This window comes from Salvelinus namaycush, chromosome 21 (assembly GCF_016432855.1).
Source record: "Salvelinus namaycush isolate Seneca chromosome 21, SaNama_1.0, whole genome shotgun sequence".
NCBI classification, from domain to species: domain Eukaryota; kingdom Metazoa; phylum Chordata; class Actinopteri; order Salmoniformes; family Salmonidae; genus Salvelinus; species Salvelinus namaycush.
Genome location: NC_052327.1, coordinates 10,084,167 through 10,156,255, shown reverse-complemented (window position 1 = coordinate 10,156,255; position 72,089 = coordinate 10,084,167). Strand labels below are relative to the sequence as shown.

General features: G+C 42.1%; 1 protein-coding gene across 1 annotated transcript; it reads right to left on the bottom strand.

Moving 5' to 3' along the window:
- Positions 1-13,409: 13,409 nt before the first annotated feature.
- On the bottom strand, positions 13,410-44,437 carry dgkzb (diacylglycerol kinase, zeta b). Its single transcript, XM_039017176.1, has 30 exons — positions 44,351-44,437; positions 42,844-42,921; positions 42,690-42,746; positions 42,454-42,522; positions 37,964-38,035; positions 37,502-37,618; positions 37,348-37,419; positions 37,121-37,216; positions 34,677-34,759; positions 34,492-34,552; positions 34,196-34,309; positions 33,609-33,749; positions 31,582-31,660; positions 31,413-31,468; positions 31,116-31,178; positions 30,805-30,878; positions 28,943-29,054; positions 28,482-28,681; positions 27,986-28,086; positions 25,653-25,744; positions 23,290-23,359; positions 23,091-23,131; positions 20,858-21,057; positions 20,179-20,283; positions 17,538-17,572; positions 17,044-17,087; positions 16,656-16,776; positions 16,326-16,362; positions 15,983-16,082; positions 13,410-15,324 (listed from the first exon to the last, which is right to left on the bottom strand). Exons 1-30 carry the CDS (start codon positions 44,351-44,353, stop codon positions 15,208-15,210), a joined length of 2,610 nt encoding a protein of 869 aa, XP_038873104.1. The 5' UTR covers positions 44,354-44,437; the 3' UTR covers positions 13,410-15,207.
- Between the last annotated feature and the right edge of the window lie 27,652 nt (positions 44,438-72,089).

Here is a 72,089-nt window from a genome sequence, read left to right as displayed (position 1 = left end):
GAACATGTGCAAGCCATGCGGGGAGACTACCACCCAGACCTCATGAGCCAACATTTTGGATGGCTACGTTGAGGACCTTCACCCACTCTTTCACGGAAAGGGGAGGGAGAACTTGTCATTGTCCTCTTCCTCCTCCAGGCAGCAGAAGAGGATGAGGAAGCGCAAGTCCTTACCCCTAGGTCCTCTTCCGCCCTTAGCGGGCATCGATGGCGGATGACAGATATTCGCTCATCAATGTCTACAAACAGGCAGCAGCCAGACTCCGCATTGAGTGGCTCAAACCTGTAGGGGGTGGCATCACAGAGAGGGACTGGAATGACGGGAGGAAACACCCCTCTGGCATCATCCCAAATATGCTCAATGGGTGACATGTCTGGTGAGTATGCAGGCCATGGGACATTTTCAGCTTCCAGGAATTGTGTACAGATCCTTGCGATATGGGGCCATGCATTATCATTCTGAAACATGAGGTGATGGCGGCGGATGAATGGCACGGCAATGGGCCTCAACGGTTTCTGACAGTTTGTGCAGAAATCCTTCCGTTGTGCAAACCCACAGTTTCATCAGCTGTCTCAGACAATACTGCAGGTGAAGAAGCCGGATGTGGAGGTCCTAGGCTGGTGGTCTGCGGTTGTGAGACCGATTGGACATATTGCCAAATTCTCTAAAATTACGTTGGAGATGACTTATGGTAGAGAAATTAACATTCAATTCTCTAGCAACAGCTCTGGTGGACATTCCTGCAGTTAGAATGCCAATTGTACGCTCCCTCAAAAATTGCGCCATCTATGGCATTGTGTTGTGTGATAAAACTGCACATTTGTCTTTTATTTTTCCCAGCACAAGGTGCACCTGTGTAATGAACATGCTGTTTAATCAGCTTCTTGAAATGCCACACCTGTCAGGTGTATGGATTATCTTGGTTTAAAATAATGCTCACTAACAGTGATGTAAACAAATTTGTGCAAAACATTTGAGAGAAATAAGCTTTTTCTGTGTAAGGAACATTTCTGGGATCTTTTATTTTAGCTCATGACACATGGGACCTACACTTGCATTGATATTTTTGTTCAGTATACAAAAAATATATAAGATAACCCTTACCTTTTTAAAATAAATTCCATAAAGTTTAAAGAAGAGTAGACATGCGAGAGTAGACATGACTAAAACCATTATCAGTTGTGGAATGGATAAGTCTATCCTTGAGATTGAGAGAGTGATTGGGTTGATAACAAGGAATGACGCTACTGTTCAGGACCTGGAAAACAAAAAAAAATTGAAAGACCGTAAAAAACAACAACATGAGAACCCCACAGTTGAACCATTTAAAGATGAGCCACCTGCAGCAAATGGATAGAAGAGAAAACGTGTGGACAAATCAGAGGATGAGGTGTCAACACCAGGTCCAGAGAAGAAAGGGATGGGAAAATCAACAAGGGTAATTGTTACAGGTTTTCGGGTTCTTGTCTATTGATGTTCTGTATTATGTAATTCTATATTATGTTTCATGTTTTGTGTGGACCCCAGGAAGAGTATCTGCTGCTTTTGCAACAGCTAATGGGGATCCTAATAAAATATTTTTTAAAACCACTAAGATGAAGGTATGAAAATATTAATTGTGGCATCGGAACTCTTTTCAAAGACCTATGATATTAAACACGATGGAGGCTTTAAGATGAGTCTCAAAGCGATGCGACGTACAAGGGAATATTTAAAAAACTATTGAAAGTCAAATCTGAATGATGAGAGGTTTTGTGGCTGGAAAGTCACACGCAGCTCATATCCAACCATTCAAACAATGGATTGTAAAGTTACACACTACAATCCTAAAATGTATTCCCCTTTGACCTGAACTTTTTCAATATGTAATAATAATACGTAAAATATGTAACAGACGACCAAAATTAAGACCAAAAAACAGTTATTCAAGATGTCTATGTACAGTATTCAGACAAAACATAAAAACATTTTTATAGAAACAACAGTACAGAATTTTATTCTTGTATACAACCTTACGTTGCAATGCTAGTAATTTCTATAGTTAAAAAATACAATTAGCAGAGGAGATCTATCATTCCAAAAATTCCAATATATGTTTCTTGGATGTACTGTAGACAGTACACATACGCACTTAAAAACCTATTCTTCATAATCTTCTAAAATAGGTATTTTTTTCAAGCTCCTTGAACATATTCAATGACACTCATGATCATCGAAGAAATATTATAATTTTGTTCATACTGTTGTTTGTTTTGACGTTTAATTTCATACCTATACCTTTATTACAACTATCTATAGAAACTGTTAAAAACCAAGGGTGTCCTATCAACTATGAAAACTGATTTACAGTGAATTCGAAAAGTATTCAGACCCCTTGACCTTTTCCGCATTTTGTTAAGTTACAGCCTTATTCTAAAATTGATTAAATAGTTTTTTTCCCTTATCAATCTACACACAATACCCCATAATGACAATGCAAAAATAGGTTTGTAGACATTTTAGCAAATGTATAAAAAATTTATAGCGGAAATATCACATTTACATAAGTATTTAGACTCTTTACTCAGCACTTTGTTGAAGCACCTTTGGCAGCGATTACAGCCTGGAGCAAAATTACTATCGCCCCGTAGCACTCACTTCCGTCATCATGAAGTGCTTTGAGAAACTAGTCAAGGACCATATCACCTCCACCCTACCTGACACCCTAGACCCACTCCAATTTGCTTACCGCCCCAATAGATCCACAGACAACGCAATCGCAATCACACTGCCCTAACCCATCTGGACAAGAGGAATACCTATGTAAGAATGCTGTTCATCGACTACAGCTCAGCATTTAACACCATAGTACCCTCCAAACTCGTCATTAAGCTCGAGACCCTGGGTCTCAACCCCGCCCTGTGCAACTGGGTCCTGGACTTCCTGACGGGCCACCCCCCAGGTGGTGAGGGTAGGAAACAACATCTCCACCCCACTGATCCTCAACACTGGGGCCCCACAAAAGGGTGCACTCAGCCCTCTCCTGTACTCCCTGTTCACCCATGACCGCGTGGCTATGCACGCCTCCAACTCAATCATCAAGTTTGCAGACGACACTACAGTGGTAGGCTTGATAACCAACAACGACGAGACGGCCTACAGGGAGGAGGTGAGGGCCCTCGGAGTGTGGTGTCAGGAAAATAACCTCACACTCAATGTCAACAAAACAAAGGAGATGATCGTGGACTTCAGGAAACAGCAGAGGGAGCAGCCCCCTATCCACATTGACGGGACAGTAGTGGAGAAGGTGGAAAGTTTTAAGTTCCTCGGTGTACACATCACGGACAAACTGAAATGGTCCACCCACACAGACAGCGTTGTGAAGAAGGCACAGCAGCGCCTCTTCAACATCAGGAGGCTGAAGAAATTCGGCTTGTCACCAAAAACACTCAAACTTTTACAGATGCACAATCGAGAGCATGCTGTCGGGCTGTATCACGCCTGGTACGGCAACTGCTCCGCCCACAACCGTAAGGCTCTCCAGAGGGTAGTGAGGTCTGCACAACATATCACCGGGTGCAAATGACCTGCCCTCCAGGACACCTACACCACGCGATGTCACAGGAAGGCCAAAAAGATCGTCAAGGACAACAACCACCCGAGCCACTGCCTGTTCACCCCGCTATCATCCAGAAGGCGAGGTCAGTACAGGTGCATCAAAGCGGGGACCGAGAGAGTGAAAAACAGCTTCTATCTCAAGGCCATCAGACTGTTAAACAGCCATCACTAACATTGAGTGGCTGCTGCCAACATACTGACTCATATCTAGCCACTTTATTAATGAAAAAAATTGATGTAATAAATGTATCACTAGCCACTTTAAACAATGCCACTTTATATAATGTTTACATACCCTACATTACTCATCTCATACAGTGGGGCAAAAAAGTATTTAGTCAGCCACCAATTGTGCAAGTTCTCCCACTTGAAAAGATGAGAGAGGCCTGTAATTTTCATCATAGGTACACTTCAACTATGACAGACAAAATGAGAAAGAAAAAAATCCAGAAAATCACATTGTAGGATTTTAAATGAATTTATTTGCAAATTATGGTGGAAAATAAGTATTTGGTCAATAACAGAAGTTTCTCAATACTTTGTTATATACCCTTTGTTGGCAATGACAGAGGTCAAACGTTTTCTGTAAGTCTTCACAAGGTTTTCACACACTGTTGCTGGTATTTTGGCCCATTCCTCCATGCAGATCTCCTCTAGAGCAGTGATGTTTTGGGGCTGTTGCTGGGCAACACGGACTTTCAACTCCCTCCAAAGATCTTCTATGGGGTTGAGATCTGGAGACTGGCTAGGCCACTCCAGGACCTTGAAATGCTTCTTACGAAGCCACTCCTTCGTTGCCCGGGCGATGTGTTTGGGATCATTGTCATGCTGAAAGACCCAGCAACGTTTCATCTTCAATGCCCTTGCTGATGGAAGGAGGTTTTCACTCAAAATCTCACGATACATGGCCCCATTCATTCTGTCCTTTACACGGATCAGTCGTCCTGGTCCCTTTGCAGAAAAACAGCCCCAAAGCATGATGTTTCCACCCCCATGCTTCACAGTAGGTATGGTGTTCTTTGGATGCAACTCAGCATTCTTTGTCCTCCAAACACGACGAGTTGAGTTTTTACCAAAAAGTTATATTTTGGTTTCATCTGACCATATGACATTCTCCCAATCTTCTTCTGGATCATCCAAATGCTCTCTAGCAAACTTCAGACGGGCCTGGACATGTACTGGCTTAAGCAGGGGGACACGTCTGGCACTGCAGGATTTGAGTCCCTGGCGGCGTAGTGTGTTACTGATGGTAGGCTTTGTTACTTTGGTCCCAGCTCTCTGCAGGTCATTCACTAGGTCCCCCCGTGTGGTTCTGGGATTTTTGCTCACCGTTCTTGTGATCATTTTGACCCCACGGGGTGAGATCTTGCGTGGAGCCCCAGATCGAGGGAGATTATCAGTGGTCTTGTATGTCTTCCATTTCCTAATAATTGCTCCCACAGTTGATTTCTTCAAACCAAGCTGCTTACCTATTGCAGATTCAGTCTTCCCAGCCTGGTGCAGGTCTACAATTTTGTTTCTGGTGTCCTTTGACAGCTCTTTGGTCTTGGCCATAGTGGAGTTTGGAGTGTGACTGTTTGAGGTTGTGGACAGGTGTCTTTTATACTGATAACAAGTTCAAACAGGTGCCATTAATACAGGTAACGAGTGGAGGACAGAGGAGCCTCAAAGAAGAAGTTACAGGTCTGTGAGAGCCAGAAATCTTGCTTGTTTGTAGGTGACCAAATACTTATTTTCCACGATCATTTGCAAATAAATTCATTAAAAATCCTACAATGAAGGCCTCCCGGGTGGCGCAGTGGTCTAGGGCACTGCATCGCAGTGCTAGCTGCGCCACCAGAGTCTCTGGGTTCGCGCCCAGGCTCTGTCGCAGCCGGCCGCGACCGGCACAATTGGGCTAGCGTCGTCCGGGTTAGGGAGGGTTTGGCCGGTAGGGATATCCTTGTCTCATCGCGCTCCAGCGACTCCTGTGGCGGGCCGGGCGCAGTGCGCGCTAACCAAGGGGGCCAGGTGCACGGTGTTTCCTCCGACACATTGGTGCGGCTGGCTTCCGGGTTGGAGGCGCGCTGTGTTAAGAAGCAGTGCGGCTTGGTTGGGTTGTGCTTCGGAGGACGCGTGGCTTTCGACCTGATGTATTTGGCATGTCGTTTTAGAAGCTCTGGTTTTAGCTCCTAGATATATCCGGCTCTGTTTTTATTCGATATAGGCTTTAAAGACATCATAATCTTGTTATTTTAAACCGACTTATATCAGTTTATGTCAGTATATTGCGGGTATTTCCTTTTCTGACGTTGTAGAAAGTTGGGTATCTCTCTTTCGCATGCCATTGTTTACTGCTAATTGCAACGTGGAAGAGGACGTTCTCCAACCCAGCAACGATTATTTTGGACAAAGGACACCTATCCCAAGATTCTGATGCGAGGTCATCAAAAAGTAAGAACTATTTATGCTGATAATTCATTGTTCTGTTGAAAATAGTCAAATGCATAAGACGCCATTACGTGCAGTGTAGCCAGAAATCTTGCTTGTTTGTAGGTGACCAAATACTTATTTTCCACCATAATTTGCAAATAAATTCATTAAAAATCCTACAATGTGATTTTCTGGATTTTTTTTCTCATTTTGTCTGTCATAGTTGAAGTGTACCTATGATGAAAATTACAGGCCTCTCTCATCTTTTTAAGTGGGAGAACTTGCACAATTGGTGGCTGACTAAATACTTTTTTGCCCCACTGTACATACATACATACATACATACAGTACATACATGCATATAAATACACACACACATATATATATATGCACACACACACATCTTTTAAAAATATATTTTCCTTTATTATTTTCCGCTAACCCTACCACCCCTCCCCTAATTGGAGTAAACTAATGAACAACAACAATTAGGCTTCCACTTCCAGCTTATACATACTATATACATGTTACGGACACATTCTATTTTACAATAGTTATTTTGTTTGTTTTTAGTCCTGTCCTTCCTCTACCCTCAGCCTCTCTCATCTATTTCTGATGTCCATTCAATTTGATTTATATTTGCCATACGTTTCTAACTGTGCTGTTTCACAAAAGTTCTGAACCTACAGTATATACATTTTACAGACACAGTATATTTTACATTTGTTATCTTGTTGTTATTAGTCCCACCCTTCAGCTCCATTCAACCCCTCCCATCTATCTCTTAACATCATCCATATTGCATTTATATTTGCCATATATTTTTCAACTCTGCTGTGATGTTTCACAAAAGTTCTGAACCTTTATATTCTCATTGTTTCTACAGATTGTAAATTAAGATAAATTTTTTTGCTAAAATAATTATTACATTATTGATCGATTGACTATGACTTTATTCCCCTTCTTTCCCAATGAAGTCCACAGGACTTCTGTTATGGGGTAAGGAACACATATTTTTATTTTATTTTTTTATTTCACCTTTATTTAACCAGGTAGGCTAGTTGAGAACAAGTTCTCATTTGCAACTGCGACCTGGCCAAGATAAAGCAAAGCAGTTCGACACATACAACAACACAGAGTTACACATGGAATAAACAAACATACAATCAATAATAGAGTAGAAAAATCTATATACAGCATGTGCAAATGAGGTAGGATAAGAGAGGTAAGGCAATAAATAGACCATGGTGGCGAAGTAATTACAATATAGCACTGGAATGGTAGGATGTGCAGAAGATTAATGTGCAAGTTGAGATACTGGTGTGCAAAGGAGCAAGATAAATAAATTAATACAGTATGGGGATGAGGTAGATTGGATGGGCTATTTACAGATGAGCTATGTACAGGTGCAGTGATCTGTGAGCTGTTCTGACAGCTGGTGCTTAAAGCTAGTGAGGGAGGTAAGAGTCTCCAGTTTCAGAGATTTTTGCAGTTCGTTCCAGTCATTGGCAGCAGAGAACTGGAAGGAGAGGCGGCCAAAGGAAGAATTGGCTTTGGGGGTAGCCAGTGAGATATACCTGCTGAAGCGTGTGCTACAGGTGGGTGCTGCTATGGTGACCAGTGAGCTGAGATAAGGCGGGGCTTTACCTAGCAGAGACTTGTAGATGACCTGGAGCCAGTGGGTTTGGCGACGAGTATGAAGCGAGGGCCAGCCAACAAGATCATACAGGTCGCAGTGGTGGGTAGTATATGGGGCTTTGGTGACAAAACGGATGGCACTGCGATAGACTGCATCCAGTTTGTTGAGTATAGTGTTGGAGGCTATTTTGTAAATGACATCGCCGAAGTCGAGGATCGGTAGGATGGTCAGTTTTACGAGGGTATGTTTGGCAGCCTGAGTGAAGGACGCTTTGTTGCGAAATAGGAAGCAGATTCTAGATTTGATTTTGGATTGGAGATATTTAATGTGAGTCTGGAAGGAGAGTTTACAGTCTAACCAGACACCTAGGTATTTGTAGTTGTCCACATATTCTAAGTCAGAACCGTCCAGAGTAGTGATGCTGGACAGGTGGGCAGGTGCGGGCAGCGATCAGTTGAAGAGCATGCATTTAGTTTTACTTGCATTTAAGAGCATTTGGAGGCCACGGAAGGAGAGTTGTATAGCATTGAAGCTCATCTGGAGGTTAGTTAACACAGTGTCCAACGAAGGGCCAGAAGTATACAGAATGGTGTCGTCTGCGTAGAGGTGGATCAAAGAATCACCAGCAGCGAGAGCAACATCATTGATGTATACAGAGAAGAGAGTCAGCCCGAGAGTTGAACCCTGTGGCATCCCTATAGAGACTGCCAGAGGTCCGGACAACAGGCCCTCCGATTTGACATACTGAACTCTATCGGAAAAGTAGTTGGTGAACCAAGCGAGGCAATTATTTGAGAAACCAAGGCTGTTGAATCTGCCAATAAGAATGTTGTGATTGACAGAGTCGAAAGCCTTAGCCAGGTCGATGAATACGGCTGCACAGTAATGTCTCTTATCGATGGCGGTTATGATATCGTTTAGGACCTTGAGCGTGGCTGAGGTGCACCCATGACCAGCTCTGAAACCAGATTGCATAGCGGAGAAGGTACGGTGAGATTCGAAATGGTCGGTAATCTGTTTGTTAACTTGGCTTTCAAAGACTTTAGAAAGGCAGGGTAGGATAGATATAGGTCTGTAGCAGTTTGGGTCTAGAGTGTCTCCCCCTTTGAAGAGTGGGATGACCGCGACAGCTTTCCAATCTATGGGAATCTCAGACGATATGAAATAGAGGTTGAACAGGCTAGTAATAGGGGTTGCAATAATTTCGGCAGATAATTTTAGATAGAGAGGGTCCAGATTGTCTAGCCCGGCTGATATGTAGGGGTCCAGAATTTGCAGCTATCTGGATTTGGGTGAAGGAGAAGTGGGGGAGGTTTGGGCATGTGGCTGTGGGGAGCACAGGGCTGTTGACCGGGGTATGGATAGCCAGGTGGAAAGCATGGCCAGCCGTAGAAAAATGCTTATTGAAATTCTCAATTATTGTGGATTTATCGGTAGTGACAGTGTTTCCTAGCCTCAGTGTAGTGGGCAGCTGGGAGGAGGTGCTCTTATTCTCCATGGACTTTACAGTGTCCCAGAACTTTTTTGAGTTTGTACTAGAGGATACAAATTTCTGTTTGAAAAAGCTAGCCTTAGCTTTCCTAACTGCCTGTGTATATTGGTTCCTAACTTCCCTAAAAAGTTGCATATCACAGGGGCTATTCGATGCTAATGCAGAACGCCACAGGATGTTTTTGTGCTGGTCAAGGGCAGACAGGTATGGAGTGAACCAAGGGCTATATCTATTCCTAGTTCTACATTTTTTGAACGGAGCATGTTTATTTAAGATGGTGAGGAAGGCACTTTTAAAGAATAACCAGGCATCCTCTACTGACGGGATGAGGTCAATGTCCTTCCAGGATACCCCGGCAAGGTCAATTAGAAAGGCCTGTTCGCAGAAGTGTTTTAGGGAGCGTTTGACAGTGATGAGGGGTGGTCGTTTGACCACAGACCCATTATGGATGCAGGCAATGAGGCAGTGATCACTGAGATCTTGGTTGAAAACAGCAGAGGTGTATTTGGAGGGCAAGTTAGTTAGGATGATATCTATGAGGGTGCCCGTGTTTACGGATTTGGGGTTGTACCTGGTAGGTTCATTGATAATTTGTGTGAGATTGAGGGCATCAAGCTTAGATTGTAGGATGGCCGGGGTGTTAAGCATATCCCAGTTTAGGTCACCTAGCAGCACGAGCTCAGAAGATAGATGAGGAGCAATCAATTCACATATGGTGTCCAGGGCACAGCTGGGGGCAGAGGGTGGCCTATAGCAAGCGGCAACGGTGAGACTTGTTTCTGGAAAGGGGAATTTTTAAAAGTAGAAGCTCAAATTCTTTTGGTACAGACCTGGATAGTAAGATAGAACTCTGCAGGCTATCTCTGCAGTAGATTGCAACACCACCCCCTTTGGCAGTTCTATCTTGGCGGAAAATGTTATAGTTAGGGATGGAAATTTATGGGGTTTTGGTGGTTTTCCTAAGCCAGGATTCAGACACGGCTAAGACATCCGGGATGGCAGAATGTGCTAAAGCAGTGAATAAAGCAAACTTGGGGAGTAGGCTTCTAATGTTAACATGCATGAAACCAAGGCTTTTGCGGTTACAGAAGTCAACAAATGAGAGCACCTGGGGAGTAGGAGTGGAGCTAGGCACAGCAGGTCCTGGATTAACCTCTACATCACCAGAGGAACAGAGGAGAAGTAGGATAAGGGTACGGCTAAAGGCTATAAGAACTGGCCGTCTAGCACGTTCGGAACAGAGAGTAAAGGGAGCAGGTTTCTGGGCACGATAGCATAGATTCAAGGCATAATGTACAGACAAAGGTATGGTAGAAAGAGAGTACGTTGGAGGTAAACCTAGGCATTGAGTAATGAAGAGAGAGATATAGTCTCTAGAGACGTTTAAACCAGGTTATATCATCGCATAAGTGGGAGGTGGAACAACATGGATGGTTAAGGCATATTGAGCGGGGCTATAGGCTCTACAGTGAAATAAGACAGTAATCACTAACCAGGACAGTAATGGATAAGGCATATTGATATTAGGGAGAGGTATGCGTACCCAAGTGATCGTATGGATCCAGTGAGTGGTTGGGCTGGCTGGGGACACGGCGATTCAGACAGTTAGCAGGCCGGTGCTAGCAATTTGATCAATTGAATATTGGATCAATTTAATATTTGATCAGGAAACGAGTCAGTTGCGTAACTAGTACCAGATACTGTAGGTTTCATGTAAGGTGTAAGGTTTGGTCACTGGGATATAAGGTGCCTTCAGAAAGTATTCAAACCCCTTGACTTTTTCCACATTTTGTTGTGTTACAGCCTGAATTTAAAATGTGATTAAATTGAGATGTTATGTCACTGGCCTACACACAATACCACAAAATGTCAAAGTGGAATTATGTTTTAAGATTTTTTACAAATGAATTAAAAATGAAAAGTTGAAATGTCTTGAGTTAATAAGTATTCAACTCCTTTGCTATGGCAAGCCAAAATAAATTCACGATTAAAAATGAATGTGCTTAACAAGTCAGATAATAATTTGAAAGGACTCCATAAATCAAATTAAGTTTATTCATTACATACACATATTTAGCAGATGTTATTGCGGGTGTAGCAAATTGCTTGTGTTTCTAGCTCCAACAGTGCATTAGTATCTAACGATTGACAATAATAAACACACATCTAAAAGTAAAAGAATAGAATACATATATACAGTACCAGTCAAAAGTTTGGACACACCTACTCATTCGATGGTTTTTCTTTATTTTTACTTTTTTCAACATTGTAGAATAATAGTAAAGAAATCAAAAATATGAAATAACACATATGGAATCATGTAGTAACCAAAAGTGTTAAACAAATCAAAATCAACTTTTAGATTCTTCAAAGTAGCCACCCTTTGCCCTGATGACAGCTTTGCACACTATTGGCATTCTCTCAACAAGCTTCATGAAGAATTATTTTCCAACAGTCTTGAAGGAGTTCCCACATATGCTGAGCACTTGTTGGCTGCTTTTCCTTCACTCTGTGGTCCAACTCATCCCAAACCATCTCAATTGGGTTGTGAGGTTGGGCGATTGTGGAGGCCAGGTCATCTGATGCAGCACTCCATCACTCTCCTTCTTGGTCAAATAGCCCTTATACAGCCTGCAGGTGTGTTGGGTTATTGTCCTGTTGAAAAACAAATGATAGTCCCACTAACAGCAAACCAGATGGGATGGTGTATCGCTGCAGAATGCTGTAGTAGCCGTGCTGGTTAAGTGTGCCTTGAATTCTAAATAAATCACAGAGTGTCACCAGCAAAGCACCCCCACACCATCACACCTCCTCTACCATGCTTCACGGTGGGAACCACACATGCGGAGATCATCCGTTCATCTACTCTGTGTCTCACAAAGACACAGCGGTTGGTACCAAAAATCTCCAATTTGGACTCAGACCAAAGGACAGATTTCCACCGGTCTAATGTCCATTGCTCGTGTTTCTTGGCTGAAGCAAGTCTCTTCTTATTATTGGTGTCCTTTAGTAGTGGTTTCTTTGCAGCAATTCGACCACCAAGGCCTGATTCACACAGTCTCCTCTGAACAGTTGATATCGAGATGTGTCTGTTACTTGAACTCTGTGAAGCATTTATTTGGACTGCAATCTGAGGTGCAGTTAACTTATCCTCTGCAGCAGAGCTTCCTTTCCTGTGGCAGAGCTTCCTTTCCAGCTTCATTTCCTGTGGCGGTCCTCATGAGAGCCAGTTTCATCATTGATGGTTTTTGCGCCTACACTTAAAGAAACTTTCAAAGTTCTATATACCACCCCTACCTTGTCATAACACAACTGACTGGCTCAAACGCATTAAGGAAATTAATTCCACAAATTAACAAGGCACACCTGTTAATTGAAATACATTCCAGGTGACTATCTCATGAAGCTGGTTGAGAGAATGCCAAGAGTGTGCAAAGCTGTCATCAAGGCAAAGGGTGGCTACTTTGAAGAATCTCAAATATAAAATATATTTTGATTTGTTTAACTCTTTTTTGTTACTACATGATTACATATGTGTTATTTCATAGTTTATGTCTTCACTATTATTCTCCAATGTAGAAAATAGTAAAAATAAACAAAAATCCTTCAATGAGTAGGTGTGTCCAAGTGACTGGTACTGTGTATTAAAGCTGTGAAAAGCAGAATTATATATTTTTATTATCTCGTAGCTTTGTTGGCTGTTGCTTCTCAGGGAAGACTTGATGCCACCACCACCCTAGGTTGTTGGTTCTCTCCTCATGCTGAAATGGATCAGTCATACGTGGGGAGCATTTTTGGACAGTTGCTATTGGAGCCTGCAGCTGCGAAGCTGGGAAAAGTCACATGAAGGCCAACTTGTGGATGGAAGTCTTCCCCTGCGGAGTCCTACAAAGTTATCCTCTATTTTCCAACCTAAGAAAAGACAAGCCATCAAGCAACGAAACAGCCAATAAAATAATCTGCGAACTTTTGCCGATCCCATGGATTTCCCCAATCAAGCACAGGGCTTTTATCCACAAATAGTATTAGATAAAAGGGATGCTAATCTAAGATGAGGTCCCCCCTGTCCATGTAATCCTATTCTTTATGATCGAAAAGGGAAAACTCCTATTCTGAAACGCCAGGATGCTCTTCATTCTTTTAACCACAGAAAATAAAAGACAATTGAACACAGATCCCAATGCTTTACATAACTTAAACATATCAAGTAACCCTAAATGTACTGTATGTTTTAAAGTGAAGTAGTGACAGAGCCATAAACTGCGATAATCAATGTTTAAAGTTTTATTTTTCTCCAAACAAACAGTAACAAACAGGCTTGATGAGCAAATATACAGTACAACTAATATTTATTTGAATACATTTCATACAGGTCTGTCCATTACTCTGATCGCTGTTCATAAGTACAAAAACGATCTTTTGAAATCTCTGTAGTTACAATGGACAGTTCAGCAGTAGTCATTCTGACATTCTTAATGGCTTGATGCTAATTCTCTAACCCTGAATTGCACAGCAACTCAAAACAAAGCATTGATAACACACACATATACGTTTCATAACCCCTTAAAAGCAAACAAATAATAGGCAGTTCTTGCAAAGATTTCTAAGTATTGATAAAAGCAATCTATATTTCACAATAATCAAGCCATGTTTCTGATAATACTTGTAAAAGTTGTAAAGAGAAAAATAAACTGTTGTTGTAAGATACTTGACTGAGCAGTCAGGTTGCACATACAATAGTGTTTAATTAAGTTTCATTGAGACAACGGAATGCGAGACAAATTACTGATTAAGGCTAATAAAGTGAACTGAACTTCCTCCTCACATTCCATAAGTGTTCATAAACTGGCTAATATATGAAATATACAAAGAGTTGACTAAAGTAGTAATGATGTGGCATTAAAGAATGGATACAGAAGTGTATTTGTGATTTGTGATCATTTTGGGGAATCTGTTAACTGTTTTTTTGTTGAATTCTTACTGCACTTGTGTAGCATGTAGTAATCAACTTGTAAATAAGAACGTCTCACCTATACACAGAAAAACTATACATTGCAAAGTACACATTTGGAAAAATACATCAAATTTACATTGTATGTAACAAACATGGGCACAGTGCATAAAAATATCTAAAAGCTGTGGTATATAAATATCTAAGAACTGTTAAATGTAATGCACCAAGAGGAATTTCAAGCCACATAGAGAAATACAAAGCATTGTTTTTGTAATAAGAGTGGCAGTGCAAAACCAGCTTTTAATAATGAGTTATTAGGATGCCTGCTTTTATAATATTTGATCATAAGCAAAAACGCAAACAGTTCTCTATAAATAGTACAGCATTTCTTAAATATATCAGTTTATCAGTGATAGACATAAGTTATAAGTTACATATCCAATAGCAGAGCAAACATACTGCCATTCGAGTAAACAAGCACATCCAGAGGTCACGAGAATTCAAAAGGAAAGTATGAGCCTTCATACAATATGGCAAAGCATCTATCATATCTCAAGCCCACACTTACATAAACAGTATCCCTGGTTAAAAGCAACCTCCATCCATTTCAATGACACACTCAAACGTTACACATTCCTATAGATACCTTGCCATTGCATATGGAGAAAGATACAAGGTTCATAAAGCCACATTCAGATACAGTTACTCCAGCCCTGAAAATACCCCAAAAAGCTGTTGTTTTTTCATTTGCCCTTTCATTTACAATCGCTTGCTGTGTAGTAGCGGACTTGGACCCATTCGCAATAGAAGAAAAGCGGTTTTCATTCATGCACTCTTTACACATAGCACTCTAGTCAAACTGAAGCATCACTAGCAAGCGGATGAAAGGAAGACCTGCCTTCACTGGCTCGCCTCTAGACTTCGACCCATACTGGGAGTGTAGCCCATAGAAATAGTAATTCTATTTCGATGGTGTAATTAGCCTGGTCTGTTAGAGAGGGAAGACACCTACCACCCCCCTTGAACCCATTACAGAACTTCCTACTGTTAGGTATGGCAAACGGAGAGGGAGAAAGAGAGAGCGTGGTGCGGTTTCGGTAAATAGTGGGATCATCAAACGGCAGTCTCCTGGTCCTCTCGCTGGATCATCTGGTAGTGCTGGCGGTTTTCCAAGTACTCCGCCAGCTCCTGGTCATTGGCCTTCTCCGCACGCCGCTTCGGCGTCTCACCCTGTAAAAGGGAGATGGGTATAAGGGGGTGGAAAGAGAGAGGGGGGTGAAGGGGTGGAGAGAGGAAGGATGAGAGCGGGGAAGGATGAGAGAGAGAAAGAGGGAAGGGTGAAGAGAGAGAAAAGGGGTGGTGAGGGGGGTTGAGAGAAAGAAGGGGGATGAGAAAGAGAGAGGGGGGGGTATAGATATGTGTGTGTGAAACTGTGCATGTTGGTTGATTCTGATGACAATGACAAAAAAACACACTGAAACATACAATCTTCTTTTTGAATTGGCAAGTAAACAGTAAAAAATATTCTCATAATGATGACAGGCTTTTTCTTGTCACGAGTCAGTTCACCATGGTGACCGTGTAGTGTACTAAGACCATTGTGGATGTATAAGACCAGCCAGGAATCCTGCAGGGGTACAATTCTCACTGACAGAGAAGAACATGAAATCTCCATTACAAAGAATACACAGCGATTTCCCCCTAAAATAGGCCTTTACTGGACTAGAACTTGTCATTTTTATAACCATCAGCCTTGTTATGATAACCATCAGCCTGATTCATTGAGCCCTTTACCTGGTCAAGTAAAAAAGGCCCCTATAATCAGCCTTTACTGAACTAGAGCTAGCAAATATGATAACCATCATCCTGATTCATTAAGGTAATTTACCTGAAGGTCAGTCTTCATGAGGGAAGCCCCGGCTTCCACCAGGTAGTGGCAGATGGTCCTCTGACGCGTGAACGCAGCTTTATGGAGAGCCGTCTCGCCTCTGTGTCACACATAGACACACACGCACACACATGACATTTGTCAATCAGGTTGTGTTGTAGCTGGGAGCTCTAGGTTTGACCCAGTTGACAGACTTTTTTCCAGGAACTGACTAATTCATATAGATGAGGTGATTTTCATTTTAATTATTTGAGGGCAGAGCTTAGCTTTAATAGTAATCAGTAGAGAGTTGACCTCTGTGTCAAGATATTTAATGTAAAAGGAAGTTGACAACATGACTCACGTCTCTTTTTCGGTGACATCCAGGAGAGTGGTAGGTGCTGTGTGTTACAACAGACAGGATTCAGATATTGCATCCAGTATCTATATGAACACAAGTTCCCTATCTATTTCACATACAGTACATCTATCATCCATGTTGGATATGTTCAAATGTTTATTTATGTTTGGTCCACAAAAGTGATGGAAAATGTTAATATGTTCATTGGGTTTATATGTGATACTGCAGAGTGCTTCCATTATCGAGAACTTAAGAATTAAACAGTGTCATACCAGTACTTAATACCTAAAGTGATGGGAGTCAACTGCAGTGTTTGACAGGTCAGTCTCTTACCGTTGTCTATGATGTACTTAACAATCTCCTTGCAGCCCACCTCCACTGCGTAATGAAGTAAGGTGCAGCCCAAAGTATCCTGCGTGAAAATATCTGCCCCCTGTTTGTGGAGCTCTGTGAGCTGTGAACAAAAATATTAATTTACAGTGCTTACACTTGACAGTGCTTCAACTTTATAGTCATTACACTTTGCTGTGTTTCAATTTGAAAGTACTTCAACTTGCTTTACTGTGCTTTACCTTTACAGCGCTTCAAATTGTACACCCACATTTGTCTACTATCTTACATTTTTTAAAGTGAGGGGTCAAAAGTAAATGTCAAAACACTGTCAGAGGAGGATGCATGGTAGGAATGAATGCTGTGGAACTAAACACGTTGTGGAACTTACCCTTTCCAGATCTTCTGTCTTCACACACTCAATTAACTCAGTTACTGTAAAAACAGAGTAAGGCATCTATACTCTTCACAATTTACTTATGAGGCTTTTCATTATATTTTTGAACAGTGAACCTTACGCGAGTCTGAAACTTTTCTGTGTGTAAATACAATATGGTTCAAATGTGACATGGCCAAAATATCATAGCACAATATCTTGTACAATTCTGAATCATGAAAGTTCTAAATATCTTTTGAGTAGTACATGACCCTAGGATGGCCACAAATGAATTCTAAGTGGTTTTAATGGCTTTCTCCATTCTGATTGTTTTACAAACAAACTAGGACAAAACTGATAGTGAAGCAGTCCAATTTGCTTTTACATTTATTTAGCACTGTATCAAATTACCTTTATAGACTGTATTGTAAAAATCCATACTGGTATGCAAGTACGGTTGTACCTATCCGTTCAAATTATTGAGAACAAATCAACAGGGGATGTTTTACCTTTTTCAGCATCACACGACAGAGCACTTCCAGAACTGTGAGAAGGGCAAGAGACAGATTTTACAACAAAGCTAAATGACATTGCACTGAGATGATGATCATAACAAGTAAAAGCATGGCAAGTAAGCATGACAGTAAGCGTGACACATACAGAATCAGACAGCATACCTAAGCATGGGTCTGAAATCAGCAATAGTTGTATGGGGCCGATGAACAGTCACAATTTTAGGCCCTCTCCTTCAAAGACAAAGACAGGATAAAGCATGGATGACATATCATACATATTAAGCGCTGTTTGACAAAGTGTGTTTGAATTTTTTTAATATATTTTTTTATTTATTAAATCACAACGATAATTGGGAAAGTGAGCCAGACCTGGGTTCAAATACTATTTAGAGTAGGCCTATGTATGTCAATTACTTTAAAGACATTTGGTAGTAGGTATTTAGATTTTTTTATTTGAAAACACAAGTAGTTCAATATTGGAAATACTGTAAATTTGGAAGGTATTGGCATGTATTTGAAAATACTGAAATGTAGAGTATTTATACAAATATTTAAAATACTCCCATGCATTTGAACCTGGTCTGTTTGGTATTTGAAATAAGGTATTTGGAAAGTAAGCTATTTATAGAAAAGTATATGAAAATACTTCCAAAAGAAGTAGTTGATTTGGGCCACACATTTGAAAATTCCTAAATACACAGAATTAAGTATTTAAAGGACAAATAATCAAATCAATCAAATCAAATAATCAAATACACGTGTACTGTATATGATCACAGGTTTGGAGTGAGCTAAAATTTGTCTCAGGGAACTGTCGTGGCAGAATCAGATTTAGCTAAGTAACATAGATAGATAAGATGTTATTTTCATCATATGCTTGTGAGATACTTGTCATTAGAATCTTCTGAGCTAGGGATTGGTAACTTGGGGCCAGAGAGGGGAGAGGTCAGGCTTGTCTTCATATGTCAATGTATCTGTTAAACCATGTGGTGCTAAGTAGAATATTAGAAGGGGAGGAGGACAGAGTGGAACGTTGTTTTCTTATGGGAACGTTGTTTGTAACTATTCCTAAACCATGTGACGGGATGGAGTTATTAATTGGGGAACCAGTTAGTTATCTCATACAATGTCTGTACGCCAGTCACTCCCTACTTTTCTCATAGGGGGAAGGAGTTTGGCCGTGTTTGGAAACATTGTATGTCCCCTCTGAGGTTGCCCTTATCTTGACCTAGTATTTGACCTAAGGGGCTCACTGTCTGATTTTGAGTTTGTCCAGGTTTGGGAGTATCTAGAAATGACAATTGATATATGCCATTGGATGAGGTAATGTTTTGGTAGACAGTGAAGTATCAAGCATGAGATTTAAACCTTGTCTTGGGAGATCAAACTGAACAATGATTTATATCTGATGCTGTCTAGCGATAGGATACTCTTCTTTCGGGTAAAGGATTCTTTGTAAGTTGAGAGGGGTGTATCTTGGCTATAAATGAAACTAAGAATTGTTTTGTAAAAGACTCTCAGAGAATTCATTTATAGACACTGAATTGATCTGAGAGTCATTAAAGGGCTTTGGTGAAGCTTGTATATATATATTAAAAATGGAATATATAATTTAACTCTGACTTGTGTGTGGTTGGCTCTCTCTCTCTCTTTATTGAGTAATACAGGAAATGTCCACGACAGAACAATGCTGAATCAAGTTCCTTGGAAGTTTTTGAATACTTGAATGGAACATGTGTCCAAATCATTTCTCTTATGACTCAATCCATACTGAACCTGAGAGAGATGACATGGCTTTGTAACACTAGGCTTTGTCACATCATTTTCTTACGCCAACCGACATTGCAGGCGGAATTGTCGTGCTATCTGACGTAAGACAATGTTGTTACATAGCAAGCCATACTGCTATGCTGATGACTGACCATGAAGAATAAAACACAAATCCATTATAATTAAAATAAACCCTCATGTATGCTGTTAAGTAGTTATAGTTATATTAACTACCCAATTGTCAACATTGTGAGATCTGATGTTCTACCAACATTGTTTCAAGGTAGTTTGGTTATCGCTCCTGGCCATTGCTCATGACCAGAATGCTATGATGCCACACCATTAGAATGTAGACACTGATTGAACAGTCATCCAAAGGTCTGATAATCTCCCGGGTGGCGCAGTGGTCTAGGGCACTGCATCGCAGTGCTAGCTGCGCCACCAGAGTCTCTGGGTTCGCGCCCAGGCTGGGCTGGGTTCGCGCCCAGGCTCTGTCGCAGCCGGCCGCAACCGGGAGGTCCGTGGGGCGACGCACAATTGGCATAGCGTCGTCCGGGTTAGGGAGGGTTTGGCCGGTAGGGATATCCTTGTCTCAGTATGTAAAATGTAATGAAAAATGTAAAAAAAAAAAAAAAAAAAAAAAAATGTAATAAAAAATGTATGCACTCTACTGTAAGTCGCTCTGGATAAGAGCGTCTGCTAAATGACTAAAATGTAAAAATGTAAAATAATTGGTCTGATAAATAACATTGGTGCAACCATAGGCCAACAATAAATGGACTGATGAGTTGGTAAAACCATACTACAATTGAAAATGTCCACAAAGATATATAGGATAGGATTCAGGCTAAAGTCAGGGTCTGACCTGCACTGGCCGGTCTTGGAGGAGGCCTGGGAGTCGCTGCTGTGAGCCAGGGCCTCTGTCACCGAGCTGTCACTGGACACCCTCTTCCTCTGGGACTCCCTGATACTGCAGGAGGGGAGGGAGAAGAGGTACAGGTTAGTGACTGGGAGAAGGACCACTCAGTACAGTAATAACATTTTTATGTTTTACATTCCTGCCAATATCTACGAATAGAATTGTCACTGTTGCGCTCAAAAGTTTGTGAATGGGTGTGTGTGTGTATGTAAAATTGGTCGTCAGTCTGTCTGAGACCCAGCCATGTAGTTGTGTCATCTTCCCTGAGGGAGCCAACATTATATACAGGACCAGATATGGATAATGAGCTATTGTTCATCACCAGACACCACACCACCCTCACAGCTTTGGTGGTGTGCAATAGTGAGTGACAGTCAGACAGCAATGAAAGAGGAAGGGAGGTTTGTGTGTGTGCGTGTGTGTGCGCACGTGTGTGTGTGCCTATCTTTCAAATAAATATGGTGCAAAGAAACCAAGCTAGAGTGCATCCAATGAAAAATATTACCTTGTTCAGTCTCTAAACCATAAAGGGACGGTTTCCCAGACACAGATTAAACTTAGTTCTAGACTAAAAAGCACTTTTAATGGAGATTAGGCTTAATCTTAATAGTGTTTTTATTCTCACCTGGGTCCTGGGGAGGAGGTGGGAGAGGAGGAGGAGGATGGGAAGGTAAACTGGCGAGATTCGGGCGTTTGGCACTCCCCGTACGAGTCTACCAGGTCGGGCATGCCCGGCGAAGTGCCCACCGTCTCCTTGATGACCAGCTCCGGGTCCAGGATGTAGAGGTCCTCCTGGGAGATCTCCGTCACGTAGTTGAGGTGCTCCTTGAGGTTGTAACAGGTTATTATAACAGTTTATAGCTTGTTTATAAAAGAGTCATGACAGTGTGTCATAACAACATGCCTCATTAAAACCCTGGGTGATATAGATGGTGGCCTTGCATACTTATAAGCTTTACCATAATGTTCAGGAGTTTATCCTAGTCAAGTCATGTGGTCAGAAAAAAACTATACGGCATATTCACAAATCAGTGTTTCCCCTTGGATTGTTTATTTATTTATTAGTAGTATAAACACAGGACAATTAAACAACAAAAAATAAGTAGGCCTCCACCCCACAATCTCTGATTGATTGAGAAATTCAAGAAGCTATCATCGTTAAGTAACATAATATATGCAAAGCATTGAATATTTACATTCATGCAATACTAAATTAATTTAGTAACTTTTCCCCAGAAGCATTTAACTGCAGGTCACTCTCACATCCAATGGAGGATTGTGCCTAACTGATTTAGGGGGCACAGTGAAGAGTTGGGAATTTCATTGTAAAACTTTTCCTTGTTAAATACAGTCTGTGAACAAACTTAAAATGTATAAGTTGATTGTTCGGATTAAGGGATGCCAAAGTCATGTTTTTTGTATTTCTCTTCCAGTTAAAGGGTAGTTCAGATTCAATTAGATCTGTAGACCATACTTTTTGAATGGCTAGCTCAGAATATGAGCGTTCCAAAAGTTGTTAATATATTATAGAGATCAGTCCCATTGGGAGCCCAGATAATTTATTTATAAATCCCATCATTGGATGGTTCGGTAGATGGGTTAGCTGACCTAAGTTGTAGATATATATAAAAAAAGATTTTTTGTGTATGTGTCTTTCAAATCTTGGATTGTTCTCAAACAACTGTCCATGATATCGACAAGGGTATGGATTCCACATTTGGATTATTGGGGTGATGAAAAAGGCCGCAAGGCGTTATTGTGAAATATTGGAGTATGGGCATGTTATTTTGATTACCAGTTACATTATTTTTCAATTTTACACCAAATAGAAATTATATGAGCAATAATAGGACCAAAGCGTAGTTTACATTGTTTAAGGACATATCAGTGAGTACCACCTATTCCAGGGCAATAGGAGACACTATATTTATCTCTATACCGGGGGGGGCGGAAGAATCATGTCGAAACCAATTTAGGATGGGATGAAATGCTAGTGCCTGGAAACACAATTTAAAGTTTGCTACGGCTAGTGCTACGGCTAGTCCTACGGCTTTCCCTCTTTGTAAGTGTGTTAATTTTATCCAGGATCGTTTACCTTGCCAGATACATTTTGAAACCGCACTATGACTTTTATCCCAATAGAGCCATGGGAACCACTGAACTACAGAAATTCAGCCGTAGCAATATATTAATTTTAACAGTAGATATTCTGCCAGTTAAAGCAACTGGGATATTGGTACATCTACTGAGGTCGGATTGAATTGAGCGTTCTGTCAAAGTTTCTGCCAAAGGAAGGAAACATTTCTACAATTGGGATTCCATAAGTAGCGATAGAGTCCTTTTCAGGGTGTTGAAAAAAAGGCAGTAGGGCAGATTGTTAGATTTATTTTATAACTTGAGATGGAGCTGAATTTATCTTCAAAGCATTTGGGAGGGATTGAAATACATTTTCTAGATAAAGTAAGATATTGTCGGTGTATAATGAGATTACGTGATCCATAGAATTGAGATATATTGGTGTAATTTCTTTCGATTGTCGAATTGCCTGGGCCAGGGGCCCCTTGGATTTTTTTTCCAGCAGCGGTGGCAAAGCTACCGGAGTATATGGGAACAGCATGCTAGACTCCATAGACTTCTAGTCATTGATCGCACTAATGCTAGTTAGCAACTTCTTTCTAACTGCATGCGAGACAAAAAAGGGTATGCATGAGTTCATCTGTCTATGGGTAAGTAGAAAAAGGGCCTAATTGCATAAATCATGCACAAAAAATTACATCATATTTTTTGGAGCTTTAGCATTTAGCATTGGTGGGCCCCAGATGCTAAATTAATATAGGGGAAACACTGCAAGTACATACCTGAGCACGGTCTATCCTATAGAATCGATCAGCAGTTGTGCCTGAAAAGAAAACACACCTTTCATAATCTATATGTTCCTGCCCATATACTGGCATTGCATTCCTGAACAGAAATCTAATGCTGCATTTCAATTGTTTCCAAAATGAGGAAGAGAGTTCTCTTATAAAATACTCTCTTTGTTTGGGCAGCAATACTTACAGTCAAGGAAGCACCATTTGGGGGAAAGCTTTTGTGACGACAGCCTCGCTGATTTCACAGCATCACTTTCCTTTAAGAGAATAATATAACAACATAATTATGTCATCTCATTTCCTACAGCAAGTAACATCTTTATAAACCAGGTACTTCAGTTCTTCCAGAGGAGCATATGAGGCTTGTCATTTTGTTGCCTGAAGTACATCTGAGCTCCACTAGGGGGCACAGCAGACAACATGAAGTCTATCATATGGTCAAATATTTAATGACACTCATTATCCTCTCTTTCTCACCCCAGTTCCTTTTCTCTCGCTTTTACTTATTTTGACACTCATTCATTCTTTTCGCCCACACACATTTCCACCCTCCACTAATATTGGCACCCTTGGTAAAAATGAGCAAAATGGGCTGTAAAAAAAATGTCTTTGCTGTTTATCCTCTTGGTCTTTCAATCAAAAATATTCACAAAAAAATCTAACCTTTAATTTTTTCAATGTGAAGTAAACTAAATAAATATTTTTCTACAAAATATGTGTGCCACAATTATTGGCACCCCTAGAAATTCTTATGTGTAAAATCTAACTGAAGTATATTCCCATTCATATTTTACGTTTTTAAGTTCACCTGAGTGATTAGGAATACTTAAGTGGTAAGCCATGACTTCCTGTTTCACTGGGGTATAAATTTGAGGTGACATACAGGCCAAGTTCCCACAGTCATCCATCACAGTAATGATGTGCAACAAAAGGTTTTTGAGCTGCACAAATCAGGAAATAGCTATGAGAAAATAGCTCAAAGGTTGAAAATGCCCATTTCCACTATCAGGGCAATAATTAAAAAGTTTAAAGCAACTGGAGATGTTAACAATCGGCCTGGAAGAGAACGTGTGTCTATATTGACTTCACGCACAGTGAGGAGGATGGTTAAAGTGGCCAAAATTTTTCCAAGGATCACAGCTGGATAAATTGCAGATGTTAGTTAGGTCTTGGGGTCAGAAAGTCTCCAAAACTACGATCAGATGCCACCTCCGTAACCACAAGTTGTTTGGGAGGCGTTCCATAAAAAAGCCTTTGCTGTCATCAAACAACAAACTCAAGTGCCTAGTTTGCCACAAATTATTGGAACTTTCAAATGGGACCGGATTCTATGGTCAGATGAGACCAAAATAGAGCATTTTGGAAACAAACATCAGAGGGGGGTTTGTCATAGACAGAAAGATATCCATGCAGAAAAGTACATCATCCCCACTCTGAAGTATCTTTGATATTGTGGGCCTGTTTTTCTTCCAAAGGCCCTGGACAACTTGTTAGGATACATAAACTCAGCAAAAAAAGAAAAGTCCTCTCACTGTCAACTGCTTTTATTTTCAGCAAACTTAACATGTGTAAATATTTGTATGAACATAACAAGATTCAACAACTGAGATATAAACTGAACAAGTTCCACAGACATTTGACTAACAGAAATTTAATAATGTGTCCCTGAACAAAGGGGGGGGGGGGGGGGGGGGCAAATCAAAAGTAACAGTCAGTATCTGGTGTGGCTACCAGCTGCATTAAGTACTGCAGTGCATCTCCTCCTCATGGACTGCACCAGATTTGCCAGTTCTTGCTGTGAGATGTTACCCCACACTTCCACCAAGACACCTGCAAGTTCCCGGACATTTCTTGGGGGAATGGCCCTAGCCCTCACCCTCCGATCCAACAGGTCCCAGACATGCTCAATGGGATTGAGATCCGGGCTCTTCGCTGGCCATGGCAGAACACTGACATTCCTGTCTTGCAGGAAATCACACACTGAACGAGCTGCATGGCTGGTGGCATTGTCATGCTGGAGGGTCATGTCAGGATGAGCCTGCAGGAAGGGTACCACATGAGGGAGGAGGATGTCTTCCCTGTAACGCACAGCGTTGAGATTGCCTGCAATGACAACAAGCTCAGTCCAATGATGCTGTGACACACCGCCCCAGACCATGACGGACTCTCCACCTCCAAATCGATACCGCTCCAGAGTACAGGCCTCAGTGTAACGCTCATTCCTTCGACGATAAACACGAATCCGACCATCACCCCTGGTGAGACAAAACCGCGACTCATCAGTGAAGAGCACTTTTTGCTAGTCCTGTCTGGTCCAGCGACGGTGGGCTTGTGCCAATAGGTGACGTTGTTGCAAGTGATGTCTGGTGAGGACCTGCCTTACAACAAGCCTACAAGCCCTCAGTCCAGCCTCTCTCAGCCTATTGCGGACAGTCTGAGCACTGATGGAAGGATTATGCATTCCTGGTGTAACTCAGGCAGTTGTTGTTGCCATCCTGTACCTGTCCAGCAGGTGTGATGTTCCCACAAATGTACATGTCTCCTACATACCTCTTCCAGACTGTCCTGTAGACTCTCAATGTGTGAACGGCAGTTCTCCAGATCGCTGTCTCCTGGGACCGTGATGATGCCCAGTGGAATAGCTGAGACAGGGAAAAGACATTGTGTTACAGTAGTTTCCAAATCAAATCCAATTTTATTGATCACATACACATGTTTAGCAGATGTTATTGCTGTTGTAGCGAATTGCTTGTGTTTCTAGCTCCAACAGTACAGTAATATCTAACAAGTAATATCGAACAATTTCTCAACAATACACACAAATCTAAAGTAAAGGAATGGAATTAAGAATATATAAATATTTGGACGAGCAATGTCGAGTGCGGCATAGACTAAAACACAGTAGAACAGAAAATAATACATTATATACAGTTGAAGTCTGAAGTTTCCATACACCTTAGCCAAATACATTTAAACTCAGTTTTTCACAATTCCTGACTTTTAATCAGAGTAAAAATGTCCTGTCTTAGGTCAGTTAGGATCACCACTTTATTTTAAGAATGTGAAATGTCAGAATAATAGTAGAGAGAATGATTTATTTCAGCTTTTATTTATTTCATCACATTCCCAGTGGGTCAGAAGTTTACATACACTCAATTAGTATTTGGTAGCATTTCCTTTAAATTGTTTAACTTGGGTCAAACGTTTCGGGGTAGCCTTTCACATGCTTCCCACAATAAGTTGGGTGAATTTTGGCCCATTCCTCCTGACAGAGCTGGTGTAACTGAGTCAGGTTTGTAGGCCTCCTTGCTCGCTCACGCTTTTTCAGTTCTGGCCACATATTTTCTATAGGATTGAGGTCAGGGCTTTGTGACGGCCACTCCAATACCTTGACTTTGTTGTCCTTAAAAGCCATTTTACCATAACTTTATATGCTTGTGGTCATTGTCCATTTGGAAGACCCATTTGCGACCAAGCTTTGACTTCCTGACTGATGTCTTGAGATGTTGCTTCAATATAGTCACAAAAATGTCCTTCTCATGATGCTATCTATTTTGTGAAGTGCACCAGTCCCTCCTGCAGCAAAGCACCCCCACAACATGATGCTGCCACCCCCGTGCTTCACGGTTGGGATGGTGTTCTTCGGCTTGCAAGCCTCCCCCTTTTTTCTCCAAACATAACGATGGTCATTATGGCCAAACAGTTCTATTTTTGTTTCATCAGACCAGAGGACATTCCTCTAAAAAGTATGATCTTTGTCCCCAAACGCAGTTGCAACCACAATCTGGCTTTTTTATGGCGGTTTTGGAGCAGTGGCTTCTTCCTTGCTGAGCGGCCTTTCAGGTTATGTCAATATAGGACTCATTTTACTGTGGATATAGATACTTTTGTACCTATTTTCTTCAGCATCTTCACAAGGTCCTTTGCTGTTGTTCTGGGATTGATTTGCACTTTTCGCACCAAAGTAGGTTCATCTCCAGGAGACAGAACGCGTCTCCTTCCTGAGCGGTATGACAGCTGCGTGGTCCGGTCCCATGGTGTTTATACTTGCGTACTATTGTTTGTACAGATGAACGTGGTACCTTCAGGCATTTGGAAATTGCTCCCAAGGATGAACCAGACTTCTGGAGGTCTACAATTTTTTTTATGAGGTCTTGGCTCATTTCTTTTGATTTTTCCCATGATGTCAAGCAAATAAGAACTGAGTTTTAAGGTAGGTCTTGAAATACATCCACAGGTACACCTCCAATTGACTCAAATAATGTCAATTAGCCTATCAGAAGCTTCTAAAGCCACATAATTATTTTCTGGAATTTTCCAAGCTGTTTAAAGGCACAGTCAACTTAGTGTATGAAAACTTCTGACCCACTGGAATTGTGATACAGTGAATTATAAGTGAAATAGTCTGTCTGTAAACAATTCTTGGGAAAATTACTTGTGTCATGCACAAAGTAGATGTCCTAATTGACTTGCCAAAACTATAGTTTGTTAACAAGAAATTTGTGGAGTGGTTGAAAAACAAGTTTTAATGACTCCAACCTAAATGTATGTAAACTTCCGACTTCAACTGTACATATGATGAGTAATGCAAATATGTAAACATTATTAAAGTGACTAGTGTTCCATTATTAAAGTGGCCAGTAATGACAAGTTGATGTAGATAGGCAAGCAGCCTCTAAGGTGCTAGTGATGGCTATTTAACAGGCTGATGGCCTTGAGATAGAAGCTGTTTTTCAGTCTCTCGGTCCCAGCTTTGATGCCCTTTGCTAATGGGCTAGAGCAAAAGCCTGCATGTATAGATCTGCTATATCCCTGCCACAGTGGTCTCCTTAGTAAGGGAATGACAGAGGTGCAGTGTGTAGAATATGTATGTTTACACTCACAGGCCTCTTTGAGCTTGTCCTTGTCGTAGTGCAGGGCCTCATAGGCGTGCATGCTGATCCTGCTCACTCTGATCTGCAGCTTCTCAGGAACCGGCTGCTGACTGAGAGGACACAGACAGAAACATTATGCTTGTACATATTGTATAGGTCAGTGTTTCTTAATGCTGGTCCTGGGGACCCAAAGGAGTGCACATTTTAGTTTTTGTCCGAGCAATAAACACCTGATTCCACTAATCAACTCATCAAACCTTTGATTAGTGGAATCAGGTGTTAATGCTAGGGCAAAAACTAAAAGGTGCACCCTTACGGGTCACTAAGACCACGATTAAGAAACACTGGTATAGATTATTGATGGCTGGGAGAGAGCTACTAGACATCCATATGGAATCATATGGATAGCATTAACTCTTGCCTCGACTACAGTCATTCTAGGTTTCTGATCTAGAACGGGAACACAGTGTTGAGGTCCGGTATCACAAGGTTTATGGTTACTAACTCATTGAGCTGGGGCATGGAGATCCTCCTCTTGGTCTTCTGCACCATGTTGGCCTGGTTCCTCAGGTTGATGTAGATGACGGAAGGGGCCAGCTTACAGGGCTCGCCATCTACCTGCATGGGGATGGACTTGTAGGTGGTCAGGGTCACTTCCTTACACTGGTTCAACCTCTCGCCGTGACCGCCCACCTGCAGAGTGGCCTGGAGGGACGGAGAGGAAGAGAGAGCGAGAAAATGGAACTGATTTGAATCCATTTTATTGATCCCCCATATGGAAATTGAGAGATACTGATGAAAGATAAACAATGATTTCCCTCCCGAGTGGGGTCTAAGGCACTGCATCTCAGTGGTTGATGCGTCACTACAGACACAAAGCCTACAATGTGCATGTTAGGCTGTACAAATGGTAATTAATATATTCCATTAGAAGTCAGAGGACATCAGGTATGGTTGAGAGCTCACCAGAGAGGTCATGGTGAATCCGATGACCTCGATACAGCCGTCGTCGTGTCTTTGCGGCTCAAAATCAAGGTGCTCACTGGGGTGACCCCACGGCTTGGTTCCGGCACAGTAACTACAGCAGACAATCAAAATACAACACTTGATAACAGGTATAATGCATAATTCTTTATAACTTGTTGCAAACATGTCTGAGCCTTTATTATATATTTTAATAAGACTTCTAATATGGTATGTCTCTATATTAAAGAAACGTTCTATTGACTCAAAATGGCTGGTATTTTGTCAGGCCATAGAAATGCACTCGAGAGCTCTCCTAGCTTTGCAATTACCTCTTCTGTGACAGCATGGGCAGAGCTATTGATAGCCATCTTCAATATAAAGTAGTCAATTTATTACTTATTATTCTACCTCTATGAGTGTATAGGCATAGATGTGTAAATAAACTGAAAAGGTGCATACCACCACCTACTGTACTGGAGTGTGTATAGTCTGAAATGGTAAAAGCTAAAATTGGTTACTGCCACCTGCAGCGGTTATAGAATGTTTGCTCAGGAGCGTAATTCATTGGTTGACCACTCCCGCTGACCTGGATGGAATTATGGGGATACTTCTTTAACCCATAACAAGTCCCATGCAAAACAGACTACGAGTCACGCTCATAATGAGATGAATATATCACATTATAAGGGTGTCATACAGCACATGCTCATGTTGTCTTACACTGCTGCATCATAATGCCATCTGGTCCATTTGTATCGTTCTGTGTGTCCATTGAATTGACTCAATGTCTATTAATGGGAGTGTATACAGTGCATTCGGAAAGTATTCAGACCCCTTAACTTTTTCCACATTTTGTTACGTTACAGCCTTATTCTAAAATGGATTCAATATTTTTTCCACCCTCATCAATCTACACACAATACCCTATATACACAAAGTAAAGACAGGTTTGTAGACATTTTTGCAAATGTATAAAAAAAAAAAACTGAAATCGCACATTTACATAAGTGTTCAGACCCTTTACTCAGTACTTTGAAGCACCTTTGGCAGCGATTACAGCCTCGAGTCTTCTTGGGTATGACGCTACAAGCTTGACACACCTGTACTTGGGGAGTTTCTCCCCTTCTTCTCTGCAGATCCTCTCAAGCTCTGTCAGGTTGGATGCGGAGAGTCACTGCACAGCTATTTTCAGGGTCTCTCCAGAGATGTTCAATCAGGTTCAAGTCCGGGCTCTGGCTGGGCCACTCAAGGACATTCTGGAGCAGGTTTTCATCAAGGATCTCTCTGTACTTTGCTCCGTTCATCTTTCCCTCGATCCTGACCAGTCTCCCAGTCCCTGATGCTGAAAAACATCCCCACTGCATGATGCTGCCACCACCATCCTTCACCGTAGGGATGGTACCAGGTTTCATCCAGACGTGACGCTTGGCATTCAGGCCAAAAAGTTCCAGCTCGGTTTCATCAGACCAGAGGATCTTGTTTCTCATGGCCTGAGAGTCCTTGAGGTGCCTTTTGGCAAACTCCAAGCGGGCTGTCATGTGCCTTTTACTGAGGAGTAGCTTCCGTCTGGCCACTCTACCGTAAAGGCCTGATTGTTGGAGTGCTACAGAGATGGTTGTCCTTCTCGAAGGTTCTCCCATGTCCACAGAGGAACTCGGGAGCTCTGTCAGAGTGACCACCGGGTTCTTGGTCACCTCCCTGAAAAATGTCTAAAAACCTTTCTTCGCTTCGTCGTTATGGGGTATTTTATTTAATCAATTTTAAAATAAGGCTGTAATGTCACAAAATGTGGAAAAAGTCAAGGGGTCTGAAGACTTTCCGAATGCAGGTGCATCCAGTTTCAAAATATTCTAAACGCTTACCTGGGAATGTTGAGGAACACAAGACATTGCAACTTCAGGTCCTGGACTTTGGAGGTGAGGTCTGTGCCGTCACACTGACAAAGAGGGGTTTCAGAGAAACAGAGTACAGACCATAGAGTTACACATATATCTCTACAATGGACATTGGTATCCTAGAAACATGCCTACAAATCTACCATCTTCGCCAGGAAAATGTTCACTCTAGAAACTGATCAAATATGGTATATAGACACTCAGTCTTGGGACACATCCACATTCTTTCTCGTTGTGCTCTGGGTCTTAGTCCCATTCAGGTCTAGAAGTCCACTCACCACAACTTTAATGTGTTTGGCAAGGTCTTTGGAGCTGCCACTCAGAAAGTCAGAGAAGGCCGTCTGCAATAAAGAAGCAGGTTTGAGTTCAGTAGGAAAACAGTTTGAAACAAAGTAAAATGGGGATGCACTATCTGAACTTGTCCAATAAGAACGCTGGCTTTCCGTTTAAAACCGTTTTGAAACATTTTGCCCTAATGAACATGCCCTAGATATATAGTAAAGCAGATCAGACACAGAGCAAACAACTCCATAGTGGGAGAGGAGCAGAGTTATATATTTTGTCAAAGCACTCACCCCGGCATAGAACATCTTATTCCGCAAACGGCTGTTGAATTTCTCTGGGTTGGCCTCTAAGGAGAGAGAGACTGCTTTAGACTGTTGCTGCAGTAACATTTATTATAGTGACTAATTTCAGCTAGCAAAAGTAATTTCAGCTAGCGAAAGATGCACATTTTGGACAAACCTCTGGACTCGTGGAACCCCAGTGTGACGTGAGCGTCGAAGCCGAGGCTGAAGTAGTTGTTGAAGACATCAATTGGGAGCTAACAAACAAAGCAGAGACACATGATGTCAACAGAAATACAGTGCCCTCCGTAATTATTGGGACAGTGACAAATGTTTAGTTTCTTTGGCTCTGTACTCCAATACTTCTGGTCCCCTAAAATGCGGGGACAATGTACAAAAAGTGCTTGAATTTCTAAACGGTTCACCCGATATGGATGAAAATATCATCAAATTAAAGCAGACAGTCTGCACTTTAACCTCATAATCATTGTATCATTTCAAATCCAAAGTACAGATCCAAAACAACAACAAAATTGTCACTGTCAAAATAATTACAGAGCTGATGTACATACAGTAGATCAGCATACTGGTTGCACTGTTTATCCAAGAAAATGGTTCACACACGTTACACAAATCCCATAATCAAATCAAACTTTATTTAAAGTGCATTTTAAATTACAACACACTTCAAATGAAAACAATAATAAAAGGAGGATGTGTAAAAACGTACAGGTATTAAAAGCTTGGCTAAAAGGTGGGTTTTTAAAAGTGATTTAAAAACCTCTATGGTGTCTGCCCCTCTCACCCGACAGGGCAAGCTGTTCCACAACTGAGGTACTTTACTAGAGAACACTCCGTACCCCGCCTTGGTTCTGCATCTAGGAACCATAAGCAGACCGGCTCCTTGGGAGCGGAGCGCCCTCACTGGGTGTATTGAACGACCATGTCCGTCAGATAAAATGGGTCAAGGCCATGCAGTGCCTTAAAAGTTAAGAGTAAGATCTTAAAATCAGACCGATAGTTTACAGGCAGCCAGTGTAGTGCAGATAAACCTGGAGTAATGTGCTCCTGCCTTCTAGTGTTAGTTAAAATCTGAGCTGCAGTATTCTGTACAAGTTGTAGGCTTCTAATATTACAGTCTGAGCAGCTGGAGAGGAGGGCATTACAGTAGTCTAGCCTAGATGAAACAAATGCATGGATGAAGTGTCTAATTATGGAAATGTTCCTGAGATTGAAGTATGCTGTTTTGGATGCGCTTTTTATGTTGTAAAAAGAAAGGCCGGGGTCAAAGGTAACACCAAGGTTTTTAAGAACCGTGTTTGGTGTAATGAGGCAACTATCAATGTTGAGAGTGAGGTCTGAGACTTTGTTAGTAAATGTATTGTGGCCAAGTAGCATAATTTCTGTCTTATCAGAGTTTAAAAGCAACAAGTTGTCATCCAATGTTTAACATCTGTGATGCAAGTCTCGTTTAAAATAGAAATACAATTGGGTATCATCAGCGTTGCAACGAAAGTGTATGTTGTGCTTGCAGATGACATTACCAAGGGGTAGCATGTACAAGTAAAATAAAAGGGGTCCAAGCACAGAACCTTGGGGAACGCCACATTCAACCTTGGAACATTCAGATGAATTATCACCCAGCTTAACAAATTGATACCACTAAGAGAGGTATGATTTGAACCAGTTGAGAACCTGTCCTCGTAGACCAACCAAGTATTCTAGCTTCTTAGTGAGAATAGCATGATCAATCGTATCGAAGGCAGCACTTAAATCTAAAAGAACAAGAATAGAGACGTGACCATGGTAAGAGGAAAACATTAGGTAATTTACTACCTTGACAAGTGCAGTCTCAGTGCTGTGAAATAGTCTAAAACCGTATTGGTAGGTTTCAAAGATACTGTGTGAATTTTAAATTGGCGTCAGCCGCTGGGCTACGGCCTTTTCTAATATCTTCGAAAAAAGGGGAGGTTTGAGATTGGCCTAATTACAACCAATTTAAGAGATTGATCATAGCATAGCATATACCTTCAAAAACATATTAAGCAATTACAAACGACATCATTCAATCGCATTTTATTTTAAAATGTTATGCTTGTGATGTCCTTATCTCTATGCAGAGACATAAAACAATGCAAATACTAATAATAAAATTAGCCCATAAGCTTTTGACGACTGGTGTGAGACACTCTAAACTGAGTTAACCTTGTCTGTCTGGTGCTCGTCCTTCTCCTCGTGAACGGCCTCTGGGTTGGGCTCCACCAGGAGGTTCCAGCGATCCAACTGCACCACGTTCCCATCCTCCACATGAGACAGGATTTTAGACACTGGCTCATCAGTGTAACCCTGCGGGAAAAGACGAGAGAGGAATTTCATAAAAACAAAAGACAAAAACAGACATCCTCAATATCTAACTGAAATCATTGAAACAATATTGAAACAATACAACTTGTATTGTGTTAATCTAATTGCTGATTGTGTATTTTCTTGCTACTGTGTCTCATTCCTCATTTTGCCTCTCTGATGACACAAGATAACCTACCCAAGACAGCCTATAGCCTAACAGCGATTAAATAGCCCATGGTATTTTTAAGCAATAAGGCCCAAGGGGGTGTGGTATATGACCAAAATATACCACGGCTAATGGCTGTTCTTAACCACGACGCAACGCAGAGTGCCTGAATACAGCCCTTAGTCGTGGTATATTGGCCATATACCAAACTACACAGTTTATAATTTAGGATAAATCCCTAGTTCATGGTGTGGTTCCACACAGCCAGCCAGCCACTCACCCCTCCCCAGTTGAGAGTCCTGGCCAGGTCGTTCCCCGTCCCCAAGGGCAGGACAGCCACGGCAGGCGCAGGGTTCAACTGGAGCTGGTCCAGGACAGACAGGATCCAACCCACCTGGCGAACCAGGTAATTAGAACAAGAATTCACTTTCTGAATGCACACGTCACAGTCAGAGGCAGACAGTGAACTATTCCTCTACTTACAGTCCTTATATGCATTACGTTTCAGGATTTTAAAAAGTATTATTATATTAATTATAATATTACTAATGTGAAACGCTGATGTCTAGTACTCACTGTTCCATCCCCTCCACACGCCAAAATCCGCAGGTTGGGCACTTTGGAATACATTTCTAACCTTGAGGGATAAAAACACAACCGGCACACTAATTAAAAACACAACAACTGCTTACGTTGTTATATCATTCTAAACATGACCAAACCGTTAATGTGCGTGAATGCAGTTGTTGCGTGTTTCTTACCCCTCCTTGGGCCCTCCCTGGGTGAGGTCAAACACCTGTCGGGGGTTGAGGTACCACATGAACGACTGGATGATCTTGGCTCCCTGCAAAACAATAGACATGATTTGGAATTACGGCTGTGGTGGTCATTGAATTTTGTCAGATGGTAATTGTCATTAAAAATGACTGCCGGTCTCACGGTAATTGACCATTAATTAACATAAACATGTTTAGCATCTCTGGGCTTCCACGCATACAAGCTGCCTTTGGAACATCTACATTTTAAAAAGTCAAATAAATACATTTAATACAGCCTATACCATCGCAATAAAATAGATGATTTACTTCGTTTTGATAGGCCTATAAATCTGGGAATGTCATAGAAAACAAAACATAAGGGCTGCATGTTGATGTTAAAAAACAACAACATTGTCCTCATCATTCAGATTATTCAAAATCAATCATGAAGTGTTCAGAAAGTGATTGGAGGGACAATAGAGCGCTTGCGTACCAGGCCATTAGCGAAGGCCGTTGACAAATTTGGTAGACTATCCATCAGCGCCATTCATATGCGAAGTTTTGGATGGGATTACCGTGACCAACGTTCACAGGGATTTAACTATGTTATGAATCGTGACTGCCGATGTGGCGGTAATACGGTCACCGCGACAGCCGTATTTGGAATTCACGTGATGAGGTAGCCCTGTCAGAGTAGTAACGCATATGTCGCTCTCTAACATAAAATACTTTACTGTAAAAGTTAAGCTGTTGGGTCGGGGTCCCACAATGCATAGACATCATCAGTAATTAATTTCTACACTAAGGGATGTAGACAGTGTAACTAACTTCAGCGTAAATCTCTCATTGACATCAATGAGTACATTCGGAAAGTATTCAGACCCTTTGACTTTTTGCACATTTTGTTACGTTACAGCCTTATTCTAAATTTGATTAAATAGGTATTTTTTATCATTAATCTACACATAATACCCCAAAACAACAAAGCAAAAATAGTTACCATTTTTGCTAATTTATCCAAAATAAAACACTGAAATTGTACATTTACATAAGTATTCAGACCCTTTACACAGTACTTTGTTGAAGCACCTTTGACAGTAATTACAGCCTTGAGTCTTCTTGGGTATGGCTCTACAAGCTTGGCACACCTGTATTTGGGGAGTTTCTCCCATTCATCTCTGCAGATCCTCTCAAGCTCTGTCAGGTTGGATGGAGAGAGTCGCTGCACAGCTAATTTTCAGAACTCTCCAGAGATGTTTGATCGGATTCAAGTCTGGGCGACTCAAGGACAGTCAGAGACTTGTCCCGAAGCCACTCCTGAGTTGTCTTGGCTGTGTGCTTAGGGTCGTTGTCCTGGTGGAAGGTGAACCTTCACCACAGTCTGAGGTCCAGAGAGCTCTGGAGCAGGTTTTCATCAATGATCTCTCTGTACCTTGCTCCGTTCATCTTTCGCTCGATCCTGAATAGTCTCCCAGTCTCTGCTGCTGAAAAACTTGGTGTCAGGTTGGTGGTGATGGTGTCAGGTTTCCTCCAGATGTGACGCTTGGCATTCAGGCCAAAGAGTTCAATTTCGGTTTCATCAGACCAGAGCATCTTGTTTCTCATGGTCTGAGTCCTTCAGTTGCCTTTTGGCAAACTCCAAGCGGGCTGTCATGTGCCTTTTACTGAGGAGTGTGGCTTCCGTCTGGCCACTCTACCATAAAGGCCTGATTGGTGGAGTGCTGCAGAGACGGTTGTCCTTCTGGAAGGTTCTCCCATCTCCTCAGAGGAACTCTGGAGCTCTGCTAGATTGCCCATCGGGTTCTTGGTCACCTCCCTGACCAAGGCCCTTCTCCCCCAATTGCTCAGTTTTCCCAGGCGGCCAGCTCTAGGAAGAGTCTTGGTGGTTCCAAACTTCTTCCATTTAAGAATGATGGAGGCCACTGTGTTCTTTTGGTACCCTTCCCCAGATCTGTGCCGACACAATCCTGTCTCGGAGCTCTACGGACAATTCCTTCGACCTCATGGCTTGGTCTGACATGCACTGTCAACTGTGGGACCTTATATAGACAGGTGTGTGCCTTTCCAAATCATGTCCAATCAATTGCATTTATCACAGGTGGACTCCAATCAAGTTGTAGAAACATCTCAAGGATGATCAATGTAGACAGGATGCAGCTGAGCTCAATTTCGAGTCTCATAGCAAAAGCGTCTGAATACTTATGTGAATTATATTTACATTTTTTATACATTTGCAAAAATTTATAAAAACCTGTTTTCACATTTTCATTATGGTGATTGTGTGTAGATTGATGAGGAATGTTTTATTTAATCAATTTTAGAATAAGGCTGTAACTAAAAAGTCAAGGGGTCTGAATACTTTCCGAATGCACTGTATGTTTGAGTTGTGTGGACAAATCCCCATACACAGTGGTTTCAAGGGAGCTGTGGACATTGAGCAAACTCACCTGGTTGCCTCCACTTTTGGGGTTGACAAACACCAGCAGAGGTTTCATGAGTTGCGAGGGAACAGGCTTTACTATGAAGGGCTTCCATCGACCATCCTGGAGCAGAGAAAACAGTCGAGACACGAAGATCGGCCTCTGTTATCTCAATGTTCTCATCATCAAATGAGATAACTTAAGAGGACATTATCATAATCACAATATTTATATGTTAATATGATTTTCCTTACCTCTAATACCTTCTTACTCGGCTTTCCTTTCAGAGATGTGCGTTTCTTCTTTTTACTTGATTTTAATGACGTCTGAGGAGACAAAAACAAATACATCCATTGAATCAACATAACTGTGTTTGTGTGTGTGTATGTGTGTTGATCATTGCAGTACCTGTGGTTTGCGGACCCGTATGATCCAGGTGGGTGGCACTATGACGGAGGCGTGAGCTCCCAGCGAGCAAGGCTCCTCTATCTGCTGTAGCATGAAGCACGTCACCTTGTTGTGATACTGGACAGAGGAGAGTACCACAATCAAAACCATACCAAAGTTACCAAAGTCAGGAAAGACAACTCCACTCTCTGCTCCAAACTGAAATATCCATCTCAAACTGACCCAAAGTCAGTATGTCCCAATTTTCTCCCCATCCTTTCCCCCTGGCCTTAACCTTTCTATGTTTGCAGAACTGTAAGGTGGAAGAAATACAGTGGAAGCTCGACCACTAAACTGTGTATACCTATCCAGACCCTTCAGATATGCAAACATCGAAGAGTTAGAGCCAAGGGAAAAGGGTTGGGTGTGAATAGGGACCATACTTTAAACAGTTGATACAGCCTATGGACTACAGGTACTTACTGCCTGTTTGCACCAAGAACAGCTGATTGCAACAATCTCTTTACTATGGAATGAGAACTTCTGTTGAAAACCCTGTAGAGGAATAAGTAACATTTTACAAATTTGCTTTAAGACAGCTCTTAATGGTTTGCATTACTTGAGTATATGTAGAGCAGGGGTGTCAAACTCCTTCCACGGAGGGCCTAGTGTCTGCAGGTTTTAGTTTTTTCCATTCAATTAAACCCGAGACAACCGGGTGTGGGGAGTTCCTTACTAATGAGTGACCTTAATTCCTTTAATCAAGTACAAGGGTGGAGCGAAAACCTGCAGCCACTTGGTTCCTCCGTGGAATGAATTTGACACCTGTGCTGTAGAGTGAGCTCCAAAAGTATTGGGACAGTGACAAATGTTTTGTTGTTTTGGCTCCAGAAATTTGGATTTGAAATTATTATGACTATGAGGTTAAAGTGCAGACTATCAGCTTTAATTTTAGGGTATTTTCATCCATATCAGGTGAACCATTTAGAAATTACAGTACTTTTTGTACATAGTCCCCAAATTTATAGGGGACCAAAGGTATTGGAACAAATTCACTTATATGTGTATTAAAGTACTCAAAGGTTTAGTATTTGGTACCATATTCCTAGCACGCAATGATTACATCAAGCTTGTGACTCTACATGATTACGGATAGTCCTGAATCATGGGTACGCGCAATGCCGTCGGGGGTACGTCAAATAAAAATGTGATTCACATAAAACAATTATTATAATAATAATAAATTATTTATTTAAAAAAAATAAAAAATCCTTCACATTTTCAAACAGTACATTTCTATTTTCCAACGGGGCTATACATTTGGGTGAGGTTTTTTTCTCACCTGAGTAGCCTCGTTTCACTGCCAAAAATAAAATGGAACCATCTAGTATTCAGCGAAATAACAACATAATGTCAAATATAGGTAGCCTAGTCAAATAATTAACATCCAATCACATAAACCGTTACTCTCTCGCAGGAAACGTTTACTCTTGCGCAGACATTTAGAAACGACACATGACAATTAGAAAAATAAGCCACAGGAATTTTTTGAGCGAGAATAAAGACGACTTTCAAGTAGTAAGACACGTATAAAAGCAACAGATACCAGTAATAAGAAGGGGCTAGAAGCGTCTTATATGGTGAGCTACCGAGTGGTTAGGACAGGCAAGCCCCATACTATTGTGGAGGACTTAAGTCTCCCTGCTGCTGCGAATATGGCTGGGACAATGCTGGGGGAAAAGGCCCAAAAAAGTCAACAGAATGCCTTCATCAAACAACACTGTTTCATGACACATCAGTGACATGGAAGGAGATGTTTTGAAACAATTACTGCTTTGCATACAAGCCAGTGAATTATATGCGTTACAGCTGAACGAGTCAACAGATATGGCGGGCCTGGCACAGCTCCTGGTATATGTCTGTTACGTTTATGGGGGGGTCAATTAAGGAAGACATCCTCTTCTGTATACCACTGGAAACCAGGACAACATGAGAGGATCTTTTTTAAGTACTGGACAGCTTTGTGACATCAAATGGACTTTGGTGGTCAAGATGTGTTGGTATCTGTACTGATGGCGCAAAAGCCATGACAGTGAGACATAGTGGAGTGGTATCGTGGGAGCAAGCAGTTACTCCCAACGCCACTTGTGTACACTGCAGCATCCACCGAGAGGCTCTTGCTGCCAAGGGAATGCCTGACAGCTTGAAAGACGTTTTGGACACTACAGTGAAAATGGTTTACTTTGTTAAAGCAAGGCCCCTGAACTCTCGTGTTCTTTCTGCATTATGCAATGATATAGGCAGTGACCATGTAACACTTTTACAACATACAGAAGTGCGCTGGTTATCAATGGGCAAAGTATTGACACATTCTTTGGAATTGAGAGACGAGCTTAAAGTTTTCTTTGCTGACCATCATTTTCACTTGTCTGGCCGCTTGCATTTTGACGAGTTACTTACACAACTGGCCTATCTGGGTGATGTTTTTTCTCGCCTGAATGATCTGAATCTAGGATTACAGGGACTCTCCACAACTATATTCAATGTGTGGGACAAAATTTTGTTATGTGCATCCTTTCAAGCACACCCTTCTCATTAACCTGTGGTGAGTTATTAACAATTTTGATGAACAAATAAGGTTTTATATGTACAATGGCTAAATAAAGAGCAAAATGATTGATTATTATTACTTGTGCCCCGGTTCTATAAGAGCTCTTTGTCACTTCGCACGAGCCAGGTTGTGACAAAAACTCACACTCATTATTTTGTTTAATAAAACAACATTTGAGAGTGCATTGACCCTGGTGCTAGAGGGGATACACAGCTGGAAGTTGAATGTTTGAAGGGGTAAGGGACTATAAAAAGTTTGGGAACCACTGTCCTGAATGAATCGTGAATAATGATGAGTGTTAAAGTTACAGATGCACAAATATCATACCCCCCTAAAAACGCTAACCTCCCCTGTTATTGTAATGGTGGGAGGTTAGCATGTCTTGGGGGTATGATATTTGTGCATCTGTAACTTTCTCACATCATTATTCACAATTCATTTATGACTACACGTAAGTTTAGAAACATATTCTATTCTTATTTACAATAAAAGTGACTCCAAAATGACACAATACATTATTTACCATTAATTTCTATTGAGAACAAAGAAATCTGAAACACAACCAAAACAAACAGCAAATACACATAAGTACATTTTTCCAAATACTTTTGGTCCCCTAACATGAAGGGACTATGTACAAAAAGTGCTGTAATTTCAGTTCACCCAATATGGATGAAAATACCCTCAAATTAAAGCTGACAGTCTGCACTTTAACCTCATAGTATCATTTCAATCTAAAGTGCTGGAGTACAGAGCCAAAACAACAAAAAATGTGTCACTGTCCCAATTCTTTTTGAGCTCACCACTTGACTTCTCCACATTCTGTGTTACAGCCTGAATTCAAAACTGATGAAATATTTTTTTCTCTCACCCATCTACTCACAATAAGAAAGTAAAAACATGTTTTTCGAAAAATGTTGCATATTTATTATAAATGAAATATATAAATATCTAATTTAGATAAATATTCACACCCCTGAGTCAATATATGTTAGAATCACCTTTGGCAGCGATTACAGATGCGAGTCTTTCTGGGTAAGTATCTAAGAGCTTTGCACATCTGGATTGTATAATATTTGCACGTTTCTTTAAAAAATTCTTCAAGCTCTGTCAAGTTGGTTGTTGATCATTGCAAGACAGCCATTTTCCAGTATTGCCATAGATTTTCAAGCAGATTTAAGACAAAACTGTAACTAGGCCACTCTGGAACTTTCTATGTTGTCATGGTAAGCAACTTCAGTGTATATTTGTCCTTGCGTTTTATGTTATAGTCCTGCTTATAGGTACATTTTTCTCCCAGTATCTGTTGGAAAGCAGACATATCCAGGTTTTCACTCTGTTTCACAATATTCCATTTATTTTTATCCTAAAAAAAACTCCCCAGTGCTTGCCGTTGACAAGCATACCAATAACATGATGCAGCCACCACCATGCTTGAAAATATGAAGAGTGGTACTCATTGATGTGTTGTGTTGGATTTGCACCAAACATAACACTTTGTATTCAGGATTAAAGTTAATTTCTTAGCATTTTTTTTTGCAGTTTTACTTTAGTGCCTTATTGCAAACAGAAAGCATGTTTTGGAATATTTGTATTCTGTACAGGCTTCCTTCTTTTCACCCTGTCATTTAGGTTAGTATCGTAGAGTAACTACACTGTTGTTGATTCATCCTCAGTTTTTGCCTATAACATCTATTACACTCTGTAACTGTTTTAACGTCACCATTGGTGAAATCCCTGAGCGGTTTCCTTCCTCTCCGGCAACTGAGTTAGGAAGGACGCCTGTATCTCTGTAGTGACTGGTTGTATTGATACACCATCCAAAGTGTAATCAATAACTTCACCCTGCTCAAAGGGATATTCAATGTCTGCTTTTTTTTTTTACCCATCTACCAATAAGTGCCCTTCATTGAGAGGCATTGGAAACCCTCCCTGGTCTTTGTAGTTGAATCTGTGCTTGAAATTAACTGCACGACTGAGGGACCTTACAGATAATTCTATGTGTAGGGTACAGAGATGAGGTAGTCATAAAAAAATCATGTTAAACAGTATTATTGCACCCAGAGAGAGCCCATGCAACTTATTATGTGACTTGTTAAGCACATTTTTATTTCTGAACTTATTTAGGTTTGCCATAACAAAGGAGATGAATACTTATTAAGACTTTTTAGCTTTTCATTTTTAATTCATTTGTAAAAACAAATTATGGGGTACTGTGTGTAGGCCAGTGACACAAAATCTAATTTTAAACCATTTTAAATTCAAACTGTATCATAACAAAATGTGGGAAAAGTCAAGGGGTGTACATACGTTCTGAAGGCAGTGTTTGTGAATATATGGTTGGTGAATGGTTCTCACTGACCTTCCCACACTGTCGACACTTCCCAGTCTGGCGCCTCCTGTGGACCCAATGGTGACGGACAACGTTGGGCTGGAATTTAGGAAACATTGTTGAATCACATAACAAATCATAATGCACTGAAATTGAAATGGACTAAAGTAGACTGAATCAGTTAGTGAGACAGAAATACAGTCAAAGAACAAATAACTTGGAGAGAAACAAAGAATAAGTGGTGCAGGGACCAGAAAGATACTGACCTCTCGAATATTTCGAGATCCGGGTTCCCTAAACGATGGCTTACATCTAAAATTGATCTGTGGAGAGAAAATACAACAACATTGGTCAAAAACATATATATTCCTGGTTATGTTGTATAAGTATAATCTAATAATTGATCAAGTTTATAGTCACCTTTTCTAGCTGCTCGATACACATGGTGTGGACTGCTATTTTGCAGCCAGCACATTTCTTCCTCGCCACTGACTTTTGCTGTGGTAGAATCACAGAGATAATATTTAGCTTTATTTGGCCAATAACAATAATAAACCAGATGGTAATTTTCATGAAGAAAAATTGTGTGACTTGCTTCAGCTCTTAAAAATTATGTTTTTCAGCTCATTAAACATTTACATGTTGTGTTTATATTTTTGTTCAGTGTAGTTTAATTGGACAAGGAGCAGGACCATTTTGAATAGCTACCTCTGTGTTGCTATGGTTCTCATTCAAACCCATGTTAATTTATGCACATTTTTGTATGGCTATAGTTCAAAAAGTAGATGTAATATCAGACATATTTTACCAGTCTATGGCCCTTATTTGCCATTGAAATGCATCGGTATCCATAGCAATAGCTCCATTTGTGCTGCTCAATAACGAGACAATAGATCTGTAAGCTAACATTAGCTAGCTATTGTCACTCTAAACCACTGGTTCTCAATCCTGGTCCTGGGGACCCAAAGGGGTGCACAATGTTGTTTTTGCCCTAGCACTACACAGCTGATTCAAATGATCAACTCATCAAAAGGCTTTGATGATTTGAATCAGGTGTGTAGTGCTAGGGCAAAAACAACATTGTGCACCCCTTTGGGTCCCCAGGACCAGGTTTTGAGAACCACTGCTCTAAACTATTGATTGGTAGAAGAGAATTCTGTTATGATTTCAGATTTGAATAACAGAAGTAGACCAAGATGTCATACTCTCTAACTTTTTGTCAAACTTGTTGGGAAAGTGGTAAAAATATAAGTTTTTGATAAAAGGTTTGAGAAAATGTTGATGCGGTTACTAAAACAGCTGTTATATTGGTAGAATACATTTTTTAACTGATTTAAGATTTGAATAGCAGAGAAGTAGAGAAAGATTTCATATTCTCTAACCTTTTGTCTAACTTGATTTGGGAAAGTGGTCAAAGGAGCTGTTTTGTGTCAAAAGTTGCATTGTTGCATTCACAGTGAATGGAATGTTGGAAGTTGTGATCTCACAATGGAAGCTTTAGAACGTTGAAGAAATCCCATGAAAGTGGATGAAGTTTAATTAAAATGTAAAAACTATAAATAGTATCAAATAGCTGTATACAAGCACACTATTCCAGACCAGTCTGCACATGTTACATTTTGAACGGTGTTTCTAGTTTAAACTGTATGAGGAGTAGTGTTGCAAAAAATAACTATAAGTCAGAAATAAGTGCTACAATATTTAAAAGTGTGGCTGCTTTTGCACACTACACTAAATCATTAGACAACATATTCTATTGAAAATGTACCCAAAAGAATGCTGCAATAACGTACTACTGTAACTGTCTCAATAATCTAAAATACACTTTTGTAAACGATACCATGCAGATTAGTCTTTCTGTGAATAACAGAGGGTGCTCAAACACATTATTTCGTCCTAGTGCAGTTCAGTTGCAGTGAAGGCTCACCATTGTCTTTGTGACGCAGTACTGCTCTCCAACGTAACAGACGTCTCCTGAGACACTGGTCTCAAACCAGATATGGTCCCCAAACTGGGCATTATCCTGGGAGGACAGAGAATATAATATGGAAGTAATTTAGGTTGGACAAATGTCACCAGTTTTCAGTTTTTATCTCAGATGAAAATGCTACTGTATATTTGGTTGGGCAGCGACCCCAATTTCACCTCTTTTGTCTCATTTCACCTCTTTTTGTCTCCCCATTTAGATATGTCTAAAACCTGTGTGAACACACGCAACTAAGCAAATCTTCACCATAGCATTTCTGTTGTTCAAAATCTTGTTTTTGAGGTTCCATGAGGACAACGTAACAAGAAAAGGCCCAATTGTGCTATTTCTGGAATCTCTGCTGTAGCGGCCTTGAATGGGACCTTTCTAAACCGGAGGCTATACTCACACTCCAGTCGACAGTGTTGCAGTTCTCTCGAAGTGGGTCAGTCTTGCCTAGGGCTGAGGCGCTGGGCTGGGCTGCCAAGTGTTGGAGGCCTGATTTAGCGATAGCTTTCCTGAAACAAAACAATAAATAATCTGGCCTTTTAAAAGGATCTGCAGTACAGTACAACACCCAAGGCTGTGCTTTTAAACCAAACTTTAAAAAAAATTGCAGGCAGCAGAGAAATGCATTTAGTTAGCTTGAGGTGAAACTATTTCACCATCCTGTACATTGAATGGACTTCATCAATTGACCCTTCAGATATCCAACGAAGTATTGATCAACATCACCATATACATTTTATCAAACCACTGAAACACATTTATAGGCATTATACTCTGACCCCAACCTATGAGTGTGTGTGTGCATGTGGGTTTTCAAGAGCAGAAAACACACTAGATCTTCCTCCTCAGCTATCATACAAACATTTTCGACCAACACTGGTGATAGTCAGTCCGTTCGTCACTATAGAGACCTTTGTCTCAGGCCCTTCCGCCTTTAAGACTGGTAGAGAGACTAGCAATGCTAACTAGGAGATCAATGCTGTAGCAGTGTGTTACTCAGCTCCAACCAGCTAACGCTACTTTGTTAGCGGTGTCGCTATTGCGGTAGCTTTGTTAGCATTTAATAGGTGGTCTCTGGGAGCTTTTGGATAGGCCTAACCTATGTCACAAATGTTTGCCTTGGAAAATATCACCACAGGAGTTATGAGCATTGTCACTCACAACGATCAACACACATTTCTCAACAACCGATCACAAAAAAACACAATGTTCCTTCTCAAATTAAAAGGACAGTGAGATAGTACTATCACAAAACAACACAAAGCAGCTTGCTACCACAGATTCACTCAGGAGTTACGATGGAAGAACTCTAACAAAGATGGGACCCTGTCTGATGGAGGTAATGGACTACATACAGAAGGAACCCACTCCATGTCTCTAGCCGGGGGTCGTAGTAGGTCCCCAGGGCAGGGCTGAGTGAACCTGCTGAGTGGCTCCTGCAGAAGACGGGGTGGCTGAGGTAGACGGTTGAGCTCCGGCGGTTGGGCAGTGGAAGCCCCCTCCCTGGCCAGGGGCTGCCTGCTTTGGAGATGGTGGCGATTCGCCGCTGCCTTATCTGTCTGGAGCGCCCGCAGTAGCGGCCGTATGGCGTGGCCTCACCCGGCGAGAGACGTGACGAGTTTCTCCGCAGGCAGCGGGGGGCGCGTATGAGGGGCCGAGATGAGGAGACTCTCTTGGCCACCAGCCCCAGCTGCGACGGGGAATGTTGGGTAAGCCACCAGGAAGTGTCCTCTATTTCCCTGTCGGAAACGTCAACCTCCTCCACTACTTCAGACTGGTGCTGGAGCTCCTCGTCGGGGTCGAAGAGCTGGCTGTCCTCGGAAAGGCTGTGGTCGTCGTCGTTGCTGTCGCCGTCTGAGTGTAGGGTGCTGGAGCGGGACAGGGCCCTGCTGCCACCTCCACTGCCCCTCATCTCCACCTGCTGCTCCCCAGCTGGCAGGAACAGGTTCCCCCCTCCCCCGCCCTCCTCCTCCTCAGTCATCTGGATAAGGCTTGCCAGCAGCATCGAGGGCCCCAGCAGGTGGGTGTCGATGGTGCGCAGCTTGCGGTGGCGCACAGCGAAGCGCGGGTTCATGCTGAGCGTGGTGGTACTTGAGCGTCTCCGGACATGGCTGCTGGAGGATGACTTGGCGTAGGATGATTTGGCGTAGCCGGCCACCTTGGCCAGCCGGCCGCCCCCCGTGCAGCAACCCCCCGCCAGCGGGAGCCCCTGTAGCTGCACGCTGGAGCGGCGCCGTTGGGCCAGAACGGCTGAGGGGAGGCCCACTCTAGAGCGCCGCCGAGCCTTACTGGTCGGCACGGCAACACTGGGGCGGCGGTTACTGCAGCAATAGTCCAGCTCCGCCTCTTCCTCGTCCCGCGAGCCCGTCTCCTTCCTCTTAAAGTGGCGGCGGAAAAAGGTATCCATGGTAGCCTGAGGGAGATACTGCCCTTTTTTAAATACTCCTTTGTGGCTGTTGGTGCAGAAATGAGTCCATAAGCTTGGGTTACAGAATTAGACACCACCACCTACTGCTATCTTAAGAAAGCAATACTGTGTGCATGGGTATATAATACCAGTGAGATCTTAAGAAAGCAATCCTGTGTGCAAGGGTATATAATACCAGTGAGAAAAAAAGCAATAAGAAGGGCATAGTTATATGAACTGGAGGAAGTTAAGTCATACTTGCCTGTTTCTGAAATAGATCAGAGATATATGAAGACCTTTCAGTGTCCATTACGCAGTAATACTATATTATTTGATACGTGTTGGGATTATAAGTAATCGTAGAAAGAAATACATATGGGCAGGTCGCCTCAACTGAACTGGATATATCTAGGGCTAACTGGGTTCGTTCCATGACTGCACCCCTTTTGATTTGAATGAAACCTTTCATACATGTTAGTCCATGGTGGAAGTGGTCACAAGGTGACTTTTTGTAATGATAAAACATACAAGAGATAGAGGTGCTTAAAGTTGACACATTTTGCATAGGGCAATTCCACGATAAGGGTTTGAAAAAATCTCTTATGGTTATTGAACTCCAGTAATTGAAGTGGATTTACACCCGGTAACATAATTGGAGTAACGATTTCATCATGGGTCCCTGATCTGTACTACACAGGAATGCATAATTATGGATATGAATGTCATTCTTTTCAAAATCAAATCAAATTTTATTTGTCACATACACATGGTTAGCAGATGTTAATGCGAGTGTTGCGAAATGCTTGTGCTTCTAGTTCCGACCATGCGGTAATATCTAACAAGTAATCTAACCTAACAATTTCACAACAACTACCTTATACACACAAGTGTAAAGGAATGAATAAGAATATTTACATAAAAATATATGAATGAGCGATGGCCGAACGGCATAGGCAAGATGCAGTAGATGGTATAGAGTACAGTATATACATATGAGATGAGTAATGTAGGGTATGTAAACATTATATAAAGTGGCATTGTTTAAAGTGGCTAGTGATACATTTATTACATCAATTTGTCATTATTAAAGTGGCTAGAGATGAGTCAGTATGTTGGCAGCAGCCACTCAATGTTAGTGATGGCTGTTTAACAGTGTGATGGCCTTGAGATGTCCTACATTTACATTTACATTTAAGTCATTTAGCAGACGCTCTTATCCAGAGCGACTTACAAATTTACCTTTTTAAAAAATATATATTTAACTAGGCAAGTCAGTTAAGAACAAATTCTTATTTTTCAATGACGGCCTAGGAACAGTGGGTTAACTGCCCGTTCAGGGGCAGAACGACAGATTTGTACCTTGTCAGCTCGGGGATTTGAACTTGCAACCTTTCGGTTACTAGTCCAACGCTCTAACCACTAGGCTACCCTGCCGCCCCAGGGTAGCTCTCCTAAATAGGTACACAAATTTATTAATATGCAACATTCTCCTTTGTATATTTGGGTATTATTCTACACACTGGTTATTATTTTAATGAGCTCTACCACCAAAAAATACAAAATTTGGTTGTTCCGGACCAAATCTGAACTAATCATAGACATTTATGTTTCACAAGTTTGAACATCAAAGTCCAGTACAGTAGAGATTGGTAGAGTACAGTAAAGTACAGCACAGTAGAGTATAGTTCAGTACAGTACAGCACAGTAGAGTATAGTTCAGTACAGTACTTTATAGTGTACGCAACTCGTGTGCTCTACTGTGTACTGTACTGAAAACTACTCCACTCCATTCTACTCTACAGTATAGTACAGGACCGTACTGTACAGAAATATCCTCTACTTTTCTTTACTGTACTGTACTCTACTCTACTGTAATGTACTGTACTGTGCTGTCCAAACTTGTGAACATAGACGTCTATGATTGGTTCATATTTGGTCCGGTCTGGAACAGACCAAATCTATACCAATCATGGATGTCTATGTTCGGGCCAAATGAAGGCCGGTCCAGAAGTCTGTGGAAGTTGAAATCAAGGCTGGTCCAAATTTCAGTTAAGTGAAATTTTGGTGACATTAATTGGAGAGAGAGCGAGAGCAAAAGCGAGAGAGACGGTTTGTTCACACTCTTGCTTTAACCACCAGATGACAGAAAAAGAAAGAAAACAGTTATCAGCTGAAAAAAACGAGTGGAAGGGAGGACAGTGGGCGGTGACCCAACTGTAGTTTGTGACTACTATGATTTCCCATCAGAAATTCTGTTACCAATTTGTTAACAGAATTTTGAGTTTTAGTCTCTTAATAATTCATAAACAATATTGATATCAGTAAAAACACTATAACTAATTGATAGGTCTAACTTAACTTGTTACTTCTGTGAACTTTCATTATCCTCCCTCTAAATGAAGGAGAGAAATTAGAAAATATCTTAAAGATATGTGGGTTTTTGGTAACAGAATTTCAAAGCACTAAGCAAATGTTTCTTAAACTTACAGAAGCCAAAAATATCCCAAACTACATGTAAGTGTTGATATTAGTTGGCAGGGGTCTTTACTTCAACATTATTGTGTTTTGATGTATTTCTGATACCTTTTCAGACTTTTTCTGGTAGATGTGAGCCAACAACCTCTCTCTCTCTCCATGTCCAGGCCAGTTCTGGCCAAAGACTCTCCCACTGTAGCTACCCGCTGCTCGCTTGTTAGCTGTACACTAATATGCTGACTAGACCGGCCACGTTGGGCACTCACGTTATTCAATAATTTCATCCAAACGGGTGTCTGCGTTGCCAGGCCCTAAAATATTAACTTGGTTCTAATTTAGACGCTTTACGGGCTGCAAGTCCCACCTCTCCCATCTACTCATTGGTTTTCATGAGTATACTAATGCACGTGGGTGATTGAAAGATGAACAAGGAGAGCTTTATCAAAGAAAACTAACTAAGTTTGCCCTTTTATCTGTGGATTAATTTTCGGTGCAGAGAACACAATACTTTGTATGACTGAAAATGGGTCCAAATTCTACAAAGATCCATAAAAAAAAGGACCATATGCATTTCAGGTAAAATAACAACCCAATGTTTATCTCCCAGGACAAATTAGCTAGCAACACCAAGCTAACTACATGTCCATGAATGTTCCATGTGTGTTTTGACCTGTCCCCAAATTAATACAGTAGGTTCACAGTTGGTTTTGGCATTTTAACATGCGTGTCATGAATGCGTCTGGTGGGGACAGACAAAATCAACATGCGCATGATGGCGCATGCGAATGCATGGGCAGAGACGTTTTGGTCAAGATGTAAGGATCTTGCTAACGATCATCAGTGTATATCATCACATTGACTTTCGACTGCCTTTTCTGATATACTCAAATGCCAGCGACATGCCATTTAAATTAAGAGCTCTATAAATGTGGATTTTCGTATCGTATTGTACGCACACACGCACTGAAATATGGATGTGTGAGGTACGTACGTAGAAGGTGGGTTGTATGCCTATTGATTTGGTGGTACTTTGCTCAGAGTGTTGAATATGGAGTGAGTGTTATGTTTGTCTCCTGTGGCTTTCTCTAGATGTATAATGGGAGGCAGGTGGACTGTTAGACAGGAGTGACATAACAGCTTGTTATGTAGCACTATGTTGGATCACTCCAATATGGAATCCTTCCGTGCGGCAGGATACATTCCAAGTAAGAATTTCAGATTAGTGCTGCAGTTGACCCCCTTAAATAGCTGCCGCAGCACTACTTCCACCTCTTCCTTTTCTCTGCTCATTCCAGAGAGGATTTGCTTGGTAAGAGGTCTATGTTAGAGTGTATAAGCGCAGAAGTATACCCACAACTATTCAATAGCTTGGAGCAGCTAGCTAGCCTCCCCATCAGTGTGTTCCGCTGTCCTCCCACTTGGTTAGGCTTGTGCCATCTCGTTTGGGTTTCGTCCATGTTTTTATTACTTGTGACAGTGTACCAACCTGGGCGATACTTGGTTTGGTCCACCAGTATTGCGGCACTGAGGATTTGTTTTAGTTGTCTGTGTGACTTGTCTGTCCACAGGAACCCTCCTGGTTTTAGCCTTCAGATTCGGGGACCGCGCCTACCCCGCAAGATCGGGAGATTGTAGTACTCTCCTGAGAGTGAACTAGGTGTCGCAAGGTGCACCGCATTTGATCTCTCACAGGGCGCAGCCATCTTGCCTAGACTCTTGTGTGTTCCACGGTGAACGAGCTATGCAAAGTAGCTAGCTTAACGAGAGGTGACCATCAATCTTTACTATTATACAGTATTGAGCAGCATTTTACACTGTTGGCTTAATTATTTCCACAAGGAAAAGGTACAGCCATTCACATCTCCTCTCCTTTAGATAGTGTATGAGACTAAGGCTGATCCTGTAGGTCCCATTCTATACTATCGTGCAGTGTATACTATAGATACAGTAATATTACACTGTTGGCTTAATTTTCCACTATTGGGCTGAGTTTATGTTAGAGATACCACTGGTGTGTTTTGTTACACTATTTTACAGTACAGACAGTAACTATCATCTCAGCTCTATTACACTGAGGATTTCAGTGTGTAGCTGTGTTTATTATAGTTCTGTTGAACTACTTTACAGTACAGACAGTAACTATCCCTTAATTGGGAACTGACAGCTTTATTACACTACTGTTTTTTTCACACAGTGTGTAGCTGGGTTTACTATAGTTTTTCTGTTGCACTACTTACAGTAGGCTACATACAGTAACTATGCTAGTTTCCAGTGACAATCCTAATTTACCTTGGAAACTCACTGTTCAGCTAATACACTGCGGTCTTGTACAGTGTGTAGCTGTGGTTACTAGATTGTATTTGTACTTACAGTTAAGATCGTATCTCTCCTAGTTTCCCCTGGAAACTCACATTACAGCTCTATTACACTGCTGTTGTTCACACAGTGCGTAGCTGGGTTGGTTCTCAATAGTTTCTGTTACACTACTTTACAGTACGTACAGTACCTATCCTAGCTAGTTTCCCTTGGAAACACACAACTCAACTATATTACACTGAGGGTTTCAGTATATAGCCGGGTTTAATATAGTTCTGTTACATTACTTTACAGTACAGACAGTAACTATCCTAGCTTCCCTTCACAAAACATCTAGATTACACTGCTGGTTTTACGCAGTGTGTAGCTGGGGTTGCATTATTATTTTGTTACAGTGCAGGGTATTCACTACTCATCTCTTCTTCCCACAGAGAGAAACGACCATTTCCAGTATGTTTTTTCACCTTGAGAAATGCGAGGTGTCCCTGCCCTCAGGCAGGGGACTGCATCTAAGAAGGGTGGCACACTGCAGTCATCCTGAGGTGCTTGACACTGGCATTGGCAGCTTCTCACAGGCCCCAAGGCCAAACTGAGAGAGGCAAGTAGAGTCCCCATGGGTATTGAATACAGTGATGGAAGGCTACGAACTCCAATCCCGATGCTGGCCACCACTATAGTTCTGGCGCCTCAAATGTCTCAGGGTCTTCTGGTGGTTGACTGAATGTTTCCCGAATGAGTTCAGATGAAGGGGTGTCAACCTACATCCTAACCCCTTATTCTTCTATCTGACAGACACGTTTAACCAGCCATTACAGTTATCCACATCTCACTGTTGCAGGTGATGTGTTGTGCCCGATTAGGGCAATGGACACTTTCACAGATGCAGGCAATATGAAAGCTTTATCAGTTTTCCTTAACTATGGTGAGAGAGTTCTGGGCCAGGGCCTATCCGACTGGACTCTCACATTGCATGGTGGTCACGGTTACTGCAGCATTTTGACTGGCCCGCAAGGCCTTTGCGTTTTACTGTAGTGGCACATACTGCTGGAGGAGTAATTGCCTTACCTGGACGATTGGATAGTCTGCCCCATCCAGGGAACAGGCCACAACGGACATGAAGACCCTCTTGAGCCACATTCAAGTTCTGAGCCTCACCCTAAATGAGGAGAAGAGTCACCTGACCCCCCCACGGAAGGTGATCTACCTCGAGATGTCCATAGACTCGACTCTCATGAGGGCACGTCTCCCTCAGGTGAGAGTAACAAAATCCTATCCTATCTCAGCCGTTTATCCGGCTCAGACGAGCCATGTCAGTGTTAGAGTGGCAACAGTTAAATCAGCCTACTGACGCTGGCATCACTGTTGGTTCCACTGGACATTCTCCTTCACGCCACTCCAGCGATGATTCAACTCCCACGGCCAGAACCCAAAACAACACAGACATTGTCAACTGTTGGTGATGAGTGCATGTTTGAGGACCATATCGAAGTGGCTATCGCGCTGCGCTCCTTCTTGTTAAAGGGGGTGAGCCTGATCAGACTCCACCGCAGAGAGCTGGTGTGCACTGAAACCTCTCTGACGGGTTGAGGTGCCATGTTAAGAGGCATGGCTGCCAGCGGCCGCTGGAGCCCCCCATGGAGGGGTCAACACATCAATGTGCTGGAGCTCAGGGTGGTTTGCCTAGTTCGTCAACATTTACATTTTAGTCTTTTTTATTGTCGGCTCGGGGATTCAAACCAGCGACCTTTAGGTTACTGTCCCAACACTTAACCGCTAGGCTAACTGCCTTCAACAGTTCCAGCCCTAATACCAGCCCTACACATATCCCCAGGATCCTGAAAAATACAGAGGAAATACTCTCAAGAGACGCCAGGGAGGGACTAGAGTCTACACCCTCAGTTGGTGCTACAGCTTTGGGACAGATTCGGGAAAGCACAGGTGGACCTGCTTGCATTCCAGAGAACACTCATTGTCCCAACTGGTTTTCGATGTCGGACACTATTGGTCTGGACGTCCTCGCTCACGATTGGCCGGCAACGCCGCTTTCCCACCATTTCCCCTGATCACAGCTACGCTAGATAGGGTCATCTTGATTGGTCACCAGCTGCTCTTGATAGCTCCATGCTGGCCGAGATCCCCATGGTTCAGCCTTCTGTGGTTTCTCCTCTCGGGGACCCCATGGTAGCTGCCCCTGAGGAATGATCTTGTCCGGACACTGTGGCATCCGGACCCACACCGCCTCCAGCTTCGGGCTTGTCCTCAGGCGTTAGTGGACCAGTCTCTGCCTTCAGGACAATGTGGTGAACACGTTGCAGAGCGCTATGGTTTCTTCCACCAATGCATCATATCAAATGTTTTGGGGCATATTCTGTACCTGGTTTGAAAGCCAAATGTGCAAACGGTTTTGCGGTTTTTGTGGACACTAATACTACAGCATATCGACTGGCCAGCCGGCCTCTGGCGTATGCTGTAGTGGCATATTTTACTAGAGTAGCAGCTACATCGTGGGCACTGCTCCGAGGAGTTCCTCTTGATGACATTTGCGCCTTGGCCAGTTGGGCATTGTCTAGCACTTTTTCTTCAGGTACTATCGAGTCATTGTTGCCACCACCAATGAGGTCGGAACAGCTGTGCTGGACGTTGCCTCTGCTTCCCTGAGTGGGGACAGAGGGACATAGCAACTATGACTGCCCTGAGCTCAGTCCTATGGGACTTTGCTCTCTCTCTGGCCCTTACCTAGTTCACAGATTAAGCTGGTATTGTGATGCCATATTGGAGTGTTCCAATATAGTGCTACATAACAAAGGTTACGTACAGTATGTAATCACGGTTATGTGACATATTGGATCACTCCAATCCTCTTTGTCGGTGATCTACGGTGCCTCGAAAAGGGCACGAGGTGGAAGTAGTGCGGCGGCAGCTATTTAAGGGGGTCAGCTGCAGCACTACCTGGTACACGGGACTAATCTGAAATTCTTACTCATTTGGTAGAATTGTATCCATATCAGACACAAACATACATATTTATTGAAAATGTAATTGTATTTTACTTTTTAAAGAGGTCTGACGTCAAGTCTTACAGAGATGAAATATATGTTTTTAGGTATCTTGCAGTTCAATCTACATCACATGGAACTGAAGCTATTGACGTCACATGAGCCTTTCTCCAAGCCAATTAAAATGTTGCAGTACAGTGCTTACATCCACTGGATACACACCATTGGAATAACAGCATCAAGCTGAAACTAGCCATATGTCAGACTTAAATGCCAGACATTGTTTTTATCCATTAAAACAAAAACTAACTTTTGTTTCGGGAATAGGATTTTTGGCAGCTCAAGAGGCTCATGAATGTCTCATGGTAGTGTGGGGTATGGTCATTTCCAAGTAAAAGGACCCATGAGCACCAACATGTGAAGATAAATGAAAGATATATATATATATATATATATACACACTGCTCAAAAAAATAAAGGGAACACTAAAATAACACATCCTAGATCTGAATGAATGAAATATTCTTATTAAATACTTTTTTCTTTACATAGTTGAATGTGCTGACAACAAAATCACACAAAAATTATCAATGGAAATCAAATTTATCAACCCATGGAGGTCTGGATTTGGAGTCACACTCAAAATTAAAGTGGAGAACCACACTACAGGCTGATCCAACTTTGATGTAATGTCCTTAAAACAAGTCAAAATTAGGCTCAGTAGTGTGTGTGGCCTCCACGTGCCTGTATGACCTCCCTACAACGCCTGGGCATGCTCCTGATGAGGTGGCGGATGGTCTCCTGAGGGATCTCCTCCCAGACCTGGCCTAAAGCATCCGCCAACTCCTGGACAGTCTGTGGTGCAACGTGGCGTTGGTGGATGGAGCGAGACATGATGTCCCAGATGTGCTCAATTGGATTCAGGTCTGGGGAACGGGCGGGCCAGTCCATAGCATCAATGCCTTCCTCTTGCAGGAACTGCTGACACACTCCAGCCACATGAGGTCTAGCATTGTCTTGCATTAGGAGGAACCCAGGGCCAACCGCACCAGCATATGGTCTCACAAGGGGTCTGAGGATCTCATCTCGGTACCTAATGGCAGTCAGGCTACCTCTGGCGAGCACATGGAGGGCTGTGCGGCCCCCCAAAGAAATGCCACCCCACACCATGACTGACCCCCCGCCAAACCGGTCATGCTGGAGGATGTTGCAGGCAGCAGAACGTTCTCCACGGCGTCTCCAGACTCTGTCACGTCTGTCACATGTGCTCAGTGTGAACCTGCTTTCATCTGTGAAGAGCACAGGGCGCCAGTGGCGAATTTGCCAATCTTGGTGTTCTCTGGCAAATGCCAAACGTCCTGCACGGTGTTGGGCTGTAAGCACAACCCCCACCTGTGGACGTCGGGCCCTCATACCACCCTCATGGAGTCTGTTTCTGACCGTTTGAGCAGACACATGCACATTTGTGGCCTGCTGGAGGTCATTTTGCAGGGCTCTGGCAGTGCTCCTCCTGCTCCTCCTTGCACAAAGGCGGAGGTAGCGGTCCTGCTGCTGGGTTGTTGCCCTCCTACAACGCGGCCTCCTCCACGTCTCCTGATGTACTGGCCTGTCTCCTTGTAGCGCCTCCATGCTCTGGACACTACGCTGACAGACACAGCAAACCTTCTTGCCACAGCTCGCATTGATGTGCCATCCTGGATGAGCTGCACTACCTGAGCCACTTGTGTGGGTTGTAGACTCCGTCTCATGCTACCACTAGAGTGAAAGCACCGCCAGCATTTAAAAGTGACCAAAACATCAGCCAGGAAGCATAGGAACTGAGAAGTGGTCTGTGGTCACCACCTGCAGAACCACTCCTTTATTGGGGGTGTCTTCCTAATTGCCTATAATTTCCACCTGTTGTCTATTCCATTTGCACAACAGCATGTGAAATGTATTGTCAATCAGTGTTGCTTCCTAAGTGGACAGTTTGATTTCACAGAAGTGTGATTGACTTGGAGTTACATTGTGTTGTTTAAGTGTTCCCTTTATTGTTTTGAGCAGTGTATATATACACACACAGAGTACATTGAGTAAGTATTGAGACCCCTTGACCTTTTCCACGTTTTATTACGTTACAGCCTTATTCTAAAATTGATTAAATTGTTTTTTCCCCTTCATCAGTCTACAAACAATACCCCAAAATGACAAAGCAATTTTTGGACATTTTTAGAAAGAGTCAGGTCTCTGGATGGGCCACTCAAGGACATTGAGACGTGTCCCGAAGCCACTCCTGCATTGTCTTGGCTGTGCTTAGGGTCCTTGTCCTGTTTGAAGGTGAACCTTCACCACAGTCTGATGTCCTGGGTGCTCAGGAGCAGGTTTTCATCAAGGGCCTCTCTGTACTTTGCTCCGCTCATCTTTCCCTCGATCCTGACTAGTCTCCTAGTCCCTGCTGCCGAAAAACATCCCCACAGCATGATGCTGACTTTACCATATTTCACCATAGGAATGGTGCCAGGTTTCCTCCAGACGTGACGCTTGGCAGTCAGGCCAAAGAGTTCAATCTTGGTTTAATCAGACAAGAGAATATCGTTTCTCATGGTCTGAGAGTCCTTCAGGTGGCTTTTGGCAAACTCCAAGTGGGCTGTCATGTGCCTTTTAGTGACAAGAGTCTTCCATCAGCTCACGACACCATAAAGGACGGATAGGTGGAGTGCTGCAGAGATGGCTGTCCTTCTATAAGGTTCTTCCATCTCCACAGAGGAACTCTAGAGCTCTGTTAGAGTGACCATCGGCGTCTTGGTCACCTCCCTGACCAAGGCCCTTCTCCCCCAATTGCTCAATTTGGCCAGCTGTAGAAAGAGTCTTTTTGTTGTTGTTGAAACTTCTTCAATTTAAGAATGATGAAGCCACTGTGTTCTTGGGGACCTTCAATGCTGCAGAAATGTTGGGGTACCGTTCCCCAGATCTGTGCCCTGACGCAATCCTGTCTCGGATCTTTACGGACAATTCCTTCGACCTTATGGCTTGGTTTTTGCTTTGACATGCACTGTCAACTTTGGGACCTTATATAGGGAGGTGTGTGCCTTTCCAAATCATGTCCAATCAATTGAATTTACCACAGTTGGACTCCAATCAAGTTGTAGAAACATCTCAAGGATGATCAATGGAAACAGAATGCACCGGAGCTCAATTTCGAGTCTCATAGCAAAGGGTCTTAGTACTAGTAAATAAGGTATCTGTTTTTTTATTTCAATAAATTTGCTAAAATTTCTCAAAACTTGTTTTTGCTTTGTCATTATGGTGTGTAGATTGATGAGGATTTTTATTTATTTAATCCACTTTAGAATAAGGCTGTAACGAAATGTGGTAAAAGTCAAGGGGTCTGTATCATTTCTAAATGCACTGTGTGTGTGTGTGTGTGTGTATGTATTATATATATATATATACACACAGAATCAGTCAAGTTTGGATGGACACACCTACTCATTCAAGGTTTTTTTCTGTATTTTGACTGTTTTCTACATTGTAGAATAATCATCAAAAATATGAAATAACACATATGGAATCACGTAGTAGCCAAAAAAGTGTTAAACAAATCAAAATATATCTTATATTTGACATTCTTCAAAGTAGCCAACATTTGCCTTGATGACAGCTTTGCACACTCTTGGCATTCTCTCAACCAGCTTCATGAAGTAGTCACCTGGAATGCATTTCAATTAACAGGTGCGTCTTGTTAAAAGTTAATTTGTGGAATTTCTTTCCCTCTTAAGGTAGGGGTTACAAGGTAGGGGTGGTATACAGAAGATAGCCCTATTTGGTAAAAGACCAAGTCCATGGCAAAAACAGTAAGCAAAGAGAAACGACAGTCCATCATTACTTTAAGACATGAAGGTCAGTCAATCCAGAACATTTCAAGAACTTTGAAAGTTTCTTCAAGTGCAGTCGCAACAACCATCAAGTGCTATGATGAAACTGGCTCTCATGAGGACATGCACAGGAAAGGAAGTCCCAGAGTTACCTCTGCTGCAGAGGGGTTCATTAGAGTTACCAGCATCTCAGATTTCAGCCCAAATAAATGCTTCACAGAGTTCAAGTAACAGACACATCAACATCAACTGTTCAGAGGAGACTGCGTGAATCGGGCCTTCATGGTCAAATTGCTGCAACGAAAGCACTACTAAAGGACACCAATAATAAGAAGAGACTTGCTTGGGCCAAGAAACATGAGCAATGGACATTAGACCGGCGGAAATCTGTCCTTTGGTCTGATGATTTGTATTATTTTTTGGGTTCCGACCGCCGTGTCTTTGTGAGACGCAGAGTAGGTGAATGGATGATCTCTGCATGTGTGGTTCCCACCATGAAGCATTGAGGAGGAAGTGTGATGGTGTCGGGGTGCTTTGCTGGTACCACTGTCGGTGACTTATTTAGAATTCAAGGCAGACAGCATTCTGCAGCGATACGCCATCCCTTCTGGTTTGCGCTTAGTGGGACTATCATTTGTTTTTCAACAGGACAATGACCCAACACACCTCCAGGAAGTGTAAGGGCTATTTGACCAAGAAGGAGAGTGATGGAGTGCTGTATCAGATGACCTGGCCTCCACAATCACCCGACCTCAACCCAATTGAGATGGCTTGGGATGAGTTGGACCGCAGAATGAAGGAAAACCAGCCAACAAGTGCTCATCATATGTGGGAACTCCTTCAAGACTGTTGGAAAAGCATTCCAGGTGAACCTGGTTGAGAGAATGCCAAGAGTGTGCAAAGCTGTCATCAAGGCAAAGGGTGGCTACTTTGAAGAATCTAAAATATATTTTGATTTGTTTAACACTTTTTTGGCTACTACGTGATTCCATATGTGTTATTTCATAGTTTTGATGTCTTCACTATTATTCTACAATGTAGAAAATAGTCAAATTAAAGAAAAACCCTTGAATGAGTAGGTGTGTCCAAACTTTTGACTGGTACTATATATTTTTGTCAAACAGATGGAAAAGGGCTGTAACACAACAAAATGTGGAATAAGTCAAGGGGTATGAATACCTTCTGAAGGCACTGTAGAAAAACAATCTGGGTCATCCATGGCCCTAGCCTACATTCATCCTCATGTCCATATCAGTCCAAATCAAATGCTAAACCCTCACTTTGATCCACCTCATCGTCGCTCCATTTAAAAAGTACACACATTAAATGAAATATGTTTCCCCTACACAAAGGACGAGGGAAGAATGGGGTAGAATGAGGATGAGGCATAAACAAGAGCCATGAATAATGTGAAAAAAGGGGGAGAGGACGGGTCAAAGCCATTTCCACTGTGCCCGGCGAGGGTGAATGGACTGGCAATGAGGATAGAGGAGAGGAGAGAAGAGAAGAGGACATGGTATGGGGTGGGAGGATGGAGAGAGGGAGAAAAACCATATGAAAAGAATCAATCAGCTGCAAATGGAGAGGAAGTCGAATTAAGTAACCACATCAGAATAGAGACCCTGATGCATCGTGTGTATTGGTCTACTGTATTACCGAAAAGGTCGGCTACTGGGTTTGCGTTGCCTAACTGACTCCTGTGTAACTTCACGGAGGTGTTACTCAAGTGCAGTAGAAGAGGAATTGCGATTTTTGCCCTACTTTCACTAAGCTATGCTTAGCTCTATTACCTCCCAGATGGAAGAATCTGGCTTTAGCGCGTTGATACTGGAGCTAGTGTCAGTTTTTGGCATTAGTGCCCATGAGGGTTAGGGGAGGGTGTGGCCGGGGGGGCTTTACTTGGCTCATCGCGCTCTAGTGCCTCCTTGCGGTGGGCCGGGCGCCTGCAGGCTGACCTCGGTTGTCAGGTGAACAGTGTTTCCTCCAACACATTGGTGCGGCTGCTTCCGGGTTAAGCGGGCGGGTGTTAAGAAGCGCAGTTTGGCGGGTCATGTTTCAGAGGACGAATGACTCATCCTTCGCTTCCCAAGCCTTTTGGGGAGTTGCAGCGATGAGACAAGATTGAAATTGGGGAGAAAAAGGGGGGTAAAATACAAAAAAATAGTATTTGGGGTGTGGTTCGATGTGGCAGTTACTGATGTTTGTCCCCATGAGACACTTCCTCAAAATAGATAACGCAATAAATCTGTAATTAATTTTGATGTCTTTGTCGAGGAGGTTTTAGTCAAGCAATTTTACATCTAGCTAAGGTGTTTGGTGCAGTATTTCTCAGGTAAAAAAATGTGTGATGTGTTGCCTTATGTAAACAAAGTCCAATCCACTGCATTGCAGGGCAGGTCTGTCTCACTGTCTGTGTGTTCTGCGATAGAATTGGATAGAGTGCAATCACTGAATCTCTGTATCCCGTGTTAGTGGGAAAGTGAGCATTGTCGAAATCAAAACCCGGCCCTCAAGTACAACTCGCTTACAAAACTCAGTTTTGGACGAGACTGACTATGACCAAAATTGTCCTGTTTATACTTTGTAGTCAATTTTGACACAATAATTATAATGGAGCCGGAGTGGATGGCTGCCGTTTTACGGTCTCCTAACCAATTGTGCTATTAAGTGTGTTTTTTCGTGTTATTTGTAACTTATTTCTAGATAATGTATTATGTTATCTATTAATGATCTATTATGACCTAAAAAGAGCTTCTAGATATCAGGACAGCGATTACTCACCTCGTACTGGATGAAGATTTATTATTTAACGAGTCGGACGCGAAGGATTTACTTAAAACACCCGACAAAGCCAAAATCCACGTGATTCGCATGAGAAAGAGACGGAGATACTGGGGACGTAGGTCGGGGTGCCTTGGGTAATCTGCCTCAGTCCTATTAGCCAACGTACAATCATTGGATAACAAAATAGACGAGCTACGATCACAAATATCCTACCAACAGGACATTAAAAACTGTAATATCTTATGTTTCACCGAGTCGTGGCTGAATGACGACATGAATAACATACAGCTGGCGGTGTTTACGCTGCATAGGCAAGATAGAACAGCCGCCTCCGGTAAGACAAGGGGTGGCGGTCTGTGTATATTTGTAAACAGCTAGTGCATGAAATCTAAGGAAGTCTTGAGGTTTTGCTCGCCAGAGGAAGAGTATCTTATGACAAGCTGTAGACCACACTATTTACCAAGAGTTTTCATCAATATTTTTCGTAGCTGTTAATTTACCACCACAAACCGATGCTGGCACTAAAACCGCACTCAATGACCTGTATAAGGCCATAAGCAAACAGGAAAACGAGGTGGCGCTCCTAGTGGCCAGGGACTTTAACGCTGGGAAAATTAAATCAGTTTTGCCTAATTTCTACCATTTCTACCATGTTAAATGTGCAAATCAGAGGAAAACAAACTCTACATCACCTTTACTCCACACACAGAGACGAGTACAAAGCTCTCGCTCGCCCTCCATTTGGCAAATCTGACCATAATTCTATCCTCCTGTAAAAACTAAAGCAGGAAGCACCAGTGACTCGGTCAATAAAGAAGTGGTCAGATGAAGCAGATGCTAAGCTACAGGACTGTTATGCTAGCACAGACTGGAATATGTTCCGGGATTCTTCGGATGTCATTGAGGAGTACACCACATCCGTAACTGGCTTCATCAAGAACTGTTTCGATGACGTCGTCCCCACAGTGACAGTGAGTACATACCCCAACCAGAAGCCATGGATTATAGGTAACATCCGCACTGAGCTAAAGTGCCGAGCTGCCGCTTTCAAGGAGCGGGACTCTAACATGGACGCTTATTAGAAATCCCGCTATGCCCTCCAACAAACCATCAAACAGGCAGAGCGACAACACAGGACGAAGATTGAATCGACGAAGATTGAACCGACTCAGATGCTCGTCGGATGTGGCAGAGCTAGCAAACTATTACAGATTACAAAGGGTAGCACAGCCGCGAGCTGCCCAGTGACACGAGCGAACAGATGAGCTAATTGACTTCTATACTCGCTTCGAGGCAAGCAACACTGAAGCATGCATGAGAGCACCAGCTGTTCCGGACGACTGTGTGATCACGCACTCCGTAGCCGATGTAAGACCTTTAAACAAGTCAACATTCACAAGGCCGCAGGGCCAGATGGATTACCAAGACGTGTACTCCGAGCATGCGCTGACCACACTGACATTTTCAACATGTCCCTGACTGAGTCTGTAATACCAACATGTTTCAAGCAGACCACCATAGTCCCTGAACCCAAGAACACCAAGGTAACCTGCCTAAATGACTACCGACCCGTAGCACTCACGTCTGTAGCCATGAAGTGCTTTGAAAGGCTGGTCATGGCTAGACCCACTCCAATTTGCATACCGACCCAACAGATGCACAGATGATGCAATCTCTATTGCACTCCACACTGCCCTTTCCCACCTGGACAAAAGGAACACCTATGTGAGAATGCTATTCTTTGACTACAGCTCAACACCACAGTGCCCTCAAAGCTCATCACTCAGCTAAGGACCCTGGGACTAAACACCTCCCTCTGTAACTGGATCCTGGACTTCAGTATGGTCCGCCCCCAAGTGGCAAGGGTAGGTAACAATACATCTGCCACGCTGATCCTCAACAAGGGGGCCCCTCGGGGGTGCGTGCTCAGTTCCCTCCTGTACTCCCTGTTCACTCATGACCGCATGGCCAGGTACAACTCCAACACCATCATTAAGTTTGCCAACGACACAAGAGTGGTAGGTAGGCCTGATCACCGACAACGATGAGACAGAGACCTGGCCGTGTGGTGCCAGGACAACAACCTATCCCTCATCAGGAGACTGAAAAGATTTGGCATGGGTCCTCAGATCCTGCAAAAGTTCTACAGCTGCACCATCGAGAGCATCCTGACTGGTTGCATCACTGCCTGGTACAGTAACTGCTTGGCCTCTGACCGCAAGGCACTACAGAGGGTAGTGCGTACGGCCCAGTACATCACTGGGGCCAAGCTTCTTGCCATCCAGGACCTCTATACCAGGTGGTGTCTAAAAATTGTCAAAGACTCCAGCCACCCTAGTCATAGACTGTTCTCGCTGCTACCGCACGGCAAGCGGTACCAGAGCACCAAGTCTAGGTCCAAAAGACTTCTTAACAGCTTCTACCCCCAAGCCATAAGACTCATAAACAGCTAATCAAATGGCTAACCAGACTATTTGCATTCCACTATCTAAGTTTTAACATGGCACACCTGTTAATTTAAATGCATTCCAGGTGACTACTTCATGAAGCTGGTTGAGAAAATACCAAGAGTGTGCAAAGCTGTCATCAAGGCAATGGGTGGCTACTTTGAAGAATCTGAAATATAAAATATTTTGATTTGTTGAACACTTTTTTGGTTACTACATGATTCCATGTGTGTTATTTAATAGTTTTGATGTCTTCACTTTTATTCTACAATGTAGAAAATAGTAAAAATAAAGAAAACCCCTGGAATGAGTAGGTGTGTCCAAACTTTTGACTGGTACTGTAAGTATTCACACCCCTGAGTAAATACATGCTTGATTCACCTTTGGCAGCGATTACAGCTGTGAGTCTTTCCGGGTAAGTCTCTAAGAGCTTTGCACACCTTGATTGTAAAATATTTTCCCATTATTCTTAATAAAAGTTTTCAAGCTCTGTCAAATTGGTTGTTGATCACTGCTTGAAAACCACTTTAAAGTCTTGCCATATATTTTCAAGTAGATTTAAGTCAAAACTGTAACTCGGCCACTCTGAAACATGCACAGTCTTCTTGGTAAGCAACTCCAGGGTAGATTTGGCCTTGTGTTTAAGGTTATTTTCCTGCTGAAAGGTGAATTAATCTCCCAGTGTCTGGTGGAAAGCAGACAAAACCAGGCATTTCTCTAGGATTTTGCCTGTGCTTAGCTCCATTCTGTTTATTTTTTATCCTGAAAAACTCCCCAGTCCTTAAAGAGTACAAGCATACCCATAACATGATGCAGCCACCACTATGGTTGAAAATATGGAGAGTGGTACTCAGTAATGTGTTGTATTGGGTTTGCCCCAAACATAACACTTTGTATTCAGGACAAAAAGTGAATTGCTTTACCACATTTTTTGCGATATTACTTTAGTGCCTTTTTTGAAAACAGGATGCATCTTGTGGAATATTTTTATTCCATACAAGCTTCCTTCTTTTCACTCTGTCATTTAGGATAGTATTCTGGAGTAACTACAATGTGGTTGATCCATCCTCAGTTTACTCCTATCACAGTCATTAAACTCTTAACTGTTTTAAAGTCACCATTGGCCTCGTGGTGAAATCCCTGAGCGGTTTCCTTACTCTGTGGCAACTGAGTTAGGAAGGACGCCTGTATCTTTGTAGTGACTGGTTGCATTAATACACCATCCAAAGTATAATTTGATGCCCTTCTTTTCGAGGCATTGGAAAACCTCCCTGGTCTTTGTGGTTGAAATTCACTACTTGACTGAGGGACCTTACAGCTAATTGTATGTGTGGGGTACAGAGATGAGGTAGTCATTCAAAAAGTTAAGCACTATAATTGCACACCGAGTAAATCCATGCAACTTATTATGTGACTTGTTAAGCACATTTTTACTCGTGTCATGCCTGCTCCCGCTCCTCCTCTCTGGCGCTCGAGGGTGCCAGGTGGCCCATCATTACGCACACCTGTTACCATCGTTACGCGCTAATATATTAGGCTATTGTTATCATATGGAAACATTTGAATATTGTAAATAATATTAGCATCAACATGCATTTTTGTTTAATTCAAATTTCACATATTTAATTGTTTCCTATTTCATTTCATATTTGTTACATGTAATCTTTTGGTTCAACCGTAATGCATAATAAGCATCATCAACAGGGGGAACATATTAGGTGTACGCTAATAAGCTGTAGAAAGAATATATCAATGTATAAGACTTATTCATAAAAGAGATGATTGTTCATAAGAAGGGCCTGAGATCCAAGTCAATATCCAGACCACTAGGGGACAATGTTTTTAGATAGGATATCTAGTAAGCCTCCCTTTGTAGTAGTAGGATCTCGATGTGACCTCCTTTCCTTGGTAGAGCAACATGCTCAATGCCTGTGTAATTGAGGGAGGAGATTGGATGGTTAGCTTCGACAAAGTGAGCTGCTACTGGATAGTCAAAGTGAGCTGCGGTGTTCAGCTATGCGTTGTTTTAATTGTATTTTCGTTTGTCCTACGTAGGCTTTCCCACATGAACAGGTGATGAGATAGATTACTCCCTTGGTCTTGCATGAGATGATACCCCTAACAGGCATTTTTTATTTTTTATTAACCTTTATTTAACTAGGCAAGTCAGTTAAGAACAAATTCTTATTTTCAATGACGGCCTAGGAACAGTGGGTTTACTGCCTGGTTCAGGGGCAGAACGACAGATTTTTACCTTGTCAGCTCGGGATTGCGATCTTTCAACCTTTCGGTTACTAGTCCAACGCTCTAACCACTAGGCTACCTGCCGCCCCACATTACAACAGCGGCCCCAGCAGTAATTTTGGGCACCGTGCCAGTGAAGTAGAATAATACACTATCATACTAATGCACCATTTCCACTCATTTGATTCAAATTTGTCTGAGTAAGTGGGCCAGTTCAGAGGTCATCTATCTGTCCCCGAAAATGCTATGAGAACACACGTGCACACACATACAAATATATAGATTTTTGAGTAAACTATCACTTCTTTGAGATTACTGTTCTTCACAGCAAATGGTATTTAAGACACCATCTCTCATTACTTTACCACCTGATATAATATCAAAAATGTATCCAGTTTTCAACTTCATGCATTTGTGGCTTTTGACATGGATAGACCACTTCTACCCTGGCTGGCTGTAACATTTACATTCAATCAATGATAACACCTTGACAACAGCTAGCCTTTGCGGTGAGCCGTGAGGTGAGCAGCACTCTAGGAAATTAAGCCGGGTAAACCTGCTGCTAGTCCTGATTATCACCACAGAGGCGTCGTGACGATGTTCACAGCAGATTATCATGAGGCTTCTCTGACCTGTACTGCTTCTGCCTGACAGGATCTTCACTATTTTAGCACTATCTCTTCGCTCTCATTTGGTGCCTAGTGGCAACACCTGCAGCTGCTTTCACTCGACAGCGTGTAAACGCCGTTTTTTTTCATATTCGCATATGTTGTATTAGACCCTATTTTAAATCATCTGATATGTTTGTGTTGTGCACGCCATCGGTTGAGACACAACATGCTCTTGAATACAGGGTGGCTGTCATTTCAATCACCCCTTTTAATTTCAGCCAGACACATTTTGTCTTCAGCGACTTAGCGAGGTGTATCCCACAACCCAAAAACGTATTGTCACACAAGGCTTCAATTGGGTGGGGAGTGCAGTTGAGTGTTCCACTGCTTCTATCTTCGGGGAAAAACTACATTGAAATAGATACCTGTTTAAAATGAGTCAGGCAGCCAGTCAGTTTCAGGTACAGTTAAACCACCACTTTGTTACATTTATAACTAGCTAGTCTATAATCGGGGTGTGCATTAGGTCTGTAGGGCAGCACCACCAGTAGTCCCATTTTAAGCAGCTATGGCTGATGCTGTGGTCAACTACCAGTGAGGTCAACTGAGGGGGAGAGAACCAGATTCTCAGCCATTTAATGATTTAATGATTTATGATTAACACCCTGTTTATAAATGATACTCATAAAATATTATTTCCATTAGCTTCCTATTTATTATTCCTACTAGATGTTTGAAAATGTCCACTGAAAAGTCTTCACTTACAAAGAAAGCCACTTTGGCATTCCCTAAATAACAACTAGATTTGCTGCCACTATATCTATTACGATAACGTGTTTTTTTTGTAATAGGTCGTAATCTTGAGAGCTTTGAAGAAGCAAAGAAAATAATGATGTGATAACGAGAGAACACGGTCTGTGCATCACTCACAATACTGACTGTGATTTATCTTTTTTTAAATAAAATATTGTACAGTATTTACATAGACAACTAAAACTCAAGTCAAATGCAAGTTCAATATACTGTATGATCTAAGCTTTAATCAAACCTTTAATCAAACCAACTGATAAGAAACCAAAAATCACAGTCCTACATTTGAAATACAACTACAAAATCTACACTGACTTCTCTTCCAAGGGTTAGGAAAAAGTAGTAGTATACAACCTGAGATGGAGGGGCTCAATCAATCAAGCTTCTCTGTTGTCAGCAATAAAAACCCATTAAATCAGGAAGAAAGAAGGAGAATGCGGGATAGGAGGGAAAAAGAGGGGAAAGGGAGGGATAGAGAGAGGAGGAAAACCCAAGGAGGAGGGCTGATCTAAGAGTGAAGGGTGTGATCTATTGGCCCTTGCTAGAGCCTTGTTAGTGTGGGAGAAGCAAGGGAGAGGGGGAATCAGACAGAGAGACACAGTAAGCTGCCGTTTTAAAATAACTCAGAGATAACAGGATGAACTAACTCTGTAAGCTTATGAGCTACACAAACTCTCACTCACACACGCACACCAGGCTACGAGAATGAAGATACATGCACAAACACACACACACACACACACACACACACACACACACGCGCACACACACACACACACACACACGGACATGTACATGCAAACGTGTGCGCACACACACACACACACCTTGCATACTTTGATTTTAGAGTGAACTATCACTTTACTTCACTGGTAATGGGTAAAGTACTGTTAATGCAAATGGTTTTCTAGCCACCTAGCCATCTAGTCACTTTACCTCTTTCCAGTTCCACATCATAAAATAATATTTACTTTAGATCAAGTATGCTTACACTGTTTATTCCCATTCATGGCTATCAACATGGATTTACCACCAATACCCTTCTGCCTGTAACTGAGGGTATAATGCTATAATAACGCTATATAAACTGTGTCTGTTTTGTGACAGCACTGAGAACAGCACTGAGCAGCTGGGTGTTTATTCTACACTCTTGTTTGTGTTGGCTCACTTCACTCCGCCCCTTTCTAGATAACAAGCCCTGGTAGTAACCACTCCAACTCGCTCCCATAATGCATATCATTACCACTTCAAGGCCCTCATGCTGTTGCATTATGGATCAGTTAGCTTAAAACTAGGAAGGAGTTTGAATTTTAATTCGGCAAATATATAATGACAGTGTGTATTCTGACAGAAATCAAACAATTTTCAGATTTCAATTCCAAATACAGTACTTAATTAAGTTCATCCTCTGCCGCCATTGTTACACTGTATCCAATTAGCAAGTACAAAGGTATAATTTACAAATGTATCTAATTACTAGGTTTGAAGAATAATGGAGTGCTATGGGTTGTCTTGGTTGTTACCATGGAGTCCTAGGTTATGCGTCCAAAATGGTATCCTATTCCCTATAGTGCACTACTTTTGACCATTGTGCAATATGGAACGTAGACATGGTAACCAGCAGACCCACCAACTCAAAGCAAGGTGCTTTAAATAAAGAGTGACTTTTACATTTATGACGCTCTTCCTTAAGTCACTTGTACTGTTTACCTGCAGTGTTTCCTGCATGGTTCATACACACACATATGATACAACTCAAATGAATTTCTTATACCACACAATCCATAGTTGTAGGCTAACAATAGGCTATATGCTTTTTGATAGTGGGTGTGAGGTGGAATTCACCTTTCTGTCCATTTAGGGAACCCCTTTTGGCTAAAGAGCACTCTCCAAAATCCTGTATAACCTCTTTAAATGATAATCATAATTGTTCATAATTTTCCCAAATCAGCAGTTATATAGAGTTCAAGCTACCAAAACAAGTAAGGCAACACTGTTTTGATAGTAAACCAGCTAGTCAGACCCATGACTCCTTTCTGTCTGTCCCCTGGCCCTAAGAACTACTTTAATACTTAATTCCGACGTATTCGGTTCACCTGTAAATAATACTAGCATCCAGTTGCATTTTGATAATGTGACAACATAGATCTGGCAATCTCTTGGATTTCGTTTCACTCTTGAAAACAGACACTGCCGTGGCACAAGAAAGAAAGACAGACACGCCTGTATGGACTGACCATGCCTCCTGCAGGAATTTGACCCTTTGTGAAGGAATTGTGCAGGGGGTCCTGCAGGAATCCTATAGAACTGACAGAGTATGAATTGTCCTCCAGAAATTTTTAAAATCCTGCACAAACATGACAATTCCAGCACGATTTCTAGGGCTACTGGAGGAGGAGATAAAGTGCGTGTGGAGGTGAGTGTACATCATTTTGTATATAGCTAGTAATTTGTTTTGTGTTTGCAGAATATTTTTCATGAGTAAATTAGCTGGCATGTTCTCTACCACTGGCTGCAAACTAGCTAGTTTTGACAACAACAAAAAATACTATTCAGTACTGCCAACTCTCATGCATTGGGCATGAGACACGCATTTGTCCCTGTTCACATGCTAATAACTCTTATTTCTCACGCATTGAAAAAAGTACTGCTTTTATTTCTAATTAATCCAGTGCTTATTTATAAATGTATTATATTATAAATAATTAATCCAGATAACTAGCTAGCTAGCTAGCTAGCTACCTCATTACAACTTAGGTCGTAGCTCATACAAATGTATTGTGTATTTTCATTTTGAAGTGCATTATCAAAAATCTTTGTCCTTTCTTTATAACAAAATGCAATGTATCACTTGGCTGTCTATTGTATCACCCTGTCACAGGCCTTCCAAGTCAACACCACCTAATAAGATGAGGAAGTACATTGGTTTAAGAGGATTGCCTGCTGCAGTTGTTCGAGAGATATCCAGTTTGCAGCTCAGTTCCCTCGCTGTGAGCATTCCTATAAATATATTCAGTGTATATTCAGTGCATTAACTTTTCAACAGTGCCTCCAAATCATTTTATAGTCGAAGCATATGCACCTGCAATTCTACACCACAAGCAATGTAACAGCGGCAGCGTCACCCGGGAGATCCATAATATTTCTGACATCGCACTGTGAACCACGGCAGATTGAAGCTTGTGATTGGTTTAGTAAGAGAACGGGACCCAGGTGATTTGATGGGCGTTTCTTTACAAACGCACCTCACGATTACATGTTGACCACAGCGCTCGTGTTGCGTGTGCAAGCGTTGCAAAATAAATGTACACATACATGTTATTCAATCATTGCAACCACACTGCTCGCGCACATCAATGAGCGTCTGTGTAGCCAGGTAGTAAAATAGAACTTGGTTCTATTTGTGACACTTGACACGCTGCAAGTCCCGCCTCTCCCATCTCCTCATTGGTTTTTAGGAGCATATACCCACGTGGGTGATTGAAAGATGAACTGAGGTCCACACTCCAGTCCAGTTGGTAGTGGTAGTGCACCTTAAAGTTGGTTGCCAACCGCCATATAAAGTCCAAAGAAGAAGAAGCCTGGAGGAGGAGAGACCTAGAAACAAACTCTGTTTACCCTTTTATCTGTGGATTCATTGTCGGAGTAGAGGACCTTGTGCATTTCAGGTAAAATAACAACCCAATGTTTATAACCCAGTTTGGCGGGTCATGTTTCGGAGGACGCATGAATCGACCTTCGCCTCCCAAGCCCGTTGGAAAGTTGCAGCGATGAGACAAAATCGAAATTGGGGAGAGAAAGGATAGAAATGACCCGTGCCTATATCCTGTTTTGTCATTTTAGTATTGTGCACAAGCGGCTAGGCAGAAACAGTAGGCATACATGCAAAATACCTTGCCTATGTAGAGTAAGACTATGACAAGGTTTTGCAAATCAGCCTCAACGACCTGAAGATTGTTATTCATTAGATGTATCTTGAATGTTGGGTAATTCGTCAGATGAACATATTCAAACCCCCAGTATTTGGGAAACATAGATCAGGGGTGGGAGGCCAAACGTCTTGGAGGACTGCCTCTAGGCTGGATTTTATACGGTCTGATTTTAAAGGGATAGTTCACCCAAATGAATTACATATTTGAATGTTGGTTTCTTATGATTAAGGAGAGACTGGAATCCATCCTATGGCTAGAGACTAAACATAACAGAGCGTGTTGGTTTAGATTGTTAACAACATGTAAACTATATTCCGTCTCCAATTATTTTGAAAACAAATACATTTGCACAATGAACACTTGTCTCTCAAATACATCGTTACAGTTGTTGGTTAGCTAGCTAGCAAATGTTTGCCATATTAGCATACATGTGACATTAGTCAAAACAAGACAAGGGATCATGAACAAGATAAAACTAGCTGAACCAAGCCACCTACGATTCCCCTCATGGCAGCTTCTTGTCATTGTTGCTACTATTTGGCCATCCAAAATCACAACAACACATAGACTTCTGCCCCATTGAAACGTCCACATCGTTTTCGTTTACTTTACTACTACAGTATATAATTTGCACTACTTGATCGCTGTTTTTCATGTAACACACACACACACACAGATGTTATGCAGTTATATTCTGAACTCTGCCCCTCATCTCTCTCCTCTCCAGTTAAGACGAGCCTATAAACAACAGTGAGACCGACTACCAAAGAAGGTGCAGGTAACACCACACAGTTTCAGCCTCTCATTTCTCCCTT

Bases quoted from the DNA above. Each gene is read 5' to 3' on its own strand.
- dgkzb (XM_039017176.1), bottom strand. The intron at 30,879-31,115 runs GTGAGTGGACTT...CCTCTTTGTCAG, and splicing joins CCAAACACATTAAAGTTGTG to TGTGACGGCACAGACCTCAC. The intron at 16,083-16,325 runs GTGAGTCATGTT...TGTGTGACACAG, and splicing joins GATGTCACCGAAAAAGAGAC to AGGCGAGACGGCTCTCCATA.